The following is a 68,011-nucleotide window of genomic DNA, read 5'->3' on the forward strand; positions in this document are numbered from 1 at the left end:
ATCACCTCCTGACTTAGGTGGTAGTCAGTCATTTTTATGTGGACTGGCTTGGTACCTCAGTGGTCCATGTTGCATGTGTACACCATTGCTTCTCAACTCCTTGAAACAGGGTGAGATAGTGCAGAAATTCTCTGACTGAAATTAGAGGCCTGAGTAGGCCTCCCTCTGGAAATGGTCTTGGTGGTCTCTGTGGGATCCCTGAGGGAGAATGGGTGAAGTCGTGAATGCTTTCAATGCTTCCCATGGGTTGTTGGCCCACCTATGTTTCAAAAACAAAAAACTGGATGGCCACAGCTAGCACGGTGTTCTAGCTCCTCTTAAAGATTGACTCGGTGGTGGTATTTCTGCCACCATAGCTGGCACTCAAAAGTGAGAACTGTTACATGTGCAGTAACTCTTTCGGACCCTAGGCTGCATCTTCCAGAGAGAAATATGCAAATCTGAGCCTCCTTCACTTCTGCTTTTCTTTCAGTGACTTTAGAATAATCCTTGTTTTAGCTGTTTTAAGAGGAAAATAGATTTTTATTTCTGTCTTGTTTTTTAAACAAATATATTTTTTAAATATAACAAATTCATGTTCCAGAACGAGCAAGTGCTCCAGATTGACAAGCCCATAGGTCCCTACATGTTTATTAATATGGATTATCCAATAAAGCCCGAGAATTGTTGTGTTGGGCTTTGAATTAGTTCTCACACGTTTGTCTAAATCTTGCTTGCTTTTAGGAACATGCCTGTGAACCCTTCTATAGGGGAGGTCTGTCAGGCTTTTTATTATATCCAAGTTTTAATTCTATCTTAAGACATTTGCATTCTTCCCTTCCCATTCTTCCTTGCCCACTTTTGCCCTTTCAGGAAGTATCTATTTCCTCAACTGTGAAGTATGTACAGTTTAGAGTTTGTTTCATTTCTTATATTTTCTTCCCCTTCGTTTGTAGCATTATTCCTGCAAGTTGGGAGAAGTGATCATTTTTTAGAGAATTTAAATGCTTTTTACATGCCCTCCATTTTTCCTGTCAGTGGGACACATATCTTTGAGTTGCTGTGGAATCAAGAACCTCTCTCCTTTTCCTTTCTCTTCCTTTGTCTACCCATTCTGCGTCTTCTTTTCAGCCTCTCCTTACCCCCTGTACCCCCCCCCCCCCCCCCATATGGCTACTTTGTAAGCCCTGAGACTATCTGGGACGTTTCCTTGATGGAACATAAAACTGTAGCTTTGTAACGGCCACAGTCCGCATTGCCACGAAATAGACCTCCAGGTTATCTTCATGCCTCTGGGTGTTCATTCACCTCTCAGGATCACAGTTTTCTGTGCATTTAGTACACTTATTTGCAGTTCCATTTCTGACTAGAGATTCATGCTGCCTTTTATTACAGTGGCATTAGTTCCAGATTCTTTTGCCATTGGAAAGTACCCTTATAAACCAGCAGTGTCATTTATGAGGGAGCAAATTCCCAAGTCTCCGTCATTTGCTTGGTTCTGTCTTGGTGATCTTCACCCCCGTACCTTGGAAGAGGCTATAATGACTCTAGCCAGGGATATAGGCCCTGACGGCCGGAGCACAGCATCAGGCTCACTGGTGTACTGTGATCATGGAGACGGCAGATGATTTTTTATAAAACTAATGACTCCTTCAGACCAGCCACTTAGCAGATAATCTTGAAAGGCCCTGGGCTCATTGCCAACTTCCAAAATGTCAGCTCTGAGACTCCCCTCCAGGTGGCCAGTTGATTATTACCACCAGTGTTTTCCACAGCTTTAAACTGTCCAAAAGTGGCTCCTGCCTCAGTTGGCAGCAAATACACATACAGTAGAAAGTGGAAACACAGTATTTGGTCAGATGCTGTGGGTTAAAGTTGCAGGGCAAAGGAGCTTTATATTGGGAAACCTTTATGCCTTTGTAAATTATGTACGTGGTCAAATTTTATCCCTCTGCAGAGAACTGTAAAATAATTCATCTGTACAGGTGGTCTTAGGATTACCCGGAGACTTTGGTGCCTTCCCCCAGAAAGCTCGTTTGGGAGGTGGTGGCTTGCCTCCAGGTGACTTTCCCTGCCCTGCCTCTTATCTTTATCTCAGTGAGAAAGCACTGTGAAGCAGGGAGAGAGTCTCCTCTTTTTTTGTTTCGTTAAACTCCTTGTGAAATCTCGTTTCCACCTCCAGACCACTTTTTTTTTTTTTTTTTTACCGTGTTTGAACTTGGGGCAAGTAAGATCAAACTCCGTTTATTACTCCGTGTCTGTAGTGGGAGACCTGAGCTGTAGGCAGTGGAGGTGACCGTGGGTCCTGCAGCGTGACAGCTTCTCTGAGACCGGGAAGGACGAGGGTGCCTTTGGTGTGCTGTGTGGCCTTGCTCTGCTCCAGATGCTTCAGAGCCTCCAAGTGCCCGCAGATCGCTTGACGCCATAAGCCTTCTTCGGGGGCTGCTCTTGTCTCCTTCTTGGCCACTTCGTCTGCTGGCTCAGTCACTACTTGAAGCCCCCACTTAATTTTCTCTGGCAGTTACAGCTCTTGCGATTCAGCATAGTCTCATCTCTCCAACTGATCTCATCAAAAAGGATTGAGGGGATAACCATGGAGTGAGCTGGACATCGGAGCCATGTCTGCTGCCATGTCAGCATCTTGCTTGCAAATATCAAGCTGTAAATTGGCCCTAGGGCACAGGGTCTCTTCAGCATTGGAAATCTATCACCTCTAATTGGTCTGACCAAGTTATGTAGAGCATGACTGCCATTAATGGGAATATGAGAGCCAGCTGGCCTAAAACATTTCCCCTCCACTTTCCCACTCAGATTGCTTTCACGAGACCAATGGAACCAATCACCAAAAATAAGGACAGTTTAGCAACTTGGATGTCTTCTAATAAGAAAGTCCTATCAGCCACTTCATCCCACCAAAACTAGTTTATTTTCTCCTCCCAGGTCCAGGCCTTTTATGTCTGTTACAAAGGGGAGGGGTTGCTAATCATAGTCTTTGGGTCCCAGTGTTCTATTTTGTGCTGATACATCCCATTCAAGGCCTAGCCCTCTCTTCACTGACTGTGTTACTGTGTTCCCTTCAACCCAATTCCCACCTGGCATATACGTTAGAGATCTGATGAATGAAAGGACCCAAATAGGCCAGATAGTCCTCCCTGTCCCTGATATCCATAAAAAGCTTGGAAATGGATTATGCAATTGCCCTCAATCTTTTTGTTCCAGAAAAAAAGATGGGCTCAGATGGATGCCTGCATAAAAATGGTTCTTAGCTGTTTACTCATAAGTTTTCTCTGAATTGAATAGTGAAAGTTGAAGTAGGAGGAAAGGAAATTAAATGTCCTTCTAGTATTCCTTTGGACTCAGGTCTGACATATGAGATAATAACCTATATTGAAATGCCAAGAACTTTATCTCAACCAAGGAGAGGACCGTTTGACAGATTTATTATGCCTTCATGTTACATAGGCACTGAAGCCAAGTAATAAACATATAAAATAGCCATTTGCACAAGGCAAATGCACGTAAAACCTCTTGTTTATGTTTTGATGTAGCAGAAATTGATTATTATGTTTAGGGAAACCTATGCAGTTATGGTGATCCAGTGGTATCTCTTGGTAACTTAGCTTATGGACCTAGTTGCTGTTGAGTTGGATTCTAGATGGTTACTACCTTGAAAAGGTGTTTGGTGCCTTATGTGATGGGAGCCAGTGCCTGCTAGGAATAAACAAAGCAGATTCATGTCCACATCAATACACATAAGCTTTAGTGGGGAGTGGGAGTGGCACACACACAGCCTCCCCCAGATTTGGGACTTTTGTCTCCCCATCCCCTGCCAGTGTGTGTCATCTTCCTCTTCACACCCTTGACAGTAACTTGAAAATGGTGGATCATCTTCTCTGAACTTTGCTGCGGTATGGGCGGCCTTCGCATCACGTTAGTATACTAGAGAGCTCATAATGTGAGTATTAGAACTGTTACAGCCTGCCATTGCCTCAGTTTCCCATGTTTGTGGAATTGATGGTGAAATAGCTGGGCTAAGGAATTCCTGGGTAAGTTTTAGCCTGTGGGTAATGCCTTAGTGTTGTTTTAAAAGATTTGTCATTTATATTTAAAATAAATGTTCACAAATGTTTGAAAGGAACAAAACGATCAGGGATGGCTCTTTGCCATGGGTCTCATTTTCGCTCTTTTCTGTAAGAAAAAATAACAATGTCTTACTATATATTTTTTCATTTTTATTGTACAAGTTTGTAAGTAATCCCAATTTTAATAAAGTTTTATAGACTATATAGTGGTCTCTCTTAATGAACGTGTACTTTTCTTATTTGGATCTCTTGAGGCAATTAGCTTCTAAGTTTCATCTTTTTGATGAGATGGTGTTGCATGCCGTCTATTTTCCTTTTTTTCTTAACCACCACTCCCCACCCTGGGTCTGCCTTGGTCTACTTCCATCCTTGGCCTGGATGATTTCCCAGCATGCCAGATCTCGAAGGGGTATTCTTGCAGGAGTCACAGGTTGTACGACCATGCTGTCTCACAGGGAAAAAACGTATAGGCTGTTCCTAGTCCAGGGAGCTACTCCGATTGTGCTTTAGTTCTTCTTCTTTTTTTTTTTTTAATTTATTTTTATTAGACAGAAAGCATGAGCAGTGGGGAGGAGCAGAGGGAGAGGGAGAATCTCCAGCAGATTCTCCACTGAGTGCACAGCCCCACTCGGGGCTCAATCTCACAATCCTGAGATCATGACCTGCGCCGAAACCAAGAGTCGGACACTCAACTGACTGAACAACCCAGGCGCCCCTACTTCTTCCTTTTCTTAAAAAATATCTTTTGTTTCTCCACTGGGGTGAGGGGAAGACCTGTGGATCCAACTGTGGGGTTTCTGCCAAGAGCTTTGTGTAGGGAGAGAGGGGGCGGGGCTGTAGTGAGTATTAGGGGCCATGGAATAAAAACTTCAATTATGTGTAGGCCTGGCTTCTGTAGGAGGAGTCTGGTACCTTCCATTTTCTTTTATGTTTTAGCTATTTCCTTTGCTCTGGGGATCCGTTACAGCATTTGCATTAATTCTCTGCCTGTGTCCTCTCTTCTCAGTTATTTAGACTACATGGAAATCTATTGTCCATTTTTCAGACAGTCTGTGAAACAGGAAGAATCAGGAGGAGATCATATGTAAATTTATGTAGATGAATGCACACTAATGGCATCTTTTCTCCTCTCCCCTCTTTTTTTTTTTTTTTTAAGATTTTATTTATTTATTTGACAGAGAGAGACACAGTGAGAGAGGGAACACAGGCAGGGAGAGTGGAGGAGGGAGAAGCAGGCTTCCCACGGAGCAGGGAGCCCGATGCGGGGCTCGATCCAAGGACCCTGGGATCAGGACCTGAGCCGAAGGCAGACGCTTAACGACTGAGCCACCCAGGCGCCCCTCTCCTCTCCCTTCTATAACTATACTAGGTAAATAAGAGATGGAGGTGATTATAAATCATTGAATTAATAAAAAAGCATTATTGCTAGGTATGCAACATCATAGGGTTTTAGTAAGGATAAAAAAAGAATAAGTGTGAAGAAGTTCTTCTCAAACTTGAACATGCGTAGGAATCATCTGGGAAGCTTGTTAAAATGCAGACTTCTGGGGCCACCTGGGTGGCTCAGATGGTTAAGCGTCTGCCTTCGGCTCAGGTCACAATCTCCAGGTCCTGGGATCCAGCCCCATATCGGGCTCCCTGCTCAGCGGGGAATCTGCTCCCTCTCCCTCTGCCTTTCTTCCTGCTTGTGCTCTCTCTGTCTCTCTCTCAAATAAATAAAATCTTTAAAAAAAAAAATAATTCAGACTTCTGATACAATAAGTCTGGGTTGAGGCCCAAGATTCTGCATTTTTTTTTTTAAGATTTATTTATTTGCAGAGAGAGACACAGCGAGAGAGGGAACACAAGCAGTGGGAGGGGGAGAGGGAGAAGCAGGCTTCCCGCTGAGCAGGGAGCCCGATGTGGGGCTTGATCCCAGGACCCTGGGATCACGACCTGAGCTGAAGGCAGACGCTTAACGACTGAGCCACCCAGGCGCCCCAAGATTCTGGATTTCTAATGAACTCCCAGGTGATTCAGATATGGGGTGTGGACCTCACTTTGAATATCAAGGATGTAAAACACTTAAGCTTGTTGCCTGGCACATAGTAAGTATTTGATCAATGTTACTAGTTGACACCAAATAATTTGTGAGAGTCAAGAAGACCCTCTACCACCAAACATCTTCACCATATCTGAAAACTTCTGTGTTTTTATTGTGTAGCATCTTTTTAAAATGAATATACTTGGGGCACTTGGGGTACAATATTTGTTTTAAGTTTTGCTGAGTTTTGACAAAAAGAGTTAATTGACAGTTGTGTAACCACTCCTGCAGTCATGATCTAGAGCTTTTCCATCACCCCCAAAGTTCCCTCATGCCCCTTATACAGACTAGAAATGTTAATGGGGAGAAGAGGAAGGGGATTTCAGAGTCATGATGGAGAAAGACCAGTCAGCTCCAGTTACTTGAGTTTTACCTGGGATCAGATCCCAGTCCTGCATCCCCCAGGCCTCCTCTCATCCCTGGAATGCTTTGACAGATCTTGAAATCGCCACGAACTTGGATGTGTATTTGTACCTCATTAATTTAGAGTGACCCATTCATCCCAGTGTGGCCAGAACCTTCCTAGTTTTAGTAGTCAAGTTCCCACGTTCAGAGGACTCATCCTAGGTCCCAGACAAACTAGGATGGTGGGTCACCCCAGCTGTGATGTTGATTCCATTGTGCCTCGCCTGAGGATGCCATCTCATTTTAGAATCCCTTCTCTTGTGTGAGCACATAGGAGACACTCAGACAGCAAGTGAGTGGGTCGACACACAGATAAACCCCACACTGTGGGTGGCTGCAGATTCCTGGCCTGGAGAACAGGAGACCTGGGTTCCAGACCTGGGTTCCCAGGATCACACCATGGGAAGGTGGCTTCTCACCCTGGGTCTGTTTCCTCCACACAAAAGACAGGATCTGTGGTCCTTTCTGCCTCTGATCCGGATGCTGCTTCTGTGTATATCTGGGATTGTGTGCTGATGGCACTTCCGCTTGGCTTGCTTGCTCTCTCTTTCCCTTGCCTTTTTCTCTCCCTTCGGATATATATATAGTAGATCAATAAATCATGTAAAGGCAGGTTGATAATGGAATTGCTGATGGGCCAGGCGTATGCAGAGTGCTTCTGTGAGAGCAGTAGAGTTTGGACCTTGAACCGAGCAGCTGTGGCTGGGAGTTAGAGGATGGAGTCTGTCTTCAGTTAAGTGTGCTCTTTGTGCATGCCTGGGAGAGAGGATGGTGGGCAGAGGGAGCCTGTTGTTCAGGAATTTTCCTGGGTGGATGAGGGGGTATCCTGGAAAACAGGATTGCATAAGCCTCTTTTCTATTGGGGGTGGTTATTTTCAGCTGGGCTGGTGCCCAGGAAGCAGCATCTCAGGGTCTCATTCAGGTTCCTCACCCAGAAGGATGAAAACCAGAAATACCAAGACTTGGGCTGAAACCTATGGGAGACTTAGGGTCAGGAAGCTACATTCTGTTCCTGGTTCTAACATGTATTGTCTGTGGAACCTCAGTATTTGCCTCTAATTGTCCTTTTCAATGCAGTGAGTAGCTGCACTGCTTAGCTCACAGGATGGTGTGATTCAGTGAGATGAGACAGGTGGGGAGTCCATGAAACTGGCATCCATACAAATGCCAGGTGGTATTACTAACTAGAGCCTTCGGGTCTGTTTGTGGGGGCTGACCCATGGGGGGGGAGGGAATTGGGGGATTTTGTCTGCCTAGCTCCCCAAGTAATATCATTGATACCCTCTGACTCCCAATGAGATAGGTAGGTTTGAGGGAAGTACTGTTTCTTTGCTAGGGAAGACACCCCAGCCTGCCTTCCTCTTTGGCAAAAATTCCTGACTTTTTAGAAAAGCTTTTCCTTGGCTATTAATTCCACTCCTGCTCTTATTTCCAAATTTGGGGGGCAGTGGAGCAAGAACTCTACCTGAGCCCCTCAGCTAAGCCCAGCCAGATACTCTTTCCTACCTAGAGGGGGCTTTCTCATATGACTGAGCATCTCCCTCTGGGGCATCCAGCCTGGGAAGGGTTAATCGAGCCACACCCTCAGCAGGAACAGCCTCGGACTTTGTGCTGAGCTGCCGTCTCTGGCCTCTCCTGACTTGACTGGCACAGGGAGACTTGGCTAGAGGAGGCAGCACAGTGGAAGGTCAGAAGAGTGGACACTGGCAAGAGGAAGGCAACCTCTTTCCTGGCCCCTCAGACACCATGGACAGCTCCCGTTAACGAAGACACCTCTCCACCCTTCGGGCCTTGGGACTCCTATGCCCCCTTCCTGTCAAATTGGGATTTCATTCACTTTCTCCAAGGGACACTGAAGTACACCCTAGTTCCAGTGTTGGGTGAGTCTTGCCTTGACCTATCACTGCTCTGCACATCCAGGGGTGCCCTATCTGGGGAGTGCTTCCTTTTTCCCTCTCCCACCCCCCGACCTGTCACATTCCCACTCCCCTCAAATCCAAATCCAAAGAATATGCCTTTCTCCAGCCCTGCTTCTGCTGCTCACCCCTGCCTGCCAAGTCACTTAAAAACTTTAGTTTTTTTAATCTGGAAAATGGAGATAATAATAGTACGTACTTCATGAGGATATTGTTTGTAAGCACCAAATGATTTCGTGTATATAGTGTTTGGAGCCCTGCGTGGCCCGTGGTACCTGACTGTTAGAGATTGCTAGTGTCACTATTCTTACTGCTCTCTCAGTTGTGTCCTTCCAGGAAGTGACGAGCGCTCTCATTTTCTGAAACGTGGGGAAAGCAGAGTGAAGGCTGAAGTCAGCCTATGTTCCCCTCTGGCCCAAACTTCCATCTCTGCTTCCCTCCCCTCCCCCGCCCAGGTTGAGCATTGCTGGAGACTAGGAGATGTGGCTTTTTTATTCCTTTTAGGGAGTAGCCCTGACCATTGTACTAATGATTCTGTTCCGCACCAGGCCACCCCACCTACTCGGTCCCACAGGAAAGACTGAGGAGGGCTGGGCTTCCTCCTGAGGTTGCACCTGCCATGTGCCCTCTGCATGGGGCTGAGCCCCACAATAATTCTGCTCCTCCTTGCCCACTCCCACCAGCTACTAAAAAGCTGGGTGTGTCCCTCTGAGGCAAAGTCCATGCCGGAAGGTTACAGCAATGGGTGTAAAAGCTGGAGATGGAAAAATAGGGACAGATGTGTAGGCACCTCCGGAGATCGTGACAGCTACTTGATGTGGCAGAAACCAACCTCACTTTTATTTGGGGTATTCTAATCTTTTATGGAGGAGCTCCTGCCTCTGTCCTCTTACTCACCAATCACCTCATCCAGCCCCCCTTTAGACGATGAATCTCACTGTGGCAATGAGAGGGACCTTCGGAAGAATGTTCATGCTGGGTGTGGGTGGGCCCGGTGACTTAACTAGAGGTTGCGAGAGGTAGGAGAGAAGGAGAACTGGGGGAGAAGGTCAAGGAGTCTGGACCCTGGCCAGGACCTCGGTGCAGGAGGGAGCGAGCCTCCAGAGCTTACCCTTTCTTCCCCAGGCTGCTCTCCTGCAAACACAACTGTGCTCCCCAACCCCCCCACTCCCCACCCCCCAGTCACTGCCTGCTGGGTGCCTTCCTTACCCTGGTCAAAGGCAGGTGGTCCTGCCCCACCTCCACCAGCCCTAACCCCAGAAGCAGGGGATCCTCCCCACTCAGGGAGAGTTCCCACAGCTTCCCGCAGTTAGCTTTGGCTAGTCCAGAGGACTCCCTGTGTTGAGGACCATCTCTAGGGCCAGGAGTTGGAGGGGAAGGCTTTCTTAGATCCTTCTGCCCTCTTCCCCTCACACAGTTACTGACCCCTGAAGCTGAGCAGACTTCAGCCAGCCAACTGACCCCTTATTCCCAGGACCAGTAGCTCCTCTGGACATGACTCTTCTGGAAGGCGCCGTGGGGTTGGAGGACCTGGTGCTCCTGGAACCCTTGGAGCAGGAGGCTCTTCTCAAGACCCTCGAGCTGCGCTATGAGAAGAAAGAGATTTATGTGAGTGCATACGGGTGCCCCTGGCTGTGGGTGTGTGGCCAGAGAGGTCCTGTGATCCCACTCCTTCCTCCCCCTCTCAGCATCCCCTACCCCCACCCCTGCTCATTCTCTTTACCTTTTTTGCCTCCAGACCTACATTGGGAATGTGTTGATCTCCGTGAATCCCTACCAACAGCTGCCCATCTATGGCCCGGAGTTCATTGCCAAATACCGGGACTATACCTTCTATGAGCTGAAGCCCCATATGTAAGTAAAGGGACTGAGGGAAGGCTGACAGGGCCCCCACTTCCTGACAGCCAGACACCCTAATTTCCTCTATCCTTTCTCCTAAAGGAGGCTCTCCAGGTTCCACCCCCCCACCCCTGGCCCCAGGAAGCCCCTTCCTAGACCTACCACTTGCCTCAGTCTAGTCCAAGGAGGGCGGATGACTCTGGGGGCCGGAGATGGAGTGAAAGATGATGTCTTGGATTAGCCCCACCTTAGTCATCACCTGCTTCCTCCCCTCCAAGCTATGCTTTGGCAAACATGGCGTATCAGTCACTAAGGGACCGAGACCAAGACCAGTGCATCCTCATAACAGGCGAGAGTGGAGCCGGCAAGACTGGTGAGGCACCTGCTGGGGGGGGCCGTGGGGTCACTGCTGGAGCCACCCCCTCCTCTCTTCCCAAGCCAGGCTGGTCCTGCCCCCACCCCAGAAATTTCTCCCCGGTTTTTCTGCTTCTGAGGGATGGGAGGTGCTGGACTTAAGGGGAGTTAAGGGCGGAGGGATCCACGTGATGGTTTCTCTTACACAGAGGCTAGTAAGCTGGTGATGTCTTATGTGGCCGCTGTCTGTGGGGAAGGAGAGCAGGTGAACTCTGTAAAGGAGCAGCTGCTTCAGTCAAACCCAGTGCTGGAGGGTGAGGATTCCAGTCTCTACCTCCTCTGCACCCCCACCCCACCCGACTGGCCCCAGAGACACTCAGCCCTACACCCTCTTACCCTGTTTTCGTTCAGCCTGAAAAATCTGAGATTGGCATGATGGCTGGAAGACCTTCCTCCTTCCCCTTCTCCAGAGCCCCTCTTCTCCCCTCAGTCTCCTCACCTCCCTCTCCCCATCTCTGCAGCTTTTGGCAATGCCAAGACCATCCGCAACAACAACTCCTCTCGATTTGTGAGTGACCATCTCCCTGGCCTGGGAGGAGAGGGTGTGGGGGCTTGAGAAGGAGGAATGGGGCACAGACCCCTGCTGGGCAGGGCGGTGAGAAGAGGAGGAAGCAAAGTCTCTCTCTCTCTCTCTCCCTCTGGTCTCTGAAGGGAAAATACATGGACATTGAGTTCGACTTCAAGGGGTCCCCCCTCGGTGGCGTCATCACAAACTGTATGTGTCTCCCCATTCTTTGTTTTTTCTTTTTTTAAGATTTTATTTACTTATTTGAGAGAGAGAGAGCGCATGTGCACAAGCAGGGGGGAGGGGCAGAGGGAGAGGGAGAAGTAGATTCTCTGCTGAGCAGGGAGCCCAACGCAGGGTCTTGATCCCAGGACCCTGGGATCATGACCTGAGTCAAAGGCAGCCGCTTAACCTGACTGAGACACCCAGGCACCCCGAAAGTGTCTCCCCATTCTGCTCACCACCTCTCCCTCCTTCCTGTCCCACGGTGTCCCTTTCTGCTGATTTACTACCATAGGAAGGAATAGTAGGCTACCAGGAGACTGCCCAAGCCCTGGGAGCAGACTTAGAGGGAAGCTTTGGTGTCTCCCTGCCCCTCAGGATGTTATTTTCTAATTCCCTGCCAGATCTGCTGGAGAAATCCCGAGTGGTGAAGCAGCTTGAAGGAGAAAGGAACTTCCACATCTTCTATCAGTTGCTGGCCGGTGCAGAAGCCCACCTGCTGAGTATGTGCCTGTCCCAGACACATGGCAGAAGATCCCCAACCTCCATTCAGTCTCCTCTGGGCCCCTGTAGCCCTCAGGCTTCTTCTTTCTGCATTTCTCACTCTGAATCTCATCCACTCATTGTTGGGAACAATTCCCCAACCTCTGTGTTCTCTTCTTTTTCTGGGATTGTATTGCTAGGAATAAATCTTCTGGCCTCTTGACCTGCTCTTATTCCTCTGTCCTGCTTGGGTTCCTCCTTCCCCAGGCTAGCTTCAAAAATGGAACACTTATTTCCATCTATCATTCTTTCCTATCTTCAATTTAAGGGACTTTATCGATAGCTCAGCAGAAAATCCAACAGGATATTCTAAGTGTTCAAGAATGTTTGATGAGCAGTAGTTGAAGTTGTTCTGGGTCTACATCTGCCTCACCCAGGCCCTGTCCTTGATTCACTTTTCTTAGATGGTTTTATGGAGGTTCCACTTATTCATTCATCAAACATCTCTTGAACACCTACTATGATCGAACATTGTGCTGGCCTCTAGCGATGCAGAGTTGAGTAAGATGACATGGACCCTGTCCTGGAGAACTTATGGTCTTCTAGGGATGGCAGATACGTGAATGGAAACACTGCAAAATACAGTGTGATTGGTGCCAACAGGCCTGTGCCAGTGGCTGTAGGAGCAAAGTCATGGAGCACTCTGCCTTGTCCCAGAGAGCCCTGGAGTGGGCCCGAGGTGGCTCTGGGTGGGCATCACTGTGGAGTCTGGTGTGACTTCAGGCCTTGCCAGAGTTTGCCTCCCAATCCTGCCTCTAGCTGTGAGCACTGTGGGTATCTGGCCCCCAAGGACCTGTCCTTTTGGTTTCTGGTTGTTTTCCACTGGACTTGTGCCCCTTTCCTTTCCCCTCCTGGGGGATCTCCATGGTTCAAGAGCCCCTGCAACTCTCATTATTCCTTCCTGGCTCAGTAGTCTTGGTTGTTCTCAGTTTGTCTGAATCATAGGTACTAGTATGTTGTTCTGGTTGATTCTGTCACCCATTGATTTAAGCTAAGTCTGAGCAAGGCCTCCCTGGTGTCATCACCCCAGGGCCTTTCTGACTCATTCTTTGTCCAGACACCCCTCTTTAGCAGGTTCCTGCTTCAAAATTTGTGTCTCAGGGGAAGCTGCCATTACACTCTAGTTTGAGGGCCATTCCCTGATTATCAGATCATGTGAATAACAGATCATTGATATCCCTCAAGCTCTATGCTTAACCTACTCCTTCCCATCTCAGGTGAACAGCTTCAGCCATTCTCTTGATTCATTTATTAAAAAGAAAAAAAGTTTTTATATGCCAGCCAGGCACACAGGATATGAAGATGAAAAACAGTCCCAACACACGAGTTGTTCATTTGTGGGAGAGATAGAAAAAAACAAAACCTAGCCCGTGTGTTATGGGCTGGGATAGAGATTCACCATGGGGGGAACACAAGAGAGCCTTTTGGCTCAGCCCCACAACGTCAGAGAAAAGCTTTCAGAAGAGGGGTCAGGGTTGGGGAACATAGCACCTGCCACTTTGTTGGTACTTAGTGAACGAACAATGAATGGGCCAACCCTGGCCAAGGGTGAGGTGTTGAGGCTCAGGGTGGGTGGGAGATATGTGCTCGCCCTTCTTTCCTCACCTTTGTCCTCTCAGAGCCACTGAGAACTGAGCAGGACAGATAGTTTGCTTGTTTGTTTTCATTGTTTAGAACCCTGAGGGTGGGACGAGGAGTGGAATGAGATTTTTCTTTCATAAGAGTTGGAAAGAAACCCAACAATTAAGAACACCCAAACCCGGGGTGCCTGGGTGGCTCAGTTGGTTAAGCGACTGCCTTCGGCTCACGTCATGATCCCAGGGTCCTGGGATCGAGCCCCACATCGGGCTCCCTGCTCAGTGGGAAACCTGCTTCTCCCTCTCCCACTCCCCCTGCTTGTGTTCCCTCTCTCACTGTCTCTTTCTCTCTCTGTGTCAATTAAATAAATAAATAAAATCTTAAAAAAAAAAAAAGAACACCCAAACCCTAAATACTGCTTAAAAATTTAGTCTATCATCATGGGAATTCATGATCCCCAAACAAAGGAGGCAGGGGAAGAGCCTAAAACAAAAATGGCTCCTTTGAATTAATGAGTAAACCAAGCTGGGGCAGGGGCTGTGAGAGTCAAGGCCAGAGGACTCGTGAGAGCCTGCGTACTAAACCTCTTCCCTCACACTGGCCCTCCCAGAGGCCCTGAAGCTTGAGCGGGACGCAAGTGGCTATGCCTTCCTAAACCAGAAAGTGTCCAGAGTTGACGGCATGGATGACGCCTCCAACTTCAAGGCTGTACAGGTGGGTGCCCAGGGTGGGCCATTAGGTCATCCTTTGAGCCCAGGCTTTGGCTTTGAGAAGGGAGGCTTTGAACTAGCACCACTGTTCAGCTTCTGATTTCTGCTCTCTCCTCAAGAGTGCAATGACTGTGATTGGTTTCTCGGAGGAGGAGATTCAACAGGTGCTCGAGGTGACGGCCCTCGTGCTGAAGCTGGGGAACGTGGAGCTGGCAGACGAGTTCCAGGCCAATGGGATATCAGCAAGTGGCATCCGGGATGGGAGAGGTCTGCACCGCCCTGTTGGTGCCCCCAAGCTGCTCCTCAGTCTCCTACTACAATTCCTGTTCTTCCACCATCTCCTGTGTAACTGACTCCACTCTGATTCAGTCCTACTCAGCCCATTCCCGAGTTCTTCCCCAAACACACCCATGGAGAATTCCCAGTGAGACATTTTGGAATGAGGTTATGAAGTTTGATAGACCTAGATTCTGGGACCTCTCTGAATCTCAGTGGAGCCTTTACAAAGAATTTCAGGAGATTCTTCTATTAAAGTAGATAATGCATTCAAAGTGTCCAGAGCTCCCTCTCTCCTCCTCCTCCCCCCCAAGAGATTCCTCCTGGGCCATGTCCTGGATGGGCTGTAAGGACATCCCCAGCAAGACCCAGGGACACCCATCTCCTAGCAGTGTCAATTCTCAGCCCTCCCTCCCCAGGAGGAAAGCCCTCTTTCAGGCCATGTTGTGTTTCCTCCTCACTCCAGGTATTCAGGAGATTGGGGAAATGATAGGTTTGAATTCAGAGGAACTAGAGAAAGCTTTGTGCTCAAGGACCATGAAAACAGCCAAAGAAAAGGTGGTCACTGCACTGAATGTCATTCAGGTAAAGGCTCTATGGGAGGAGGCTGACTTGGGGACTCTTCTGTGGCTGCCATCCTAACCAGCTGGCCCTGCCCTACAGGCTCAGTATGCTCGCGATGCTCTGGCCAAGAACATCTACAGCCGCCTTTTCAACTGGATAGTGAATCGAATCAATGAGAGTATCAAGGTGAGAGATGGCTCTCCTCCCCCAACTCTCTCCTGTCTGCATCACCTTTCTTGCCCTGGTCACCATCCCCGTACTTTGGGTTCTGAGATGAGCAGAGGAAGAAGCATGAAGGGTAGGGTTCAGTTCCTTCCAATAGTGTGTCGTTGTGGAAACATCTCTGGTTTTTGAGTTTGACTCTGGATCCCCTACTTACCAGCTGTGTGGCCTTTTCATTTCACAGAGATTCTGAGCCTCAGTTTCCTGATTTGGAAAATTGGACATTCATGCCTACCTGCTTCACAGGGCTTAGTGAGGATTGGATAAAATTACGTACATGGTTACCATATAACCAGAAATTCCACTCCCAGATATATATCCAAGAGATTTGAAAACAAATGTCCACATAAAAACCTGTACCCAAAAGTTCAGAGAGACATTATTCATACTAGCCAAAAAGTGGAAACGACTCAAATGTCCATCAGTTGGTGAAAGGATAAACAAAATGTGGTATATTCATACAATGGGGTACTATTTGGCCATAAGAGGGAACGAAGTACTGATTCATGCTCAGCTTGGACAAATCTTGAAAACATTCAAGTGGAAGAAGCCAGACACAAAAGGCCACATTTTGTATGATTCCATTTATATGAAATGTCCGGAATAGGCAAATCCATGGAGATGGGAAGTAGATTAATGGTTAACAGGGGCTTGGGGTCGGGGGAGGGGCAGGGGGAGTGTCTGCTAATGGGTATGGGTACAAGATTTCTTTGGGGGATGATGAAAATGCTCTGGAATTAGGTAGTGGTGATAGTCATACACCTTTTGAATATACTGGAAAAAACCCACTGAATCGTACACCTTTGAAGGGTAAATTTTATGGAATGTGAGTTAGATCAAAATGGAGCTATTGTTCAAAATTTTTGTACATGAAAATGCCATCAATTCAGAAGCTATTACTGAAAGACAGCAGGGGAAAATAGGATTTGAATCTAGGTTTGGATAAGTGCTTAGCCCTTTTGAAATTTGATTTGTTCATCTGTAAAATGGGAATAATCACACCTTCTAGGGTTATTGTGAGGCTTAATGAAGTAAGAGCGTAGAATTTTTTGTAAAATGCTCTACAAATCTAAGAGATGATTATTTTCCTGAGAGGATCTTAATGTCTTCCTACCTCGTTCCATCGGAGCACCAGCCTGGAATCTGTTCACATCTCCCTTCTCCCTCCCTCCCTCTGCTTGTCCTCTAGCATGTAGAGGAGGAAGGAGTTCACGACAGTTCTTTCCCAGCATGGTCAAGCTCACCAGAGTTCTGTTTGCCCTCTGCTCCGGTCACCTCCACCCGAGAAGGGCCTGGCCTGGTATGCAGAGGAGGCCCGTCCTCAGATTTATCTTTTCCTCCTCTTCAGGTGGGCACTGGGGAGAAGAAGAAGGTAATGGGGGTCCTGGATATCTATGGCTTTGAAATTCTAGAGGTGAGAGCTTCATCCACCTGCAGCACCCTGCTTCCCTAGGGTTGGGGCATGTAGGCTCAAAGGCGGTAGGGGGGCGGGTTGGGAGAGGGAAGGTGTAGGGCTGAGAGGCAGGAAGAGATTTGGGCTGAGCTGCCCCTTCTCTGCCCCGGGTCCCCTCCCTCAGGATAATAGCTTTGAGCAGTTTGTGATCAACTATTGCAACGAGAAGCTGCAGCAGGTGTTCATCGAGGTGACGCTGAAAGAGGAGCAAGAAGAATATGAGAGAGAGGTGTGCTCAGCCTTCCCCCACCTACCCTCTTGGAAATTGCTTCTGGGCACATGCCCGATCTGTCCTTTCTCTCCATCACAATTTCCTCTTACTTGTCCCCAGATGGGAACACAAAGCACAAAAAGTTTCCCTTGCCCAGGTGAACAGTCCAGCCTTCCCAAGAAGCCCTGGTCTTTGCTCTCCAGCCCCCAGGCCCCCTGCTCCCACCCCAGGCCACGCAAGGAAGGGGTAGACCGATGGAAGGGTGTGTGTGTGGCGGGGAGACCTCACAAGGGTGGGGGGACAGCTGTGTGTGGCCTGCAGCGCACTGTGAACCAGATTTAGAAGGGACATTTCTCCTGGCCTCGTCACCCTACCACATCCCTTTTGATGCTCTTCTCTAACGTCTCAGAATTCTTTGTCTCCTCAGGCCCTGGCCGATGTCACGGTCCCCTTTTGTGGCACCCTCATCCCAGATTTCCTCCCCAGAAGTGCCCCATGGCTCAACATTTCCACACTCCTTCCCCTGTTTGGCGAGAACCCTTGTTTCTATGGCTAGGTGTTAGAAAAGCTATCTGATTGAGCTAATCCACCCCAAAGTGTGAATGGCTCACAGTCTCACTCATCAAAACCCTCCCAGGGATGCTGCCTGTGAGCCCTCAGGAATCTGCTGTGGCAGAATTTCAGGCAATGCAGTCATAATGTGTGGGAAAGGTTTTTGTTTTTTAGTTGTTTTGTATATTTTTATTTTTAAAATTTAATGATCAAATAGAGAACACATTCCCATGCTTCAAAATTCAAAAAACTTTAAAAAGCGTATAAAGAAGGGTTCCCTCCCAGCCTGTCCCCAGCCTCCTAGTACTCCTCCCATCTAGAGGCAAATGAAGGGGCCCTTTTCAGAGGTCTTTTATGTGTAATCAAGCAAATCTATAATTACGTTTTCCCACAGAATTTATTCAAGTGGCAGTGCATACACTCTGCTCTACATCTTGCTTTCATCAGTTAATAAGAGATCTTTCCATATCGGTATATAAAGAAGCATCTTTATAGCTACATAGGATTGTAAGGATATCATACTTCATTTAACTAGTTGGGGAAGGTATATCGGGGATGAAGTAGGAGGACAACTCTACTTAATTCCACTCTGCGTTCCCTAAAGATCTGCAATTTCCTAAAGATCCCTAAAGAGAGAGAGAGGCTTGTGCTCCCCAGCCACATCCCCACACCTGGGAATGGCCTGAGCCTGGGAGGGCTGGCCCTTGGGTGGGACCAGGAGCTATCCGCCTGCAGCTAGCCCTAAAGTGGGGAACAATTATCTTTGGGTCTTCTTCTGTATCATTCTTGCCTTTTTTAAAAAAGATTTATTTATTGGAGTGACTGGGGGGCTCAGTCAGTTGAGTGTCTGCCTTTGGCTCAGGTCATGATCCCAGGGTCCTAGGATCGAGCCCCACATTGGGCTGCCTGCTTGGCAGGGAGTCTGCTTCTCCTTCTCCCTCTGCCCTACTCATGCTCTCACTTTCTCTCTCTCTCAAATAAATAAATAAAATCTTTTTAAAAAAAGATTTATTTATTTGAGAGAGAGAGAGAGTGCGCACACACATGTGTGCAGGGGAGGGAGGGCAGAGGGAGAGAGAATCTTGAGCAGACTCCATGCTGAGCACAGAACCAATTACCCGGTGATCAGGACCTGAGCTGAAACCAAGAGTCAGAAGCTTAGCTGAGGGTGCCTGGGTGGCTCAGTTGGTTAAGCGACTGCCTTCGGCTCAGGTCATGATCCTGGAGTCCCTGGATTGAGTCCCGCATCAGGCTCCCTGCTCAGCAGGGAGTCTGCTTCTCCCTCTGACCCTCCCCCCTCTCATGTGCTCTCTCTCATTCTCTCTCAAATAAATAAATAAAATCTTTAAAAAAAAAAAAAAAAAAAGCTTAGCTGACTGAGCCACCCAGGTGCCCCCATTCTTGCTTTAAAAAAAACAAAAACTATACAATCCCAAAGTATCAGGTAGATTAGTGGTTCTCAAACTAGTAGCATCAGCATCCCCCAGGAAGGTGTTAGAAAGGCAGATTCCTGGGGGCTCTGTCCAGTCCATGCTACATCAGAAAGCCTGTGGGTGGGGCCCAGCAGTCTGTTTTCCCAAGCCCTCCAGATGACTGTGATGCAAATTTGAGAAGCACTGATGTAGGTCTTTGAAGATGTATCAAGGTAGGTCTATTGTTTGATGAGGTGGGCTCATGTGCTTTGGTTTTATAGGTCATGAGAGCAGTGTGGCCATTTGCTCTTCCACATCCTCAGGGATGCTTCCCTACTCCCACAGTGGGGTAATCCCTATTGCAGCCTTTACTCAACATATCACACTTCTGTCTCCACCCCACAGCTACCTACAGGGCTCTCTGCAGCATCTCCCCCTTCCTCACAGCTGCTTTGGGTCCTCCCATGTGTCTAGCCACCCACGCCACAAATTCTCCATCAACCTTGGAGGGAATGGGACCTAAACAAAAACCACAGCAAGCACCCCTCTTAACTACAGGGCTTTCTGAGTCCTTTGTGGGGTGGGTGAAAGGGAAGCTGAGCCCCATGAGGTCTTGGACCTGCTCCTGTGACCTGTCACATCTCTTCTTGCCAGGGCATACCATGGACAAAGGTGGACTACTTTGATAATGGCATTATCTGCAACCTCATTGAGCATGTGAGTTATCCTTCTCTCATTTGAGACCTCCTTCCTCTTCCAGACTGCCTAGATATCCTTGCCCTGTCTCTCCCACCCTCCTCCCTCTGCCCCACTTGGTAAGGATGGTAAAGAGGACAAAGAGTGAGCGGCAGAGGGACAGCAGTGAGAATGTGGACATGTTGGAGGACCTGGCTAGGTTGGGCTGATCTTGTTTCCCTGACCAGAATCAGCGAGGCATCCTGGCCATGCTGGACGAGGAGTGCCTACGGCCTGGGGTGGTCAGTGACACCACCTTCCTAGCGAAGCTGAACCAGCTCTTCTCCAAGCACAATCACTATGAGAGCAAAGTCACCCAGAATGCCCAGCACCAGTATGACTACACCATGGGCCTCAGCAGCTTCCGTATCTGCCACTATGCGGGCAAGGTGACATGGCAGGGCTGAAGGGTAGAGACTAGGGCTGGGCGTGGGTGGAAGGCAATGGGGGAGAAACTGTGGGGTGATGAGATCTGGGAACACTTCACGCTGAGACTGGGAGCACCAAGTGCTGGGACAGGGTCACGGGCCCTCCAGACCAACAGCTGTTTCTCTACAGGTGACTTACAACGTGAACAGCTTCATTGATAAGAACAATGACCTACTCTTCCGGGACTTGTCCCAGGCCATGTGGAAGGCCCGGCACCCCCTCCTTCGGTCCTTGTTCCCTGAGGGAGATCCCAAGCAGGCATCTCTCAAACGCCCCCCGACTGCTGGGGCTCAGTTCAAGAGTTCTGTGGCCATACTCATGAAGAACCTGTATTCCAAAAACCCCAACTACATCAGGTGACACGCCGGGCATATAGGGAAATGCAGCGTATATGATGAACATGCAGTGTTCGTGCACTATAGACCTTGTCTTTTGTGGGGGGGGGGTGGTGTCTCTGGAATAGGAGTATCCGAGGCCCTTTCCTCATAAAAAACAAAGCCAGATGAGTTGCTGAGAGTCCTGTAGCAGGGAGAGCATCAGACTTTGATAGGGACCATGCTACAGTGAGTGAAGCTGGGAAGGCCAGCGTGTTCACTTCCTCTGAAATGTTTCTACCCAGGGGACCGTGCGCGGAATAGGGTTATGGAGACCAGGATGGGTCATACTTGCAAAGGTGAAGCTCCTGAGGCCTGTGCCTTGCACCCCTCCACCCCAAGGTGTATAAAGCCCAATGAGCATCAGCAGCGAGGTCAGTTCTCGTCGGAGCTGGTGGCCATCCAGACTCGGTACCTGGGACTGCTAGAGAACGTGCGGGTGCGACGGGCGGGCTATGCCTACCGCCAGAGGTATGGGCCCTTCCTGAAAAGGTACCAATTGCTAAGCTGGAGCACGTGGCCTCGCTGGAATGGGGGAGACCGGTAAGACTCCTGGGGGAGACAGGGGAGCAGGGACCATCTGGGCCGGGGAGAGAGCAGTGTCATGTAAATCCCCAAAGCTCTGTGAATGGATACTTGGTGAAATGAAAGCTCACTTTTCAGAGGCTCTGAAGTCTGTGCAAGCCCTGAACCCTTCTCTGCGTAGAAGAAGTTGGGGAAAGTTGAAAGAAGACCCTTCCCTGGGATGCCCCTGGGCAGCTTTCTCCATCTGTTCCTGTAGGGAGGGGGTCAAGAAGGTTGTGGAGGAGCTAAGCTTGTCCTCAGAGGAGCTGGTCTTTGGGAAGACGAAGATCTTCATCAGAAGCCCCAGGACTGTGAGTTGGAGGGAGCACTTGTGTTTGGCGCAGGTGGGAGGTAGACGGGTTGGAGAGCCCACGAGTGAGAGGCTGGGGCAGAGAGGAGCATCTGTAACTGGGGGTGGATGGTGGGTGAGGCAGTCTGCTCTCGCCAGGGACTTTATCCCCGGGACCTGAATCCTTGGGCTCCCTGCACGGCCCATGCTGAGTGCCTCTAGCTGGAGCGGGACGCCTGAGGGTCCCAGGCATGCGCCACTCGTGTCTGAGTGTCCAAACCTAGCACAGGCCCGTGACAGAGTTAGAGTTCAGTAGGTGCCCATGGAGTGAGTGCAGGTGCTAAGACAAAGGAATGAGTACGACACTGGCTGGGAAGGCCCGTTGCCCGGGTTCCCCCAGGCCAGCCGTTCCGCCCCTCCTTCCACTCTCCACAGCTGTTCCACCTGGAAGAGCAGCGGCGCCTGAGACTGCAGCAGCTGGCCACGCTCATACAGAAGACCTACCGGGGCTGGCGCTGCCGCACCCACTACCAGCTGATACGCAAGAGCCAGATCATCATCTCCGCCTGGTTTCGGGGCAACGTGGTACCAGTTACCCCCCAAGTCCCACCTCCTCGCTCTAATAGGAGACTGGGAAGCGGGAGAGGTGGTTCAGGAGATGGGGTTTTTTCCTAACAGGCCTATTGTTTTCTGCAGCAAAAGAAACATTACGGGAAGATAAAGGCGTCAGCATTGCTGATCCAGGCTTTTGTGCGAGGGTGGAAGGTAACGGGGAAGGGCAGCGGGGCTTCCTCCTGACTCCTGGGTCCTTCCGCCACATGGTTTTTCCCGGAGTGTGTCGGCAGTGGGGAGGAAAGAGTAGCAGAAAGCGGGACCTCCCGTGGCGTGATGGCGTGTCTGCGTGTGTTTCTGGGTCTGCTGGTGTGTGTCCGGGAGTGTGGATGCACGCCGGGGAGATGTGTGCATGTGCCTGGGTGTGTCTCCGACCTGGCAACAGAGCTCTGCTTGCTGCTTGGAGGGCCCTCCTCTCTGCCATCTCATCTGCCTTTACTCGCTCCTAGCACAGTGTCAGCTCTTTAGCTTACTGTGTTCTTTGTGTGGGTGAGAAATAGTAGAACCTCTTCTCGATCTGTTGTCTTTTAGGTCTAACTGTCTATCTTTACTTTGCCTGCTTTCTCGTCTGTCCCTGCCAGGCCCGCAAGGATTATCGAAAGTACTTCCGGTCAGCAGCTTCCCTCACCTTGGCAAATTTCATCTACAAGAGCATAGTAAGTGGTGGGGGTTGAGGGTGGAAGGTGGGGGTTGAGGAGGGAGGGACAGGTTTGGAAAAGGAAGATGAAGTGTTTGAGAAGAGGTGACCCAAGACTTTCCCCCCAAGGGCTTCTTCGATCTGCTTGTACTTGACGATGAAGTCCAGGGATAAAAGGGAGTGGGGCAGCAGCCTGCAGGGAGCAGGCTTCAGTGTCCCAGGGCCCAGGGGCAGAATGGGAGGGCATTCTGGCCTGAGCAGACACTGCAGGCAAAGTGGTGGCCGGAAGGGCTCCCAGCACACTCACTGACTGGTCTGTGGCGAATAGGCTCAGGAAGACATGGGCCGGATGGTTAACAACAGTGCAAAAGCACTGTGAGGACACACATAGCGCTAACTAACTCAGCCTTCCAAGATCCATTTTAGGGTTCGGGTGAAGGTGGAGGAATCCTATCTCTCTTCTGAAACCATAGCAAGCGAGTCCAAAACTGAGTGCACTGCCTTTTTCTATTTTAATTTTTCTAACCTAATGTCTTAGTAAAAAGTTTTCAGAAAAATTCCCAAAACTTAGAAGTGCTCAAAATCAAGCCATTTTTTAAAAAAAGATTCATTTATTTTAGAAAAAGAGAGCATGAGTGAGCGAGGTGGAAGGGGGTGGGGAAGAGACAGAGGGAGAGAGAGAATCCTGAAGCAGACTCCAGGCTGGGTGTGGAGCCCAAGGTGGGGCTCGATCTCAAGACCCTGAGCCGAAATCAAGAGTTGGCTGCTTAACCGACTGAGCCATCCGGGTACCCCAAAATCAAGCCATTTTCTATATCTTCAATAATTCTACCCCACAAACAAACAGGGTGCTGGGTGCTCCCTGGGATATAAAGACTTGAGAATCCTTGTTCTAGATTGGGAGAGACTAAACAGATGCCATGGGTGAAACTTGATTGGATCCTAGAACAGGAAAAATAAAAGCAAAGCTTTTAAAAAGGACATTTTTAGAAGTTTATAAAGGACATTAGGAGAAATTTGAGCATGCATTGCTGGTGGATGAGTGTATCTAATTAATGTTAGTCTTCTTAGGTATGGAGGTGCATCTCAAAGGATGGTAGTAGAATCTGAGTGGGCGGAGCTGAGTTGAGAGCAGGGTGGGCTAAGGCACAGAGTGATGATGCATGGGCTGGCAGAGGGCGTGACGAGGAGTCCTGTCTGAGAGGTGTGCCAGGATAGTGCAGGGGATCCTGTGGCATGAGGCTGGGCTCTGTGTGGCAGACCTTGAATGCCAGGTGGAGGTCTTGGGCTTGACTGATCAGAGAGGAGGGGAGACGGCCCCTGCAGAGGCAGCCGGCGGTAAGCAATTGTGAACCCAGACAATAGGAAGCTACAGGAGCGAACTTTCGAGGCCAGTTTTCACCTTGGTTCCTCTCACCTCACTACCCTGGGCAGCAGGTCTCTGCTTGGAACTAACCCTTCCCTCCCTTCATACTTTTACTGGCCAGCCTCCAGCCTACACTTGACACCAAAAGAGATCCGGGAGAGGACTCCCTTCCATCTCCTTGCTCCACTTGGTGCTTCTCACTCTGGGTGGCCTCCCTCCTTTTTAGTGGCAGGATCTGGAGGAGAGTTTGCCTCTTGGGAGGACTTTCTTCTCATTGGTCCACTCCCAATCCCGCCCCTTCCCCATCTAGACACAGAAGTTCCTGCTGGGGCTGAAGGACAGTTTGCCGTCTACCAACATCCTGGACAAAACGTGGCCGGCCGCACCTTACAGATGCTTCCACACAGCTAACCAGGAGCTGCGGCAGCTCTTCTACCGCTGGAAGGTGAGGCAGGCCCGGGGGCCGCGCCTCTCATTTCTCTTTCTCTCCTCCTCCCTCTGATGTTCCTCTCCTGCCTCCCTCTTCCACTTTTTTTTTTTTTCATTTTTTTTTATTGTGGAAAAGCATACATAACAAAATTGGTCATTTTAACCATTTTAAAGTAGACAGTGCGGCGGCATTAAGCACACTCACATTGTTGCGAGAGCATCACCACCATCCATCTCCGTACTTCGTTTCATCACCCCAAACTGACACTCCGTACACATGAAGCAGTGACTCCCCGTTCTCCACTCCTCCAGGCCCTGGAACGCATCCCCTACTTTCTCGGTGAATTTGTGCTAGGGGCCTCATATAAGTAGAATCATACATTTGTCCTTCTATGTCTGGCTTATTTCACTCAGCAGTGTTCTTCCGTTCGGGAAATACTTATTGAACACCTGTCTAGACTAGGCCTTGCGCTGTGTGCTGGGCATACAGCCCTCCCTCCTAGGGCTGGCATTTGATTGTTTCCATCCCTCTCCCCCGGGAGTCCCTCAGGCCCCAGGGCTCCTGCAGCCCCTGGCCTCTCTGAAGTGCCTAGAGCCTGTTCTATCTGCTGTCTCTCCTCTTCTCCACCTCTCAGTGTTCCCCCCACCCCCCTCCCCAGTCCTGCCCCCTGCCTCCGGGAGCTTAGCCCCTGCCCCTCCCCCTCACAGTGCAAGAAATTCCGGGATCAGCTGTCCCCGAAGCAGGTAGAGATCCTGAAGGAGAAGCTCTGTGCCAGCGAACTATTCAAGGGCAAGAAGGCTTCCTACCCCCAGAGGTGAGGGCCCCTCAGACCTCACGCAGTCAGTTTCATCAGGAGCAAAGAGAGGATTCCCCCAGGTGGGATAGGGCAGTGGTTCCCAAACTTGAGTGTGCATCAGCACCACCTGGCAGGCTTGGTAACACCCGGATTGCTGCACCCCTTTCTCAGAGTTTCTGATTCGGCAGGTCTGGGGCTGTGGGCCCAAGAATTTGCCTTTCTAACAAGTCCCCAGGGGACGCTGCTGTTGGTCGTGGACCACATTCTGAGAACCACTGAGATAGAGGATATGGTGGAGGGTGAGGAAAGGGGCATGGGAGGACTAAGAGGGGAACTCACTGTGGGGAGGCCCAGGGCCTTGGGGGTCAGCGGTAAGAACCTGGTCTCCACCATGTACCTCCTGTGTGTCCTCAGTGTCCCCATCCCATTCCACGGTGACTACATTGGGCTGCAAGGGAACCCCAAGCTGCAGAAGCTGACGGGTGGTCTGGAAGGGCCTGTTCTGGTGGCAGAGACCGTGAAGAAGGTCAATCGTGGCAACGGCAAGGTGAAGGCCTGCATCCAGAACTCCTCCCCAGAGCCTGCGCCAGAGCCTTGGGGCTGGTAGCTGGAAGGGTGGGGGTTTATCCTCGCCTTTCCTCACACTTTCCTCTTCTGTCCCTAGACTTCCTCTCGAATTCTTCTCTTGACCAAAGGGCATGTGATTCTTGTAGACACCAAGAAGTCCCAGGCCAAAACTGTCATTGGGCTGGACAGTGTGGCCGGGGTGTCAGTCACTGGCTTCAAGGATGGGCTTTTCAGCTTACATCTGAGTGAGGTATAAGAGCCCCCTGGGTGCAGGCCCTCGGACTGGAGAAGGTGGTGGGCATCACGGGGTTGGGGTGGGCTGGAGGTGATGGGGCCCAGACCTCTCGCTCTGGGCCTTCAAAGCCTCTCAGGCTGCTCCTGTAGAGGAAAACTGAATTCTGTCCTCACCCTTTCCCCCCTTCCTAAGATATCATCAGCAGGCTCCAAGGGGGACTTCCTGCTGGTCAGTGAACATGTGATTGAACTGCTAACCAAAATGTACCGGGCTGTGCTGGAGGCCACACAGAAGCAGCTTCCAGTCGCCGTGACTGAGAAGTAAGGCCATGAGCTGGGGGTGAGGGCCAGCTTGGGGGCAGGTGACCAAGCTGTTGGTCATTGTGACCGGGAAAATGCGTGTAGTCGGAAAGTGAAGCACACTCTGTCAGGGCAAGGCTCGGAGGTGCTTCTTAGTCTCCCCACCCAAGTTCTCTGGGGCCCTGAGTCTTCTGACGCAAGGGGAGGAGAGATGCGCTTCCTTCAAGAAGGGGAGGGGAAGCCATCATGAAAATATAGGAGTAGGGGTAAGGGGATGGGGGTACTAGCTTTGCCCCTCTTTCTGTTCCCCCTCCAGTTTCTCAGTGAGGTTCAAGGAGAGCAGTGTGGCTGTCAAGGTCATCCAGGGCCCTGAGGGTGGTAGAAATGGCAAGCTAAGCTGCAAGAAGAAAGGAGGCCGTGGCCTGGAAGTGACTGTATAGTGAGGAGGTGGGGGCCGAACGCAGGGACAACAGCTTCTTCTCCGGGACCAGTGTCCACCGGCGTTTGTGGAAGGATCTCCTGTCCAACCCCTCTGATCCTGGGGATGGGGCTCAGAGACTGAAGAACCCTTGAAGAGGACCTTTCTTCTCTCAAACTCTTCCAGTCCCCTCTCCCTTAGAACTTAGCTTCCTCCCAACCCTCAGCCTCTTTGCCCACTAATAAAACAAGTGACTTCCCAAACATTCGCTCAGTGTGGGTGAGTCCCTATTCCCCCACCCTCACAGGACTTGTACTTTGACTGCCCTCGCCCCCTTTCCCCTCCTCAGGCTCCTTGGAGCTAGCAAATGCAGATAATAAGAATGGAAAAGAAGGGAAATTGTCTGCAGGCTCCTTGACCGGCTGAGCTCTGGCGGGGTTTGGAGAGACTGGGGTGGGGGTGGGGCAGCCAGCGATGGGACTCAGGTCCCAGGTGGCCAACGGGCTGATTCATTAAGTGTGTCCCTGGAGGGAAGAAGTGAGGATCCCTGTCTTGTCGGAAACTAGGATCCTTTGGAGATTTAGCCTGAAAAGAGGCCCAAGGCTGGCGGGCTCATGTGAGCTGAGGTGAGCTGGGGAATGCAGGGTCCCCTGCACCCAAGAGTTCCAGTGCCCCCTCCATCCCCAAGCTCATCACTGGGCTCTGCCACATCTGCCCCCCAGCATCCCCTTCCTTTCTGTACACCAGAGATGCAAGGCTTCTGCCAACAGTTATCTTGCTAATCACTGCACCGCAGCTGGGGCCGGCAGCTGGTGGCACTTGCAGAGGGTGTGGGGGGTGGGGGAGGCTCCCAGACCCAGACTCTCCCACCCCTATGTCATCCCACCCTTGTGTCATCGCCATTATTTTTTTCTTGATTTTCAACTGTTTCACACCATCTCGTTGTCCCCTTTTCTGTGGGCTCTAATATCAATATGTAATATTTTGTATAACGCTCTGAATAGCTCCCCTCTCCCTTAATATCTGTTTCCTTATAGACTCTGCTTGTCTCAGCCTCTCCCACCCCTTTCTGTACTTTAGGGAACAAGCAGCTCCCGTGTTTGCAGTGAAAGGTAGATTTGTGCTCTGTGAGAACGTACAAATGGCTGCCTTTGTTCCTGTCTCTGCAGGTTTGTCCCTCCTTTCACCACCCCTACCTTCCTTGCCTCTTCCCTATCTCTACCACTGAGCTCTCTGGGCCTGGAGGCTGGGGTTTCCCTCCACCTCGAGCTTCCAGAGTTTCTATCATCTGCAGGCAGCTCACGGCCCCAGGTAATCATGCTGGCGGGAGACCTGATTCTCGCTTCTCTTGTTGCCTGCAGCTTGATGTCGCTCTCTGAGCACCAGCCCGCGTTCCTGCACACCCTGCTGGGGGGGGGGGGAAGGGGGGAAGGGGGGGAAGGGCCCAGGGAGTCAGTTCTTCCCAGGAGGGGGGTGGGGGGGTGGGGGGGCTGTGTCCTGAGTGAGGGGAGCTCAGGCTCCCAGTCAGCCTTCTGCCACCCCCCACAGCTCCCCCCATCCTTGACTTCTCAGAATCAGGCCGAGGAGATCCTGTCTGGCCAGGGGGGTTGGTTACCAGAGCCTGACCGCCCCCGCTCTCCGCCTCATCTCCTGCTCCCAGGGCCCAAATTGTCGTCACTTTCCCAGTGAAGTGTCTGGTCATTTTCAGAAGCAATTTCAGGAGAATATGCAGCTGCTGTTCCCCATCCTGCTTTCCTTCCCCAGGGCTGAAGGCACTGTCAGCTCTCTGGACTGGGGAGGGGAGCGGGGGGGAGGGCTGGAGTCCCTGTCCCCCTCCTGTCCTCCCTCCAGCAGTCATGTGGACTGCTGCTGGTCTGAGGAAGGGTGAGGTTCCTCTCCCTTACTCTCCCATCCCTCCCTCCTGTGTTTCCAACTCTGCCTCTCTTCTCTTCTGGGGCCCAGGAGTGTGCGTTTTCAGGCCCCCGAAGCCTCTGGGGGCTCTGTTGCCCCACCTGTGCTATAGGGCTTGAATTGGCTCCATCGGGGCGGGAGAAGCTGCGGTTCTGCTGCCTCCCTGCGCGGCCAGCCCAGCATTCTTGAAGTCTGGGTGGTTTCTTTGAGGGGCACAAGCCGGCCTGGAGGCCCCTAGTCCCCATGAGGAGCCATTCTATGCCTCAGCTCACAGCAGCTCAAGCCGGCCTTCCTGGCCCAGCCCATTTGCTCTGCAGTTTACTGGGGGCTCCTCCAGCTCCTTGCTGGGGACCGGCTCCCAGCTGTCGCCTGGCTGCAGGACTGTGCAGGATGCAGAAGCGGCCACCCTCCCATCCTTTCCTGGTGTCTCCGCCCCGGGTCCTTTACAGCCTGGCCTCTCCCCCCCAGACCCACAGCACCTCTCCAGGAGGTTGGCGAAGTCGCCGTGTTGCACCCTAGTCGTGCATGTGGTAGACATATGTGGGTCATCTCGCACGCACAACACACGCTCGTCAGCCCCAGGAACGGCCGACAAACGCCATCTCCTCTCAACTCAACACACATTTTCCTGGCCTCATCCCCAGCCCACCCCAGCAACAAAGAGAGGGAGCTCCAGAGGGAGGACCTGCTAGGGACCCCGCTCCTCTAGGCCAGTGATGGCTGTCCAGGATGTGGCTCAAACGGAAAGTGTCAAAGGGAAAACCACCTAGGCGCTCCGGAGCTGCAACACGCACTTCACATGCCATTTGCACACGGCGTGTGGGCAAGATGAAGCCCGGCCTGCCCCAACCCTTCAAAGCCTCCCTCCTTCCTCACTTCCCTGGCTTAGTTTAGCATTAGCTCTTTCAAGTCTCTGCTAGTCCCAGAGATCAAGGGGTGATCAGTTCTCCCTGTCATGCCCTTGCTCCCCCCATCCTTGGCTCCTGCCATCCTCTGTGAGATACTGCATCATCAAAGGACATTATTCATGGTGGACCTTTGCTGAAGCCCTGCTTCCCTGGTGCCAGGGCACGGAGGCAGGGATGGAGGGGTGGGGGCTGTGGAGAGAGGCTGCCTCGGAGATGGGACCCAGGAGGCTTTAGTCCTGAGCCCTCGGTCTAACACTCCTTTTCCTGCTCCCCCCCCCCCCGCCCCCCACCAAGCCACCACCCTGGTTCCCTCCAGCCTGCCTAGCCTGGATTTCCTTCTCCAGACTGGTAGGGGGAAGTGAAGAGGTAAGAGATGGCTGCATCCAATTAGGATCAGCGCCTGAGCTTCTCAAAGGCATGAACCTGCCATGCCATTTACATGTAAATAGGCTCCAGCTTCTACCCCTCATCCCACCAAAGGCTCCTAACCCTGGGTCCTGGCCCATAGTTGGCCCATACAGCGCTGTAATTACCTGGATAATGGGAGGCTTTAAATGAGGCCCCACTAGCCTCTCATGTAATAAAGGGGCCTTGAGACCCAGCTGCTGCCCTCACTCAAGGGTGAACGTGGGGCCATGTGCAGGCAGAGTGACTCCTCTCAGTACAGCGCAAGTCCCAGGGTGGGTGGGGTGTTGGCAGTGTGGAGTGGGAGACAAGCATTTCAGGACCCTAGCAGCACTTGAGAGGCTCTATGGAGGAGCCACACTGTGGGCTGCAATGCAAGAAGGAAGCCTCAGGCTTCCTTTTTTGTTGTATAAATAAATTTTTATTGAGCACCTGTTATATGCCAAACACTATAGAGCTAGGGATCCAATAGTAAACAAAACAGACAAAAGTCCTTGCCACTGTAATGCGGACATTCTGGTGGGGGGGTGGGGTAGACAGGCTATAAGTGAAACATTTAGTGTATGGGATGTAATAAACGATGAAGAGAAGAAACAGAAGGGGGATATGGAGTGTGAAAGTGTGGTCATTTTAAGTAGGGTGACTGGGGAAGGCGTTGGTGAGCGGGAGTCTTTGTAGTAAATACACAACGGCTGTGGTTCTCCTCACAACCCCAGATGGAGAAGAGTGCAAGGTCCCAAACCTCCGGGTGTCTCAGAGAGGGGACCACCACTCGCTCTGGGAGAGTTAACTGCTCCCTCACCCGTCAAAGTTCGTACCAGTGCAGTAAAACGAAGGGGGGGTTTGGAGTGAAAAAAAAACAACCAACCCTGAATTTGTGGCTCTTCTTCAGTAGCTGTATGTCGTGGAGCACAGGATTGAACTTTTTTTTTTTTTAATTTTTTTTTTTAAGATTTTATTTATTTATTTGACAGAGAGAGACACAGCGAGAGAGGGAACACAAGCAGGGGGAGTGGGAGAGGGAGAAGCAGGCCTCCCGCTGAGCAGGGAGCCCGATGCAGGGCTCGATCCCAGGACTCTGGGATCGTGACCTAAGCCGAAGGCAGACGCTTAACGACTGAGCCACCCAGGCGCCCCGAACTTTTTTTTTTTAGATTTTTTTATTTTTAAGTAATCTCTACGCCCAATGTGGAGCTCAAACTCACGGCCCCGAGATCAAGAGTCACATGTTCTCCCGACTGAGCCAGTCAGGTGCCCCAGGACTGAACTTTTTGAGCCTCAGTTTCCTCCCCTGAAAAATAGGAAATGCTAAGAGTGACAAATGGCTCTGAAGCTGCTTTCACTCCACCGGCCACCCCACACCCCCCCGCCCCATTCCCTGAGCAGCATCTTCTGTCTCCCGTTCTCCTTCCATCCCAACTCTGACTCTGCCCCTCCCCTGGGGCTCCACCTTGGATATGACGTGAGCAGCATGAGCTCCTTCAATAGAGTGGGGAATGAAGGAGAGGCTTGGGAGAAGATGCCTGGCTGCAGGGAAGCCGATTAGAGAGGGGAAAACATGTAACTGTGAGAAAAAAGAAGCAATTAAGAGATCAATGCTGGGCTGGACCGGGCCAGGGAGAGGATTGGGGGGTGACAGCTCGGCCACCGTGTTCTGTTGCTCCTTCCCGAGATTCTAGCAGGAGGGATAGAAGTTAGAACTCTGGAAGAATGCAACTATATCAGGCTGATTCAGGGGTTAAGAGGGAGTGGCGGGGGGCGGGGGAGAGGCAATAGCACTGGCGAAGGGGTGGAGGGAGGCAGACCCTGGAAGTTTCTGCATTAATAGCAGGGGAGAAGTGCTGACCTTCACTGGGTCTGAGGACCAAGGTGATGGGTCAGCTGCAGCTAGAAGGAGGACAGAGGGAGAAATGAGGACGGCAAGGGATGCCAGACTCACCTCCCACTGCTCAGGGGCCTGAGTCTAGTTGTCTCCGGGGGTGTGGGAGGGCCAGAGAAGCACCTGCCTGAAATGCTTCTGTCCTGGCAGTTGAGTCTGAAGGTTTAAAGGGCAAGGAGCTGGTGTGTGAACAATGAGAAGGAGACTCAGAGACCACACCTACTGAGCTAGATCCAGCATGGACATTTTGGTACAAAACATACACAACATCATTCCTTAGTGTGCCCAGCTCAGGGGCTGTTGAGAAGTGGGCTGCTGGATAACATACTGCAGGTTTGTGGTGTGTGTGTGTGTGTGTGTGTGTGCGTGCGCACGCGCGCACGCAAGCACGCCTGCAGCCTATATCCTCCTTTTTCTTCACCAGCCTCCCCCCTCCCCTCCAGCCACCCTGGGATTGGTGATTCGCAGCCCCTCCCCCAGCCCCCCAGACCCTCCCAGAGCCTTTATCTGGGAGCTGCCCAGGAGTTCCTGCCACATCCTCAGATCCCCTCCACTCCCTGTCTCTCTCTCCACGGAGGCAGCAGCACCACCAGCGCACGTGTGTGTGTGTGTGTGTGTGTGTGTGTGTGTGTGTGGTGGGGGAGTGGGCAGTGCTCCCAGCCAGCTCCCTGATCCTGTTAGACCATCTGCCCTAGGCTCAAGGCTGCTCCACAGGTAGGCACGAGTGGGAGAATGTTGGATGGACTGGAGCTGGCACCAAAGGACCGAGGCCAGAGTTAGGAGGGAATAAGGGACAGGAGGGAATAGAGGTGGCAGCTTTTGATCTCGGAGCAGGGTACGGGGAAGGGAAGCAGAAAGTGCTCTTAGGGGTTGAGAACCAGTAATGTTTGGAGCCCGTGGGTTCAGACTGATTCTTCCAATACTAGAAAGTTTTGCCTAAGTCTTGGGTTATCTAGTGCTGGAAACTAGAATCCAGGATCCCTCCTTAAGCTGACTAAGAAGGCAGACCTGTGCGTGTCCTACGAATCTATCATCCTCTTGTGGGGACTAGTCTGGTGCTATTGCCACATGGCTCATTGCCAGGTGCTCAGTGTGGGGAGATGTGTGATGGGGGAGCAGGGACGCTGAGCCCAAGGACTGGCCGTCCTGCCCAGAGATACTCTCCCCGGACCAGCGCTTAGATGGGAGAGTTGGGGGCTGGGGAAGCAGGGTCAAGACAGGATGCGGGTCACAGAATGTCTCCTGCATCTGCACGTGTGTTGTATCCTTCTCCCCTGGTTTCTGTCTGTCGCTCTGCCCTCCTAGGCACCATGCGGAAGGCCCTGCTATTTGCAGCCATTCTGGCCATCAGCCTGGCTTACAGTTTTGGGGCTGTCTGGGAGGACTCACAGGAGCAGGTGGTGCCTGGTGGGGGCCACAACAAGGTAAGGCACCCCGTCTAGCTGAGCCCACCCTGGCGGGGCACTGGGCGACATCACGAGAGCTGACACTCTGCCTGTTCCACAGCAGTTGAGAGGAAGGTGGGACAGGCACACTGGGAGTTAGCTGGGTGATCCGTCAGAGCGTGGGTTTCCCTGCCTCTCTGGTGGTCTCATGTTCTCACTGTCTCTAGGCATGTCTGTAAGTGTCTCAGTGCCTCCGTGTGTCTTTGATAACCCTGTACCTAAAAAGTGCCCTACTAGTATGTTGTGCAGTTGGTTGATTGACCGGTGACTTGGGGGGTTGGATCCTGGAGGGGTAAGCTAGGGTGGTCCTGCTCAGTTTCTAGGGGGCAGATCCTCTCCACTCCCTGGATGGGATGATATGCAGTCGGAAATTCTCTCCCAAATGGTCATTTGTATGCTATTTTACCTATCAGTTATGTATATTATTTTGTTTTCAAAATTCAAATAAATTCCCTTATCCCCTGCTCATCCACCCCCAGTAACATCAGGTTCTCCTAAGACCCCAATCCTTTCTTTCCTTTCTCTTGCCCCCACTTTAGCCTCTGCTTACTCAGGATAGGGGGCAAAATCCCCACAACACAGACTGAGCTCAGATTTCCAAACTTTCTCTAAGAAAAGGAACAGGAGTTGTCAGTGATGGGGTACAGGGGGAGAGCAGGGAGGAAGTCTTTTCAGGGTTTTGAAATGACAGCAATTACATTGGTACACATGCTTTTAAGATGATTATAGATGGAACTTATTACAAATTCAGTGTGTGAAGTCTAACTCCTCTCCAGCTCAGATCAGTTTAGCATCTCATTACAGGAGGTGGGTAGAATATTTGAACAATTTGGGAAAAGTGGCTGCCTAGGAAGCCGTGTGCAGGACAAAGAGAGAAATCAATCTTCATCCATATGTGTCCCAAGGCACGATAGGCTACCAGTCTTGCAGGTGGTGGCCGTTGCACCAGATCCAAAAGACCAGAATCTCTTCAAAAATAGGAAAAATAGGTACGCCTGGGGGGCTGAGTTGATTAAGCGTCTGCCTTCAGCTCAGGTCATGATCTGAATCGAGGCCCACATGGGCTCCTTGTGCAGCGGGGAGCCTGCTTCTCCCTCTGCGTGTGCTCTCTCTCTCTCTGACAAATAAATAAATAAAATCTTTAAAAAAAATACAAAAAGGGGTGCCTGGGTGGCTCAGTCGGTTAAGCGTCTGCCTTCGGCTCAGGTCATGATCCCAGCGTCCTGGGATCGAGCCCCCGCATCAGGCTCCCTGCTCAGCGGGAAGCCTGCTTCTCCCTCTCCCACTCCCCCTGCTTGTGTTCCCTCTCTCTCTGTGTCTCTCACTGTCAAATAAATTAAAAAAATCTTAAAAAAAAATAGAAAAAATCGGGGTGCCCAGCTGACTCAGACGGTAGTGCATGAGACTCGTTGATCTCGGGGTTGTGAGTTCGAGCCCCACATTGGGTATAGATATTACTTAAAAATAAAATCCTTTAAAAAATACAAAAAAATACACAAGGAGTGCCGCATATGGGCTGGACACTATGTTTGGAGCCAAAAGTTCCAGCTGGAGATAGTCAGAATATCTGGAAAAATTTTTCTAAGATAAGCTTGCTTCAAGACCTTTACCTCTTGGTCAATGAAAGGGAGAGATTGCCATCCCATCCCTTCTCCCCGATGGTCTGTGAGGAAGAGGGAAATTAGGGTGAGGCGAGGGTAGGATATATGTGTGCCTAGGCAACCGGGTTGGTATGTGCAGGGGTGCATCCCATGTGAATGTGCTCTGTGTGTGCTCAGCAGCCCAAGGACATCTGGGCTTGTCGAGAGAGAGAGGCGCCGCTGAGACTCAAGGTGAGACTCTCCAAACATGATCATTGTCATTGTCTCTCTGCTCCTGCAATTAACTGGCTGTGTGGTGTGTGCCCACCAACACTCAGCTGTGCCCAAGTTGCTAAAAAAAAAATCACCAAGGCAATGAAGGGCCCCTGCCTGGCAGCGGGTCCAGAATGGGGTTCATTTGTGGGGGAGAAGAGGAGTCATTCTGAACACACAGTCTTCCAGAAATTCCAAATTCAGTACAGAAAGGAGAGAGGGAGAGACAACCAGAGGCAGAAACCTATGGAGAAGAAAAGAAAGGTGGTGGGAACCATAGGGAGAGAAACATCCACCACAAACATGGAGCAGAGTAGGGGGATTTCAGGATTGCCACTGAGCACTGGCTGCCTACCTACAGCCATTCCGAGGACTGAGGCCTGTGTGTGACTCCATCACACAGAGGACACCTGCTCTGAGTGATGGGCCTTTCTTGGAATTCATGGCTCACTCACCTAGTGGGGCAACCATATCTTGGGGCAAGCTGCTTCCTGATGTGCCAAGGAGAACAGAACCAATGGCCCTTCTCACTGAGAGGTGGCAGTAGTTAGGAGAGAGCCCCGAGAGACAGTCCCCTTTGAGCTTGGGAGATATAGTGACCAACTGTCCCAGTGTTCCCAGGACCACCAGCTTAAGCACTGAAAACCCCACATCCCAGGAAAGCACTCAGTCCCAGGCCAACCAGGACAGTTGGTCTGCCTCCAGGGATGCCCAAGGTGCTCCCTTTTCCAGGACTTCTCAAATCTTGCCATGTATACCAATCACCTGGGGGCCTGGTTACAATGCAGGTTGTCTCAGTAGGTCTGGGGTAGGACTGAGAGTGAGATACTGTATTTCTTTTTTTTTTTTTTAATTTTTTTATTCTTATGTTAATCCCCTTACATTACAACATTAGTTTTAGATGAAGTGTTCCATGATTCATTGTTTGTGCACAACACCCAGTGCTCCATGCAGAATGTGCCCTCCTAAATACCGAGATACTGTATTTCTAACAAGTCTCCAGCAGTGATGCTCCTGATCTGTGGACCACACTTTGAGAGCCCATTTCTCTTCCAGTATAAACCAGAAGAAATTCCAAAAGATACAGGATGTCAGGTTCAGCTATGATGGGCTCAAGAAGAGGCTGTCCTTTGTGGGGAGGGGTGAGTGGATTAGGTTTGAACCTCCTGCCTCAGCCCTCTTTGTTTCTGTCCCTTAGAAGGACTTGGACCTCTACCAGTTGCCCTCGTCCTTGCTCCGGAAACTCTATGATGGCCGCTCCGTCTCTCTGGATGGATTGCTCAAAATGTTGAGCAAGGCTAGCATGGGTAGGAAGCAGCCCTGGGGAGAGGGGGTGGGGGCCAGGATTCTGATGATTAAATAGGCTTGGGAGGAGCCTTCGGGTGGGATGGAGACTGGAGATGGCTTGGTGAATAATTGAGGGTTGTGCTCTGAACCCCCTCTGACTGTCACTTTCCAGATTCCATTCCCCACTGACACACTGTTCTTGTTTTCACAGATCCTAAGGAATCGCCACTTCCCCAGAAACGTGAGTAGCGTCTTCTCCCTCCCTGTCTCTGCTGACCGCATGCTACAGCTCCATGGGCATGGGTCTCAGTGACTATTCTGGCTGGCCTCATCTCAGCTGGCCCAAACAATATGCCAGCTGTAACTCCTCAACCAGACTTTCCTGGGCGTGAGGGGTCACTGGGAACCAGGAGGAAACAGGTGTGAGGAGCGCGATGGACTCTCCCTCCATCAGCTGGTCATTGGGAACAAGAGAATCTCTTGGTGGCTGTGAAGATTCTAAGCCAGGCACCTGTGGGGGCAGAGAATTCTTGAAATGTGGAGGAGGGAGAGGTGGGCAGAGAGTGTGGGCTTAGGGGACAACCTGTTAACTGGGGAGTCAAGCTGTGGCTTTGATAAAGAACCAAAGACCAGAAACCCAAATTCAGAAGTCTTGACACATGTCTGGGGGAATGCATCCCCATCCCCCCACCTACCCCCATGATCACTGTTGGCAATGTTGGTCTTTTTTCTACAGGTGACATGCATGACTTCTTTGTGGGGCTTATGGGCAAGAGGTATATCCAGCCAGGTAGGAGTGTGTGGAGGTACAGTGGGAGGGTTTAGGCTGCTAGCAAAGATATGGCAGAAGTCAAGGGCCTCCTATTTGTCACCAGAGGGAAAGGCAGGACTTCTCTTAGCTATAGTGAGGGTTCCTCGGCCCTTCTACCCAGTCAGGTTGGATCCACAGTCCAGCTCTCCCTGGGAACATAATGGGGAAACCTTTATAAGATAGTCCTGCTGTAGCTGGGAAGGAGTTGGGGGGGCTGTCCTTCCTCCCCATCTCCCAAACACACTGTGCCTCTTCTTCCCAACTCTGTCTTCCAACGCTGCCCTTAATGGCTAGCGCTTTGCTGTTGGGTCAGGGTGAAGGTCACATTCAGAAAAATCCCTCCTAACTACCCTGTTTACTTTACCCCAGACACTTCTATTGATGTAAACCAAGAGAATGTCCCCAGCTTTGGCACCCTCAAGTATCCCCCCAGTGTGGAATGAGGTAAGGATTGTTGGTTAGCAAGAGGAGAGGGGACTCTGTGTGTGTGTGTTGGGGGGGGTTGCCAGAGAGGCATTTCCTCTGATGCTACAGGCATTAATACTCATAAATTTGCCCTAAAATGCACTGTCAGTGCCCAGCACACTGTTGGTCAAACACACCATCACTCAGAGGTGCACACTTGTCTGCAAGAACATGTGCACACATGCGTGCACATGCACGCACACGTGCCCCACTTTCCATTCTCTTTCCCCAGTATCATGGACCCTGGCTGACTCTTGAGCAGGCGTGGGTGGTGGGACATGGGGAATGAGGGGTTTCCCCTATGGCTTCTCTGATGGTCAACTTCTGTCATTCGGGTTCCATTCTCTCATTATCTGTATACAAGATGGAGGCACCATCATCTGATAGTTGCAGGCACCACATCCAACTCAGGTGAAGTGTTCTGCCTCCTAGGTAGGCAAAAACCACTCAGATCATTCAGAATCTCAGGTGACTGGGTCTAGTGTGTAATTCTTCACAAGGGTGATTTAGGAAGAAACGCAAGGGACTCTGAAATTTAATGGGGAGTAAGTAGAAACCATTATCTTAGTTGCTCTGGGTAGCGTAATGGCTAAGAGCATAGCCCGAGTTTGAATCCTGGATCTGCAGCTCACTGGCTGTGTCCCCTTGGCCAAGTTACATAACCCTTCCGTGCCTCAGTTTCCTCATCTGAAAAATGGGGGTGATAATATTATTTTGCAGGGTTGTGGTTTTGAGGATGGAGCATAGGTAGTGTTTGGAACAGTGCCTGGCACATAGTATAGAGCTGTGTGTTGGCTGTGTTATGATTATTGTGGTCTGGGAGGTGTGGGTCATGTCCCAGTGTTCCCCCTGGCTGGCTCTGGTCTGTCTGCTTTAGAGCTGTCTGGGCTGGACCCCGGGCTTGAGTGGGCTGACAGATCTATCACTTGGTATGTGGGTATGAGAGTCCCCAGGGAAGCGTCTAGTCAAAACATGGAAACTTCCATCTCAACCGCATCTTCCCCCACACGGCAATAGCAGCCCAATGGATGGCTTTCTTTGCATTAGCTTCTGAAGAAAGACGGTGTGGGGGGAGAAAAAGAGAGGGGTTGGGAAGCCTATGTTATCAGGGAGAGACTCCCGCCCCTCTCCCTGTGTCCCTGTTACCCACAGTCATTGGTCTCAGGGGAGACCAAAGGAGCAAGAGTTCTCCATGGCTCTCGATGAAGCCGCCTGTGCATGGCTCCCTGGGCCTGGAGACTAGGTCTAGCCCCCTATTCAGTGTTGGGTGAGAGGGCACAAAGAGCCGTAATAACCGTAACTCGCTGATTACAGGGTACTTTCCGTATCATTTTGCTCTCATTAGATGGTTATTTCAGTCCTGCTGACCGCCAGATAATTATACGGGCAGCTCTATCTGGATGACATACTCTCCCCCAGCGTTATGCATCGGCCATAAAGATAATTACAGTGCAATTTTGCCATAGTATTTTATACAAATGGTGGAAACAAGTGCATTGTGGAAATCTACTTTTAATGCTCGCTGGTGAAGCCAGGCTCTTTCAGAGGGGCCAGTCGCATAATTGCAGCCTTCGTAATCTCACCACTGATGGAGCATTCTCAACCTGTTAGGTGCCAGGGAGAACAGCACATAAAGTCCCTGGGGGCTGGCATTTAAAGGAGATTAGATGAGATGGATCAACACAGATCATTGGGTCATCTTATTTCATTCATGTGAATCTGCTAACAAAGGAAGTGATCCCTGGGCCTGCGCTTCCTCTGGGAGGTTTCCGGAAAGAGGAGGAGGGCATGGGTGAGCCTGGGGGAGCATCAGCATCAGGACTCATTGAATGGGGCTATGTGTGTGCCTGACTCATGGGGATGCAAGGATGATAGGAACCCTGCCACTACATCCTCCTACATGGACTACAGACCTTGCCTATGAGTGTCTCTAAGTAGCATGGTAAACATGCAACCAGGAAGGGGCACTCTCCTGCAGCTAGAAGGGTTCAGTCCTCTAGTTCAAAGGCTACACAGAAAGCTGAGGGCTAAGACTTCTATTCTCTTTCTTCCTCCCTTACATACCCACCCCCGACACACACACACACACACACACACACACAGCCCTGCTTCCGCAGCCGGTGGTTGGTGGGAGTTTTACGAGACAGAAGATGTGATTTCTTTTTTTTTTTTTTTTTTGGTCCTCAGCACTCTACTTCTGGATCCCTGGGCTGCATCGTGAAGACACCTGTCACCCCCTCTCAACCCCCAGCTGCATGTGCTCCCATTCCCCTTTCTTTCCCCCATCCTTGTAACACTCTTGTACTTTGACTCCTTCCCCATCCCTCTACTCCACCGTGATGTAGAAACCGCAGAGTGAGCATCCTCAGTCCCCTTGGGCATTGACTATAGATTCCCCTGGGGTTTCTGGAGTGTCCTCCGTTAAAAATAAGACGCCTCTTTCTACTCCTCAACAATAAAGGATTTTCACACATGACCTAGAATGTTGTATTGGTTTGGTTGCCGGCGGGCGGGGTGGGGGTGTTCTCTTCCTTAACTCTTCCAGCTACATCATACACACATACATGATATGCACACATACATGTATCATATTATCAATGGAAGCATCTTTATTTTGTACACATATTGATTTTCCCAACAGTGCCTTAGTCATATAATTAGTATTGGAAGATTTATTTAGTAATTTAAAAATAAATGAATGAATTTGGAAGATGGTTTCTAATACTCAAAGACTTCCACAGACTAGCTTCAGATAAAAGAAAAACCTATTCTGAATGGCTTGTCTGTATTTCGTGGATGAGCCTAGGAGACATCAATCCCTGAATCTGACTCTACTTAGAGAAGGGCGGGGGGTGGGAGGCAGGGCTGTGCAAGGACCCAGCCACAGACGAGGATGAATCTATAGAACTGCACCATTTCTCTGTCTGCAAATGTCAAGTAGGGGTCCTCTAACAGGACATGGAACGAGATGGTGACCCATATACACTGTTTACGGTGTAGCAGGGCTCTGGACAAGCCAACAAGACCTGGTCTTGCTAGGATGGGGCATGGATGGGGAAGTTACTGCAGAGACCAAGAAGGGAGCAGATATCTTCAGTGTTAACTGGCCATCTTAGTTATTTTAAAGGGAAAGCATTTGTTTCAGATTCCTCTACAATGTAACTCATACTAGGTCTAGCAGTCCACAGAATATGTAAGACGCTGAAATGAGATGTGTGAGCGTCTTTTATTTATCTGACGTGCCAACTATCATAGCCCAGGGATCCCAAGGGGTGTTCTGTATCCTAAGGGAACAGCCTGGGAAATCTTTGGATTCCTTTGTTTCGCCTGGTGCAGAGCCTGGCCATGCCCCTGAACTGCCCTGATTCAATCAATGTCAACACTCCGCTCTCCCAATGCAGTGTAGAGACCGCACCATGGAGCCAGAGGTGGCTTCCTACAGGTCCTTCACCCCAGTGAAAGTTCTCTCTTCCCAGAGCGTGCATGGGGCAACTTTGGACCCACAGCTGTACAGTGGGGATGGGGGAGGAGAGAAAGCTCAGCTCAGTGTCCCTTGGGTCAGGTTTATTGCTAGAGGTCAAAGAACGTTCTTACCCGAGCCTCAAGCCTTTCTTCAGTGAGTCATCACGTTGGCTTTTCAAAATTATCTATCTAGAGGGTTTTAAAGTGGGGTAACTTTTGCAGAGTCTGGGGAATTTATTTGGGTCATGAAAGCTTCAAGAGTTGGTTCTGCTCAGACTTGGGAGATGGGCGTGTGTGCTGAGATGACGCAAGTGTTTTGCCAAGTAGGAGCATAAATGCAGAAAGGTTGCTCTCTGGTGGGACCGACAAAAATTGCAGTCCTGGGGCTTCCAGGAAAAATGAAGTCAAATTTTAAGCCTCATTCCTGTTTTTGTACTTGAAGAATGTGTCAAGGAATCCTGGCTCTCCTCTTCCTGTTGTAAAGAGGTTGGTGCCTAAGGAGACCTGGCCAAAAAGACCTTGACCGAATTTCTGGCCCTTCTCCATTTAGCTTTGTGTGTGTGTGTTACTGGGATTGCATGGCGTTTTACTTTATTTATTTATTTAAAATATTTTATTTATTTATTTGAGAGAGAGAGAGAGCGCACACACGTGCACGTGCACACAAGAGGAAGAGGGAGAGGGAGAAGCAGACCTCCCGCTGAGCGAGGAGCAGGATGTGAAGGCAGGGCCTTGATCCCAGGGCCCTGAGACCAGGACCTGAGCCAAAGTCAGGCAACTGAGCCACCCAGGAGCCCTGCATGGTGATTAACTTTAAAAAGATTTCAGTCTTGGGGCGCCTGGGTGGCTCAGCCATTGAGCGTCTGCCTTCGGCTCAGGTCATGATCCCGGAGTCCTGGGATCGAGCCCCGCATCGGGCTCCCTGCTCCGCGGGAAGCCTGCTTCTCCCTCTCCCACTCCCCCTGCTGTGTTCCCTCTCTTGCTGTGTCTCTCTCTGTCAAATAAATAAAATCTTTAAATAAATAAATAAATAAATAAATAAATAAATAAATAAATAAATAAAATAAAAAGATTTCAGTCTTCACAGACCTGTACCCTGAAACAAATACATTATATGTTAATAATAATAAAAAAAAGACTTCAGTCTTAGAGGTTCTGAACGAATTGTAATGTGTGTGGAAGGGTGGTTTGGCCACGCCAACAAGCAATGCCGTTACCCTATCTCCCCAGAGATTAGATCAGACTCCACAGGGTAAAGGCTCAGTCCTGCAAGACTGCCCCTCACACTTCAGATGCCACTGCAAGTCCGGGTTGTTCCCTGTGCTTCTGACCGGCTACAGACTGGAGGTTCCCATGACTCCCCCCTTAGGTTTGATGAATTCGCTAGAGCGGGTCACAGAACTCAGGAAACCTGTCCACTTACTAAATTGCCAGTTTATTATACAAGGACACAACTCCAGAACAGCCAGATGGAAGTGATGCATAGGGCAAGGCACAGGCAAAGGGACGTGGAGCTTCCACGTTCTCTCTGAGTGCACCACTCTCCTCTCCCCGACCCCGCATGTGTTCATCAACCCAGAAAACTCTCGGAACCCCGTCCTCTTGGGTTTTTATGGCGGCTTCATGACACAGTTGTGATTGATTACATCACTGGCCATTGGCAATTGATTCAACCTCCAGCCCTCATCCTTAGGTGTTGCCCCAAAGCCCCCAATAACATAACAAAGGACACCTTTATGATATTCATCACTTAGGACGTTCCAGTAGTTTTAGCAGTTCTTTGCCGGAAATGGGGATGAAGACCAAATATATATTTCTTATTGTAAATCACAACATCACAATATCACACGTATAAACAGTTTAAACTTTAATCTACACCTTTAGGGGGTTTTCTTAGCGCATGAAGTACATGTAGTGGGGTCAACACTCCAGAGATGGTTAAGACAGTTGGTTAGGAAGCTTGAAGAGGCCCACAACTCTTGCAGCCTAAAATCTCAGAGTCATGCTGGAGGTTTGGAGTCTATCAGTTGCATGAGGTTCCACTTCGGGACACCCTCGTCACCTTATCCAACTGTAGGATTTGGGCCTGCCATTGGAACATGTATCATGACCCTTTCGTGAGAGAGCTAAATGAGATCACCTGCCCCCCAAACCACAAAAAGTTCATATGGCTGTTTTTATATTTCCTTGCTAATAAATATTACATGATTGGAATGCTTGCTTTCGCTATAATCTCCTACCAGTTAGTGAGGTTGTGGAACTGGGGACTCACAATCTCCCAAATGCATCAAGATAACTGATGGTTGCCGAACAGGCAAACTGTCTTAGATCAGTTGGCAACATCCTGCGTGTCCTCTTCTCATTCATCCATCCATCGAGGAATTACTGAACTATACCGTGTGTCTGCCTTGAGGGTTCGTGCTTGGCCGCCTTCTATCATCTGGTAGCGGACAGAATGTGATGGGAGAGAGGCTGAAATAGAAGGGTCCCAGAGCCTGAGGGGTTCCTATGATTGAGGAGGGAGAGTGGAGTGACCATGACTTCTAATGTGTTTGGTGGCCGTGGTGCTGGTGGGGCGGCAGGCAGGGCACGTAGTTGTGGTTTGATGACAATCCTTGGGCAGGAGCATCTGAGGAGAGGATTTGGAGGATCACTGCAGTGCTAAGGGAGAAGGGTGGGGAGAAGCAGCACAACTGAGCTCTAGAAACAGTTGGCAATGCGAGGGGGAAAATAATTTTCCCTCTACCCTTCTGTTTTTAAATTGATTAATTAATTTGACAGAGAGAGAGAGAGAGAGGGAAGGAGCACAAGCAGGGGGAGCGGCAGGCAGAGGAAGAGGGAGAAGCAGGCTCCCTACTGAGCGTGAACCAACTGAGCCACCCAGGCACCCCTACCCTTCTTCTTTTTTTTTTTTTTTAGATTTATTTATTTGTTTGAGAAAGAGAGAGAGAGCATGAGTGGGGGGAGGAGTAGAGGGAGAGGGAGAGAGAGAATCTCAAGCGGACTCCCCGATCATGAGCGTGGAGCCCTGTGTGGGGCTGGATCCCAGAGCCCTGAGATCATGACCAGAGCCAAAATCGAAACCAAGAGTCACACACTTAACTGACTGAGCCACCCAGGTGACCCCTCTCTACCCTTCTAAGTTCTTGGCTGTGACCACGCTATAGTAAAAGACAGATTAACAGGAGAAAAACAAATAGACGTTTATTTTTTTTAATTTTTTTAAAAGATTTTATTTATTTATTTGACAGAGAGATAGAGAGACAGCACAAGTAGGCAGAGTGGCAGGCAGAGGGAGAGGGAGAAGCAGGCTTCCCGCTGAGCGGGGAGCCCGATGCGGGGTTCGATCCCAGGATCCTGGGATCATGACCTGAGCCGAAGGCAGCCGCTTAGCCGACTGAGCCACCCAGGCGCCCCCAAACAGAAGTTTAGTAACAAGTATACTTCCTATATACATGGGAGAAGCTCAGGACAACTGAGTAACTCTCTAGAATGGCCTCAGCCACCGCCTTAAATACCATCTCCAGCTAAAGACAAAAGAAGATATTGGGGGTGGGAGCCAGTTATGGGGGGGGTTTCAGGCCAAGCACAGTAAATAAGGGGATGGTTGTTATGCATATTGAAGTCCCTGCCTTCTCCATTGATGAGAGTTTCTGGAGATTTAAGTCATCCTTCTCTTCCTAGTACAGAGAGGGAGACACCCTTACAAATAGAGGTTTCCCTTATAAATGTAACTTCTATTCTGTTTTCAGAGCTTCTCCTGTGTCTGCTGTTTCTTATTTTTTTTTTTTGAAGATTTTATTTATTTATTTGACAGAGAGAGTGAGAGAGGGAACACAAGCAGGGGGAGTGGGAGAGGGAGAAGCAGGCTTCCAGCAGAGCAGGGAGCCTGATGCGGGGCTCCCCATTCCAGGACCCTGGGATCATGACCTGAGCCGAAGGCAGATGCTTAACCACTGAGCCACCCAGGCGCCCCATGTCTGCTGTTTTTCTAAAAATAAGCAGCCTAGGGGTGCCTGAGTGGCTCAGTCGGTTAAGCATCTGCCTTTGGCTCAGGTCATGATCCCAGAGTCCCAGGATCGAGCCTGGAATGGAGCCCCCAGTCGGGCTCCCTGCTCAGCAGGGAGTCTGCTTCTCCCTCTGCCCCTCATCCCGCTCTTGTGCTCTCTCTTGCAAATAAATAAATAAAATCTTAAAAAAAAACCAAAAAAACAAAAAAAACAAGCAGCCTAAAATAATCCTTATGCCAAAGAGGCATATTTGGGGTGGCAAATCCTGCTCCCCTTCAGGGAGGACAGGCTGCAGGGAACAGGTTTGGGCTCTCACGGTGCAGTGGGATCCTGTGAATTCCTTCCTTTAGCCACCAAGGTGGGAGGAAGGGCATCAGTGATTTTTCAGAGGGGATGTACCAGGGGCCCAGACCTCAAGTACTTGTTTATTCATTTGTTCATTCACTCAAGCAGGCTTTATTTATTTATTTTTTCAAGCAGGCTTTATTAAGCACCTGTCACAAGGACCAGGAAGTGTGCGGTGAGCACTGCCCTGAGTACTATCAAGAACCACAGAGCCCTGTCTTCAGGAAGCTCTCAGCCCAGTGCGCTCACAAGTTAACAATCTTACTTCATTTTTACTTTTTTCTGCAAAACTACAGTAGTGGCCGTTTTGCGAAGCTTCTGGGACGATGAGCCGTAGGACAGGGTAGAGGATGCGAGCTTAGAGTAGAGACAGGGCTTTTCACTTATCCAGGTCCCAGGGTGAGGACGGAATGGCCCCCGGCCTCGTAGATCGGGGCACTTCAGAAAAACCGGGACTGCGGGGGTTGGGAACGTCCCCGCAGCTGCTCGCGCCGCGGCCAGGCCGGCGGTCCCCGGGCCGCGTGGGAGTGGGAGGTGGGGCCTTGGCGGGGGTCCCGAGTGGCGCGGTGGCCGGACCCCCGCGGCTGGGGGCGGGCGGAGTCTTGGGGGGAGGAGTGAGGGCGCTCCCTCCCGCCCCACCCGGCCCCCGGCCCCCGGCCCCGCCGTTGGGGGGCGCTGCCTCCTCCCGGGCGGCTGGGGGCGCTGCGGCCAAGCGGCGGGGGGCGCTGCCTCCTCCGGGACGGCGGGGGGCGCTGCGGGCCGGGCGGCGGGGGCGGCCCGGGCCGGCGCGGCGAGCGGCGCGGCGGATGGAGAGTCTGGCCGCGGCCGGCGGCGCCGCCTCCTCGTCGGGCCGGGCACGGCGGGCCGGGGCCTTTGTGTGAGGCGGCGGCGGCGATGGTGCTCGGGCCCCGCGGAGCCGGGTAAGCGCGGCCCGGCCGAGGGCCGCCCCTGGCCGAGGCCCGCCCCCCGTCCCGGCCTTTCTCTCGCTCTTGCTTGGCTCCCTCCTGCCCGCTCCCTTCGGCCCGACCCATCATCCCCGGCCGCGCGCCGACCCGGGCCGGTCCCGCAGCCCATCCCTTCGCTCCCGTCCGGCCCGGCGCCCCCGAGACGCCCCGGGGGAATCCCCCGCCGTTTGGGGAGGGACCGAGGCGCTCGGTGGCCCCCAGATGGAGCACCCCGGCCCGATCCAACGCCCTTCTTCCTGGGTTCGACCCTCCAGAGGGGAGACTGCGGCACCACGGGATTGTTGGGGTGCCTTCTCGGAAGTTCCCAGTCAGCCCCCCTCCCACCCCCCACTCAGGCTTCCCAGTGTCCCAGCCTGATGTGTGGCCACCAGGGCCCGGGATCTGCTTCACTGGTATCCCAACAATGCGCAGAAGCTTCTGGGACCCCAGAAAAAGTTGGGAGTTTGTAGAAGGTGGTGAGGTGGAGAAAGGGGCTGCGTTGCGCCGGGCGAGTGGCGAGACTGAAGCCGCATGCAGCTAGCTTGTCTTCCTTAGGCATACAGGACTCGAAAAGGGGGGCAAGTGGGATCCTGCAAGCCTTTAGCAGTCTTGCCTATATAATTAGACGCCTTCTTAGGGCATCAAGTAAGTCTTTTAGTTCTGGTCAGCATATGCATAGATCCCAAAAAGGGTGGTTTAAAAAAAAAAAAAAAAGCATATTTAAGTAATAGTAAATGCTACAGTGTATTCTAGTTTGCTTTATTTCTCTGGGTCCTGAGTGTTTTAGCTTCATCCACAGCATACAGAGAAGGTGACAGAGAAGTATCTGGATGGCTCTGGGTTATGGTAGGGAGACATCAGAACTCATGAATGAGCAAGAGGTTTATTTAGGGACTGGAAGGACGGAGCCCTGATAAGAAAATAAAAGAACAAACTTATCTTGCCCTCAGCAGCTAATGGAACTTTGCTAATGGTGTTCAAGTGCCGATATGGCATTTGGCATTGTAAGAGAAGTGAATGTACACAGTGAGATAGGAAAGCTTGTTTGGGGGAAGAAATTAGGAGATTAATGTGAGCCCGCCGTGTGGTGATGAAGTGAAGGATTGTGTCCGAGAGGTTGCCTCTGGCTTGGTGCTAGAGCACTAGCTTCTGTCCAGCCAGGCCTGCCACCTCTCTTACTGAGTCTTACAGACGGCCCTATCAGGTTTTTCTCAATACTTCCGGGTTTCGTTGCGAGGACTCTGTCTTTGGGAATATGCAGGGAGAGAGGTCACCGTCCCACCATTTGTCCTTGCCCCCAGCAGCTTGGAGCAGCTCGCCCTGTCCATGGGCTCCTGCTCCCCACCCAAGGCTTCGAAACACTCAGACTGGCGGTGTTTTCTTCTGCACAGCTCCTTGCTTGCAGGAATGTGTTTGGCCATCCATCTCTTCCTTTTACCGTCCACAGATGAACCGTGCTGATACAGAGGCAACTTCGTAGGAGCTGCTAAGATGGGCATGAGGATCAAACTGCAAAGCACCAACCACCCCAACAACCTGCTGAAGGAACTCAACAAGTGCCGGCTCTCAGAGACCATGTGCGATGTCACCATCGTGGTGGGGAGCCGCTCGTTCCCGGCCCACAAAGCCGTGCTGGCCTGCGCGGCTGGCTACTTCCAGAACCTCTTCCTGAATACCGGGCTGGATGCTGCCAGGACCTACGTGGTGGACTTCATCACCCCCGCCAACTTTGAGAAGATTCTGAGCTTTGTCTATACTTCAGAGCTCTTCACAGACCTGATCAATGTTGGGGTCATCTATGAGGTAGCCGAACGCCTGGGCATGGAGGATCTCCTTCGGGCCTGTCACTCCACCTTTCCTGACTTGGAGACCAGTGCTGTGGCCAAGCCCCTGGCCAGCGGCGGGGAGAGCCACTCGGGTACCCAGAGCTGTAGCTCAGCAGAGCCTGCCTATCCCCTCGGAGACCTCCGGGGGGGCGGGGAGCACTTTGGTCCCGAGAGGAACTATGTATTACCTAGTGATGCTGGAGGAAGCTGTAAAGAGGAAGAGAGAAATGTCACCGGTGACACTAATCATAGCCTGTCTTCCCTGCCACCAAAGGCGGAAGACCATGATGCCCCTGCTCCTTTCACCTCCGTTCCTAGTATGGTGACTCAGCCGGTCCTCGGCACCGTCAGCATGGGCATCCAAACCAGCACGAGCTCCTGCCAGCCGTACAAAGTTCAGAGCAACGGAGACTTCAGTAAAAGCAGCTTCTTCCCCCCTGACCATGCAATTGACATTACCACTGGGACCAACTCCTGTCTGAGCAATAGCGACCACTCCAAAGATCCGGGTTTTGGGCAGATGGATGAGCTCCAGCTGGACGACCTGGGGGATGATGACTTGCAGTTTGAAGACCCCACCGAGGAGATCGGCACAGCTGAGGAGGTGATTGAGCTGAGTGATGACAGCGAGGATGAGCTGACTTTTGGAGAGAATGACAACCGAGAGAATAAGGCCATGCCCTGCCAGGTGTGCAAGAAAGTTCTAGAGCCCAACATTCAGCTCATCCGACAGCATGCTCGGGACCACGTGGACCTGCTGACGGGCAACTGCAAGGTCTGCGAGACCCACTTCCAGGACCGAAACTCCCGGGTGACCCACGTTCTGTCCCACATTGGCATTTTCCTCTTCTCCTGCGACATGTGTGAAACTAAGTTCTTTACCCAGTGGCAACTGACCCTCCACCGACGGGATGGGATATTTGAGAACAACATCATTGTCCACCCCAACGATCCCCTTTCGGGGAAGCTGGGTCTGTTTTCCGGGGCAGCCTCCCCAGAGTTGAAATGCGCTGCCTGTGGGAAGGCCCTGGCCAAAGATTTCCATGTGGTCCGGGGGCACATCCTTGACCATCTGAACCTGAAGGGCCAGGCGTGCAGCGTCTGCGACCAGCGCCACCTCAACCTGTGCAGCCTCATGTGGCACACGCTGTCCCACCTGGGCATTTCGGTCTTCTCGTGCTCCGTCTGCGCCAGCAGCTTTGTGGACTGGCACCTCCTGGAGAAGCACATGGCCGTGCACCAGAGCCTGGAGGACGCGCTCTTCCGCTGCCACGTGTGCAGCCAGGGCTTCAGGTCGGAGGCCGCCTACCGCTACCACGTCAGCCAGCCCCGGTGCGCCCGTGGCCCTGACGGCCGGGCCGCTTCGGGGCCGCGACACCCCGCCCTCCAGAAGCGGAAGCTGCCCGCGGAGGAGTTCCTGAGCGACGAGCTGGCTCTGCAGGGCCAGCCCGGGAACAGCAAGTACAGCTGCAAGGTCTGCGGCAAAAGGTTTGCCCACACGAGCGAGTTCAACTACCACCGGCGGATCCACACGGGCGAGAAGCCGTATCAGTGTAAGGTGTGCCATAAGTTCTTCCGAGGCCGCTCGACCATCAAGTGCCACCTGAAGACACACTCGGGAGCCCTCATGTACCGCTGCACGGTCTGTGGCCACTACAGCTCCACGCTCAACCTCATGAGCAAGCACGTGGGCGTGCACAAAGGCAGCCTCCCGCCCGACTTCACCATCGAGCAGACCTTCATGTACATTATCCATTCCAAAGAGGCGGAAAAGACCCCGGACAGCTGACTGGGTCCCGGCAGAGCTACGGGGAGCTCCCAGGCGGCAGCCAGGACGTTGCTTTTCTAATGGCTCTTGGTCCCTCTCCAGCTGAAGTTTCAATTTGGCCTTGCTAGGAATTCCGTTCTGTCTTGCGGTTAAAGAAGAGAAAAGAAGAACGAGCACACAAGCTGTTACTGTTTTGGAGAAGCAACGGCCCTATCACGTTTACCTCCTTCCCTGTTCTTGCCCACGAAGGGCTGCGGTTTTGATCCTTCGGAGGCTGGTCTTGGAATCTGGTCAGGCAGGCGGTGTCGACTAGATCCCCTTTCCGAGCCTCTCAAGTTTTAGTTTACGGATAGGTTTTTATGCTGCTAAGAATCCAACCAACAGCCTCACTGAATAGAGGACGTGGAGAGAGGTTTTCACCGTGGGTATTGTTGCCAGCTTGCCAACTGGGACACCCGGCTGTGAGAGAGATTTGGGGAATGTGGCCGCTCAGAAAAGACTGGTCCGCAGGGCAGCTCACCGCAGGTGCCAGGCCTGGCCCTCGGCAGGGCAAAGGCAGATGGGATGGGGGCGCCTGCCCGTTTCCACGCTCTGATCTGCCGATGGGACAGTAGACTCTTTTGGCAGCTAGATCCAGACTGGGGGCAGAGCTTTCTGTGTAGGTCAGAAAGCTTTGGGATGGATCCTTGCCGATCGGAAGAGGTGTCCGACCGGCAGTGCCACCAGGAGGGGCGGCCCGGATGGACAGCAAGGGAGGCCCCTCTTTTCTCCTCGATTCCAAAGAAATACGATTTTATGGAGTTGTAGCCCAGGTGGCCAGGTAGGCCTTCCCTGTGGGGCAGAGAGGACAGGGAGCCGCTGTGATATAGTCATCTGTCACCTGGCTACCTCCGTCGACCTTGAGTGTCCTGGTGGAGAGGTGGGGATGTCTCTGACAGCAGCAGCCTTGCCTTAATTTACATCCAGTCTCCCACCTAGAAGCGTGTTTGACCTGTGGTGTAGATGAGAAGACCCCGTGGGGTGGCGGAGTGATGGACTGTGAGCCCTTCAGGATCGAAGGGACCCGAGTAACTGGTGGTGTGTAGCGGGATGTGCGGTCTGTCTGTCCCAGTCGGGTAACCTGTTGTTTACTTTGGGGTAACTGGCCAGGAGCTTTGGCAGCTCGCTTTTGACCTGCTGGAATTTATCCTGATCTGTCATTGCAGTGCCACCAGGGGGCGCAATTGGAGGGCAGCTGATGCAGACCCACCCTAGGTGGCTGGGATGGAGTCTGCCCAGTCCTTGGGGCCGGTTGGCTCCGTTCTTAGTGGCTTCTGAGGGGCTTCTTGCCCAAAGAAGGCTTGAGGGAGAGGGCCCTCGGATCTCGCATACTCACAAGGTAGCCCCTCAGTAAGCTCCTACTACCTCACCCTGCTCAGGCGAGCTCTGGGAGTCCCTGGCCTCGGCCCTGACACTGCGCCTGGTGGGACTCAGCAGCACCCCGGGCTGTTTCACAAGCGAGTGGTTTTAATGAACTCACAGAGCCTTTTCGGACATTGATATTTATTTATTTTTGCTTTTATATACATACTACCCAGCATCTCTTTTGGATAAGTGACTTCAGGAAAATGAGTTTCTCCCCAGCAAGTAGCCATGTTCCAGGGGACAGTCCTGGCCAGAGATTTGAGAAACGGGGGCTAGGACGAGGGAAGGTGTCAGGTCTTTAAACAGACAAGTCCTTTTCTTTCTCTCCGGAGAGTCTCTTGCAGAATAAGCCCAGGGAACCCTTTAGGTAATGGATGTGAGTTCTAGAAAGTTGGGGCTTATTAAATTCCTAGGCCTTTCCTGCCTGCGCTTGAGTAGACTGGGGACTGGGTTGAGGGGAACAAGTTAAATGAAGGACCTTTTTGCACATTTTCTCATCCTTCCTAAACTTGGAAAGCTATATTAAGATATACAGGCAAGCCAAAGCTCCATCCCTGTTGGACTTGCTGCCTCTCTCCCTAGCCCTAAATTGATAAAGCCTCCCAGTTGGGGTGCCTGGCTCTCCGGTAGGGTGGCTGTTACATGAAGGGATTTGTACAAGTGGCCATTTTTCACCATCTAAACTCAAACTTGTTACATGTTCCCTCAGGTCATTCTTGTCAGGAAAGCCGTGCTGAGACTTCATCCCTGATTGGCTTCCCCCTTTCTTTCCCACAACTGACCATTGGAAATTTAAGAAGGAAAATGTGTGAAAAACCGCAGTCAAGTATCTGCTAAGCTTTTCAAGGCTGAGTGATCCCTCCCAGTCTGTTGATGAGGACTGATTTTGGAATGGGCAGATTTGAGAGAGGCGGTACTTACTAGAAGCCAGCCAAGGTGGCCGAGCATGGATCAGTGTGCTGGAGAAACCCTTTTCCTTAACGGAGGCCATCACGGATGCTGGGTAGTCTGTATACTTAACCTGAAACTGTGAAGTTTTCCCTTTTTTGCCAGTAAACCAAAAAGCAAATCCTTGAACCTTTGCCCCTGAAACACTAAACAAAAAACTGCACCCCCTGATCCTCCTGAGGCCAAGTGGTTGATCGGGGTGGCCTGGTTGTTGCAGTCAGACATGTAGCAGGGTCAATAGCTCATGAGGCTTATTGACCAAACCCTGTTCCTCTGCTTGTCCCCATATTTGCCCCCCCCCCCCCGTTTAGAGTCATGTTTGCTGTCTCTGCCTCCAGCCCCCCCTTTTCCGAACTGTTTTACTTGAAACTCTTGTGTTGTGGCAAAGGGCACTCTGGGGTACCTGGTTGAAGGTATTCATTTTATTTTGAGTTTTTAAAAATTTTTTTTCAGCCTTCTGTTCTGTTGCCCGCTCTGCCTTGGAGCCCAGGTTAGCAGTCTGCTGTATTGTTCTGAGGTTCTGTCTGACCCCTGAATGTCTTTTCTCCTCCCTTCCTCCTCTTTCTTGTTCTGTACTCAGGACCAGCTACATAATCTGCAGAGCCCTTTGTTTAACAATGAAGAATTTCAAGATGGCGACTGTAGAGCATTAAACCAAGCACGAGGCTATTCCCAACCTGTTTCTTAAGGGAAAAAAGTAATACTTGTATGGCACATTGGAATAAACAGCCCAGGCTGCTTATGGCCACAGGAGGGGCTCCGTCTCCCGCTTCTCCTGTGACCCGCTGCTGGCCCACTGATGCCACAGTGCCCGCTGGGAAGCTCTGCTGGGTTGTGGTGTTTGGTCCTACGTTTTAAGACCCCAGCGAGTCTCTATAGTTCATGGCTAGGTGGAAAGAACGGAGGTGGGGGTTGGGCCCGGGTGACCCCTAAGAACCAGGAAGTGGGTAAAAGTTCTTTTTGACTGTCTTCCCTTCTGATCCATCAGCACCCCTTTGTCTCCAGGACAAATCTTTGGGCCTAAATACCTTCTCCCCAGTCAAGTTTAGCTACTGATGAATTTTCTTCGTCTTCTGGCCTCTTGCTGTGCCCTATTCCAGAGACTACTCAACTTTGGAAGTGAATTTAAATCCCTTTCTAGGTGGACACTGATTCTGTGGGCGTGGGAGTGGGCTGTGTGGAGAAGTCTGCCCATCTGGAGGTCCCCACACATCCTTTGGCCTCCGTCCTGCCCTGAGTGAGTCGGGAAGCACAGTGCACACAGCATTCATTTCACTGTGATCACTCGTTGTCAAACTTAACATCAGAATGAAAATGAAACTTTTGATTTCGATGTTTCTTTAACACCCTTCCCCTGTCCAGTCCAATCTCCCCTCCCACCTCCGCTAGCGAAAGTCTCTTATGAAACCGAGAAGAGTTGTTGACGTCTAACTTCCTTGCATTAAATTAATAAGTACTGACCTCCTAATATTTAAGTGTTTACTATCTATTGCTGTAAAGTTTTGTATATTTTGTAAACTTCTTTTCCCAAATAGTAGATGTCTAAAATCGTTGTACATCTGATTCTTTTATATTCCATTGTTCGGCACAAAGTGTGGTTTTTATTTAGAATAAAAAAAGGAAATTTGAAACAGGAATTCTTTTCCTATTGACTGGGGTTGCGCTGTCCCTTGAGTTCAGAAGATCGGGGCCCAACACTCGGTAGTAGAAGCATTCTGCTCAGCAGATGCCAGGATTCCTTTTTTTTTTTTTTTTAAGGTTTTAGTTATTTTAGAAGAGAGAGAGTAAGCGAGAGAGAGAGCACAAGCCGGGGGAGAGGCAGAGGGAGATTTTATTTTTAAGATTTTTTAAAGATTTTATTCATTTATTTGAGAGAGGGAGAGCAAGCATGAGCGGGGGAAGGGAGAGGCAGAGGGAGAAGCAGGCTCCCCTCCAAGCCCGACCCGGGGCTCGATCCCAGGACCCTGGGATCATGACCTGAGCCAAAGGCAGACGCTTAACCAACTGAGCCACCCAGACGCCCCCATAGTTTCCTTTCCTGTAGCTGGAATTCCCCGGAGTTAACCTGCTGACCTGTTTTTAGTGGCAAATTAAGTCAATAACCCACCCTTTCCAGGGGAAACCTCCCTGAGGGGATCTGTCCTGCCAGCGCCATCTGATTCACTGATGTGGTATGTCGGAGAGGAGAGAGGCGGTTCAGGGAGGAGGTGGAGGTTTGGCACGGTCTCATGGGGTTGCTGACAAATGTACCTGCACAGAGAAGGAGGTAGACCTCAGAGGTTGGGGCGCAATGTGGTCCATCTGGTCTTAGCACACAGGCCAGGCGTGGCGCCCGTCGTGCTCAGTGAATGCTGAGCGGAGCAGCCTTGCTGCGGTCAGCATAGCCGGGGCTCTGTCCTCCCCGGGCCCCAAGGAGGTGTTCATGCTGCCCAGGGTGATAACTGGTTGCCAGAGAAATCCGTGAGAAGAGTGAGCTCCTGGGGGGCTGGTCTCTGAGGTAACCCACGATGTGACTGCTGTGACACTGGGTTCCCTTCAGGAAACTTCTGGAGCCTAAGTCAGCAGAGGCAGTGATAAGGGCATCAGATTTTGGCTTGGTTTTTATGTGGGCACAAAAGAGGGAAGTCTTTTTAATGCACTTTCTGTATTGTTAGGTTAAGCCCTTACTGCAGCCCAAGTCACAACCTGGACTCTCCTGGTTGAAAAAGCCTTCAGCTCTGTGCCACGGAGCATTTGTCTGTCGCTTCAGACCCTTTCAGATTTGGGTCCGGCGAGCAGGATTGTCAGGGCATTTCCCTCTGGGCTCCGAACAAACAGGGGTACATACACTGTTGGAGCACGTGTTTAATGCATCTGATGAATAAAAGTTCAGATTTCTAAGAACAGAGGGGATGGTGCTCCAGGTCAGTAAATGGTGATTCCAAGTTAAACATTCCAGAAATACTGAGCACTCGAGCAGGACAGAGGCTCTCAGTGATTTAAGTTCACAAGCCCTTCATTCTGCCCAGGCAGGATTAGGATGCCAAGGACTTGGAACTAGTGGGCCGGGACCGGTTCTTAGGCTTTTTCTTCATGGACATGGTCCTAGATTCCCAAACTGATAAATGAGTCTTTTCCAGAAGACCTACTTGTTAACAAGAAGGCTTCTTTTCCTATTTATAGGGCAAGCGTGAATAGAAGTAAGTTGCTGGACAGGAAAATTAAGGAAAAGACCTGGCCAGGGAGATTGAAGTTTAAGGGCGAGGACCGACTTAGAACACCAGAGTTCTGCCCTGTGACGGAATCGGAAATTGGGGGACAAGGGCTGAGGGACAGCCTCTGGGAGCGTCTGCCGCTGCCTGTCCCAAGGTCTGCTCTCAGAATGGATGTCCCTTGATATTTTCCCATGATCTAGAGAGAAAGGGAGGGATGGGGGTGGGTTTCTGATAGCATCTCTTCCTAGAAGTCTGGAAATGTCCTAGACCCGAAGGTGGGAGCGGGTGGGCTCTGAGGAGCATTGACTCTGGGATGGCTGCTCTGCCTCGTGGGGAGGGAAGTGGGATGGATGAGGGGAGCGTATCAGCAAGGAAATGGAGCCACTTCCTGGATGGTGGGGGGGCGGCAGCAGACCTCTGCTTCACCCCCTCCATCTATCATATCACCGAGGATGCTAGGAAACGTCCTGCTGAGGCCTCCTGGTTCCTTGGCCTCTGACCTCTTGTCCTCACAGCCTGCACAGCGTGCGGGGGGGATCAGCAAGCACACAAGCACAAAAGGAAAGTTGTGTGAGGTCCCTGCGGAGCACACTCTTTCCGGCCAGGGTGATTGTTGAAATGAGTGTGTCAAGTTTCTGCTGAGCATCTCTTTAGCCTATCCCAGCTGGAAGTACGGATTTTGGAAAGAGCCAGAGTCATGGCTGCCTCTGTTATTTATTTCACCATTTTTCCTGAGTGTCTTCTTTAGTCCTGAGGACCGAGACAAACAGGACAACACCAAAGACCTGTTCTCTGCTCCTCCCTGCCCCCTCTCCTCCTCCCCATCTCAATTTTTTAAGACATACTCAAAATTGACCGTGCGTGTTTTGACCCTTTCCCCCTACTCCCCCCAGAATCTCTCACCTACACCTGCAGCTTTCTACTTCACCGATGGAGAGTGGGATCTACCTCAGCCTCCTAGGAGACACTGAGGGGCGGAGATGGGTGAGGTAGTGGCGCCTGAAAGTTCAGGCTTGGTGGTTCTGGGGGCCTGCTGCAGCGGGCTGGGTGCCCTCCTTGGTGATGATGATGGAATGCTGAGTGGAGGAGGATGAAGACGAGGAAGCACGTCTGTCCGCCCTGGCCCGGGCCTTGGGAAGATAATGGACCACAGCACTCAGCAGCTGGTCCCGGAATCTTGGGCTGAGAAAGTTGTAAAGGAGAGGGTTGACAACACAGTGGAGCATGGCAAAGCAGTCGATGATGTCGTAGAAGAAGTAGAGCAGGTGGACCAGGTAGCAGTGGAGGGAGATGTGGGTCCCGTGCAGTGTGAGCAGGAGCAGGGTCACGTGGTAGGGCAGCCAGCAGACGGCGAAGATGACGACATAGGCACACACCAGAAGGCAGTGGCGCCGGCCCTCGGGCCAGCCTGCCTGCCGCAGGCGGCAGGCCGTCAGCACGTTGAAGACCACCATGAGCGGGAAGGGCAGCAGGAAGCCCAGCACGGTGGTGGACAGGGCCACCGCCAGGGCCCACGTGCTGTAGGTTTCGAAGGGCGCCATGAAGAGGCACATGGGCTCGGAGCTCTCCACCAGCTGGATGTGCGCCACCTCGGGCAGCGGGATGATGGCCGAGAGGACCCAGACGCCCGCACACACGGCCCGCCGCATTCGGTGCTGCTGGCGCTGCCAGGAGGGCGACGTGTTGGTGAGGCTGATGTAGCGGTCGACGCTGAGGCACACCAGGAAGAAGATGCTGCTGTACATGTTGGCAAAGTAGAAGTAGTGAGTGAAGCGGCAGGAGAAGCTGCCCCAGAGCCAGGTGTAGTCCAGCATGACCTCCAGCATCCACACGGGCAGAGACAGGACGATGCCCAGGTCTGCGATGGCCATGTTGAGGATGTAGAGGTTTAGCAGCCCCGCCCGGCCCAAGCAGCGCCAGTTGACGCAGATCACCAGGAGGTTCTCCACCAGCCCCAGCACAAAGATGGCCAGGTAGAGGACAAAGAGGACCACCTGCTTGGTGTCCTCTCTGAGCTCCATGTGGCACTCGGGCAAAGTGTGGTTGAAGAAGTAGAGCAGTTCGTTCCAGTTGTGGATCTCTCCGAAGTCACTGGCAGGTGCCGTGGTGAAGCCTTGTGTGGGGGCAGGCCCCATGTTGTCCTCGACTGACATTAGGACCAGCGAACGCCTAGTGGGGAGAAGAGAGGGTTGGAAGAGAACGGAGACCTTGAGAGCGCCTTAGGTCTCAAGTTAGCGGGCCCCAGGGACCAGGAGGCTTTGGGAAAGGACTCTGGGTCTGAAGAGGCAAGAGAGAGAGTTTAAACACTCAAACTGTGGAGAACTAGTACACAGCTCACTTGCCGGCCTTGACCTGCGAGCAGAGACATTTTGTTAGGGCTCAGTGGCGGGAGAGAACCTGACTGTGCCCAACCAGACTCCTTCCCAGCCTGGGGGCTGGGGTCCCACCGTAGCTCCGGCCACAGGCTGCCTCCGACCTCCATTTCTCTTCTGGCACCTCACCCCTTGGCCCTTTCACGTGGGAAGTCTTACTCTGTCTCGCCTTTGGGCTATGGATGTGGGACACACGCACACACACACACGCACACACACGCGCACACACACACACACACCCTCATTTATCCCCAGGGACATCTGTGGATCATGCATGAAAGCCAGTTTGTCTTCTCGCCCTGATTCCTTTCTTTCCTGAAACGGAGACACCCACCTGCGTTTGTGTCAGGAGCGCTTCTAGCCCTGGAGGACCGGTGGCTCTGGGCTGTTGCGGAGCCACAAGGAGACTGGAGGGACGGTGGCCGTGGGGCTGGCTTCGCTGTGGGCTTCAGGGCCGTCCTTCTCATCCGGGAAGCAGTATCACTGGCTGAGGCTCTGTGGGAGAGGGTCAGGGTTTTTCCTGCCTTCCCCCAATCCAGATAGAGGGGAAGTCACAACAGATGACCCAGTGTGCCAGTGGCAGGGAGGAGTCAGGCTGGAAGAGTGAAGATCCCGACTCGACTCACTAGCTGTGTGAAGTTACCTCTTTACGCCTCAGTTCTCTCCTCTGCAAAATGGGATAATACTATTTACTGTTAGGGGTGTTGTGAGAATTAAGTGAGCCCACAGGGTGAAGTGCTTAGCACAGGGCCAGGCCTGTGGTAAATGCTTTCCACATGTATGTGTTTTCCGCTCTACGTGGGCTTGGAATCCCACTCTCCCATGTCTGTCGATTCCTACTAGAGCAGAACTGGATGGGGGTGGGCAGGCTAAAATAAATCTGAAAACCAGCCAGACTTTCAGGCATGCTGCCCTTCCCCACTGGCTTGCACCCACCCTGCATTTTGGCTCTGAGGGGAGAATCTGGAGAGAGAGGGAAGACTGGGGGGCGGTATGGAAAGGGGGCTGTATTGAGCTCCAGGGAGTTTCCTGGATGGGGAGGGGGAGAACAGCATCCTTCCCCTCCTGCTTCATACTTCTCATGAAGTGTGGCCAAGGGTGGCCCAGAGAGAGACAGGCAGACATCAAGCTTCTCTCTCCTTTCAAGCCCTAGGCTAAGGCTCAGAGCCCGTGGATTTGTGTCGTCCTGTGACAGCAGAGCTTCCAGCTTCTCAGAGCACTTTTCGCCACAGTTAATCATTTGATCCCTGAGATATCCTGTGGGGACAAAGGATGGGCTTTCTTATCCTCTGTTAAGCCCAGAGAGGTCATCTGTCTCACACAGGCCACCCGGTGCCGATGGTAGAGCCACCTGGAGCCGGGCCCATGTTCTGTGGGCTGTAGGGCCGAGGGGGTGTTGGCCGGAGGGGACTAGGAATGCCTATTTAATCAAAGTGAAGGTCCCATACCAGTATCAACCAGTCTAAAGTGTCCAGGTCAGTGACATTTAGCACATTCAGGTTGTTGGGTAGCCACCACCTCGATGCAGAGCCTCACATGTTCATTACCCCAAAAGAAAACTCCATATCCATCAAGTACTCCCTATTTCCCTCTTCCCCCAGCCCCTGGCAACAACCATTCTGCTTTCTGTTTCTGTGGATTTACCTGTTACGGATTTGAATATAAATGTGTGACCTTTGTGTCTGTTTTCTTTTTCACTTTTTCATCCGCACTGTAGCACATATCTGTACTTCATTACTCTTTAAGGCGAGTAATATTCCACTGCGAGGCTATGCCACATTTTGTTTATCCATTCAAGGAGGGGAATTCTTTTTAAGTTTGCTAATTGATTTTTTTATTGTGGTGAAATAAACATAACATCAAATTTACCATTTTAGCTATTTTTTTAAAGATTTTATTTATTTATTTGAGAGAGAGAACACGAGTGGGAAGCAGACTCTCCGCTGAGCAGGGAGCCCAACGTGGGGCTTGATCCCAGGACCCTGGGATCATGACCTGAGCTGAAGGCAGATGCTTACCCGATTGAGCTCCCCAGGCACCCCCCATTTTAGCTATTTTTAATTATACAGTTCAGTAACATTAAGTAAGGGGTGCCTGGCTGGCTCAGTCGATAGAACATGCAACTTTTGATCTTGGGGTGTGATGAACTCGAGCCCCATGCTGGGCATAGAGATTACTTAAATAAATAGTAAAATAAGCATGTTCACATTGTTGTGCAAACATCACCACCAATCGTCTCCATGAGAGGGGATATTTTTAATTTTGCAGTTTTCTTAAGCCTCCTATAGAAAAACCGGTTCTCTACTCACACTTCTGACACCAAACATGTAGGTGTTTCTTCCCCCATACTAACCAATTTTCCAACCCCCCAGACACCAAGTGGGTGTCCTAAAATCTATCATTTCTTTTTTTTTTTAAGATTTTTTTTTTTTTGACAGAGAGAGAGATAGCAAGAGAGGGAACACAAGCAGGGGGAGTGGGAGAGGGAGAAGCAGGCTTCCCGCGGAGCAGGGAGCCCGATGTGGGGCTTGATCCCAGGACGCTGGGATCATGACCTGAGCCGAAGGCAGACGCTTAACGACTGAGCCACCCAGGCGCCCCTAAAATCTATCATTTCTGACACCAACCTGAAATTAGTGTCAGACTTCCCAGGTTTAAGGGCTCAGTCCCACAGGACTGTTTTCACTTTAGACACTGGTCACAAATAATGGGTCCCCAAGATACCCACACTTCTGTCCAACACGGTTACAAAGCTCCCACAATCCCACCACCTCAGTTTCAATAATTTGCCGGAGTGGTTCACAAAACTCAGGAAAACAGTCACTTTCGTTACTGGTTTATTATAAAGGATACAAACGAACAGCCAGGTAAAGAGGTATATAATGTGAGGTTGGGAAGGGTCCTGAGTTTTGTCCCCATGGAGTTGGGGTACAGTGCCCTCCTGGCATGTAGATATGTTCACCAACCCAGAAGCTCTCTGAACCTCATAGTTTAGGAATTTTTATGGCTGCTGAAACACATAGGCATGATCTATTATTAGTTTTATCTCTAGTCTCTGACCTATCCCCAGAGGATGGGAGGTGAGGTTGGAAGTTCCAAGCTTCTAATCAAGGCTTGGTATTTCTGGGAACCAGTCCCCATCCTGAAGCTATCTAGGAAATTTTCTAAGGGATTTAGGAGCTCAGGAATTGGGGACTGATATCTTTCTTATTATGTCACACTTCTACTCACACATCAGACCTCCCCTAGATCAAGAAATCTGTCATGAAAAAAAAAAAAAAAAGAAATCTGTCATGATGAGCTGTGACAATGTAAAATGTGGTTTACTTTGATTTTTTTCCAGACTCTTCTACTCTCTCTCTCTCTTTAGGATCTCAGTGTCTATCCTATGGATATCGTTTTTCAATAGGGAGCCTTCTGAGAATTCTCACTTCCTCCCTTGTACTTTTGACCCATGCAGACGGAGGCTCTACTAGACCATCCCTCCAGGAAGACCCTAGTTCTGGTCTCTGTTCTCTCTACACATTCTGACTCATTGCCATTTCCATTCCTCTCAAGACTGCATTTTAGTGGCTCACGTCTCCTGGGTCTCCGATTCTTTCATCCCCGGACCTTCCTTCCCCCCGCCATGTGGAGACATCATCCCCTGCAGCCTCGCCTCCACCTGCCCCCAGGCCCCCTGCCCCCACATCACTGAATGTGTATTTGCAGCAGGAGGAAATGCTGGTGGTGCCTTCTGGCTGAGGCACAGAGGGAAAGCTGCTCCCTCGGGAAGAAATAAGCGACAGCTCTGCAGTTTTCATGTGGCTGTTTTTCTTCGGAGGGAGGAGGTGTGCAGCTGGAAAGAGAGAGATTGGAGGGAAGGGAAAGGCAGAGGGGGCAGGACCCAGGCTTCTTGGCAGCCTGAGCGGGGCGGGAAGGGGGGGTGGGAGTGGGGGGGGGGGGGCAAAGAGCTGTGTTCCAAGTAACAGAAACCATCAGCAGCAAAACAATTCCTGGAAATTTGCTCTTTCTCCTTCCTACTCCCCCCAACTTTTTTTCCAAAAAATGTAGACAAGACATTGTAATCAACAATCAGAAAGGAAGGAAGGTACCAGGGAGGAGTTATTGGAGACACAGATAAAAGCAGGCAGCTTCCCAGGGTCAGGTGGGGGCCAAGGGCTCGTGCCTGGACCCTGGAGGAAGGGGCTGCACAGGCCAGCCCAGGAATCCCCCCATTCGGCTGGCCTGTGTGACCGAGGACCCTACATCATGTGTGGAGGGCAGATGGACTGTGGACCCGTCCAGGCTGAGGACTTTGACAACGATCGTATTTCCATCGCCAGCCTAGCTTCCAGGAGGTCACTGAGGGCAGAAGCCAAGCCCAGCCACAGAAGTCATTCTGCCCCGCTGCCACAGCTTCTCCATGCCAGGGAGGCGGACTTGTCTGCCCAACAGCACCAGATAAGGAGCTCCCCAAGGCTCCCCAAAGAAGGAGGTGGTCCAGCGACCCTGTCCTTGATTCTGCTCAGGTCTTTCCTGCTTCCTCACTCTTCACTGAGACACAGTGGAGATAACACTAGTCTGGGGACCAGACCTGGCTTTGACACCTGGTTCTCCCACTTAGTAGCCATGTGACTTTGCACAACCCCTTTATCTTTCTGAGTCTCAGTTTCTTTATATGTGAAGCGAGGATAAGGGTTATTGTATGGGATGCAAGAGATGAGATATGTACAGTGCTTGGCATGAGCATGTCTCTTTCCCACTTTTTGGGAGTGGGGAAGAAGAGATCCCTTCTTGTGGAATTACCTTGAGATACCTCTCCTTAGTCCCACCACTATGAGCCATTCTTCTCTGAATTGGATCAACACCAGCTTCCTCTTTTATTTAGTTGTCTGGTGTTGTGTTTCTTACACAGAAGGTCAAGAACATCCCCAATGCCACTATGAAGTACCACAAAAGAGAAGTAGTAAGAGTAACAGTTAACATTTATTGAATACTTACCATTTACTAGGCATAATTGCGAGGTGCTCGACATTGCCAGGTGCCTCATTTAATCCCCACAATGACTGGATGAGGTGGCCACTACCGTAGACAAGGCTTCTATCATATCGTGAGGCACAGGGATTTTAAACAACTTGCCTGAGTCCCAAAGCTAGTATTTCAGTAAACCCTTATTACAGGGATTCTTGACCTGGATTCCTGGCACCTAGTGGCTTTAGGTGGTCTATGAACCCCCTAAAAAGTATATTCAAAATCCTGTATGGTGTGTTAAGTCATTTTATGGGGCTTAGAGTCTCAAAAGGGTCCATGATGTCCAAAATGTTAAAAATGACTGCCCTCGAAGCACCTCTCATGGATGCAGCTAGGATAAAAAAAAGTGGGGTATGGCCTACGCTTCTGTGGAGGTGACTCAGCCCTTGGAATTCTGGGAAATTTCTTGAGTGAGGGCAAAGTCCCTTTCACGGGATGACCTGGGGAGGGGTTGAGAAAGGGAAGGTGAATGGTCTTTGCTTCCACAAGATGAAGGACAACCGTTTCCTCCCTATGATTTCCCAAGAGAGTGTATGTGGAGGTGTGTAAGTTTAGTGCAAGGAAGAGGAGGCTTGGAAAGACTCAAGACTGGAAGGCCCCAGGGAAACTGGCGCCACCCAGCAGTCTTCCGGCATGCCTCGGCTCTTCGCTACTCTGTAATTTCCTATCCGTCTCCTGGCTTCTGTTCCTCCCTCAGAATCCCCACACTTCCTGATCTCCAGCACATCCCACCCCCGGGGGGCGGTTCTGTAGATGTGCTGACGGTCCCTTGCTGATTCCAGATTTATTCAGTTTCCACTAACTTTGGTTGAGCACCTGATGTGTGCTGGGCAGAAATGCCCCTTGAATTCTTCAGTGTTTCTGGAGGCCTCAACTTCCTAGGGTTCCACCTTGATGACAACATAGGGATTCTTAAACTCCCCAAGAGTTGGAATTGGTAGGACTCATGAGATCCTCCTGATCCTCCTCCCTCATTATAAAGAAGAAGGAATGGAGGCTTTGGGGACTCTCATGTGGTCGGACAACATGAGAAATGCAGGTGAAAATGGAGAGCGAAGTGGGGTGCAGCAGAGTGATCTACCTCTGCATGCATTCATCTTGCAGGATGCGGGGTGCTGCCAGGTGCTGGACCCTTCCCTGCCCCCAAGGGGCTGCAGTGTTCAATGCTCTAGGTGTTCAGCACAATGGGGTGCGCCCCATATTGCTTCATTCACATGAAAGCATTGCTTCAGGCTTCACCTGGAGCTTCTGGATTTCTACCATTTTTCTTCCCCCCAAGCAATGATGATCCAGCCATTTTGTGGCCCCTTGGGAAAAGGTGTGCAAGAGGTTTGGGACCACATCTAGAGGTCCTTTCTGGAGTGTCAGGGAGCTGTGCACCAGTTAGGTGTCTGATTTCAGCTAGTGCTTCCTGCAGGACACAAACGCTGAAGCTTGCTGAAGGGCCCTGCCCAGGGCTACAGCTCAAGGGCCCGCCATGAGGGCAGGAGAGCCGCATGGACGAAGAGGCCCAATATGAGCCGGCCTCAGTATTCCTCTGAGCTTCTGCACGACTCACCTCCGTCCCCAGGCCTCTTTCCTGGAGAAGGTGGCTGGTGTAGTCCAGTGGATATAGGCAGGGACTAGAGCCCAATCCTGTCAGAGGCCACTGGGCTGCCCTGAGGAAGCTGCCCCAGCCCCATCTCTGTCCACTCTCCTTTTGCCAAAGTGGTGTCCTCTGCCTCACCCTGAAGCCCTTCCGTGCACAGCTCTTCTGTCCGGTCCCCAGTCCTTTCTTTTGTGTGCTGAGGGGGCAGCTCCCGCCTCCTCCCCACCATCACCCAGACACACAGCCCTGCCTGCTTCAGTGGGGTTTAGGACACCCCCTCCCTTGGCCCCTGTGCAAACTGGTCTTTTCTGCCTTTGGAGTCTGTGTCTGGTCTGGATTCTGGCTGTGGGAGGGCAGAGGGCAATGCAAGCAGGCCCCCCGGGCTGGGGATGGCGCATCTCCACGGAGCGAGACCCGCTTTGCCAAAGTGCTTGCTTTCAACCCTCCCAGCGACTGGGAGCGACTGGGAGTGAGCGGTCTCTCTCCTGCGTGTGCCCGCCCACATTCCCTTCTCCCATCTCTTCGCCTATGAGGTCAGATTCCCCTTCAGGCTCCTGAACATCTGTCTGCCTCAGAGAACTACTACAGCAGGAGGGGACCTTCGACTCTTTGCCTTCTTCTAACCCCTAGAGAGGCCGACAGTAACTTAGATTTCTGAGGAGTGATGTGTACCCTGAGCCCGAGGAGGAAACCCAGGCTCAGGGAACATGTTGAAGGCAAATATGTCTTGAATCAAAGTGTAGCTTCCTAGTAAGAACCTTCCTGAGCTGGGGAATCTCCAGGTCCAGCATGTCAGCAGACAAGTGAAACAGTTCTAAAGCTGGAAGCCAGAAGAGAGTGGCCTGTGTCACTCAGTGTGGCCACATGGATGCAGAGAGCAGAGTGCAGTCAGAGGGTGAGGGGGCATTGTTGTCACCATGTTTCCTTTCTGGGCAGGATTTGGGCTTTTCAAGGGCATACGTCAGCACTTATAAAAGTAGCCCAAAGAGCAGAGAGGTTGGGGATAGGAAAAAAATGTTCCAGAAAGACCGTGATCAGGAGGGAAATGAAAGACTTCATGCCAGAGAACCTGAAGGCCAGACTGCCTTCATAGCTATCCGGATTGAGGAGGCCAGACTATTTTCTGATCAGAGCCTATCCATCTGTTCCCTGCAAAGCCATGTGGCTGTACCTGGCGGCCCTCGTGGGCCTGTCCTACCTCCTGGGCTTGTACCTCCGAGACAAGTACATTTTCATCACGGGCTGCGACTCAGGCTTCGGGAACCTGCTGGCCAGGCAGCTGGACCTGCGAGGCTTGAGGGTGCTGGCCGCGTGTCTGACGGAGGAGGGGGCCCAGCAGCTGAGAGGCCAGATGTCCAACAGGCTGGAGACGGTGATCCTGGATGTCACCAAGACAGAGAGCATCTCTGCGGCCGCCCAGTGAGTGAAGGAGCGTGTGAGGGACAGAGGTACCACCCAGATTCATTTGTGTCTCTTCATTGCTTCTCTCTGTGCAAGGGAGACCTCTCTTCTGCTAGCTGGGAAGATTTCCAGGATGTTTTCCGGAACTTGAAGTCATACTAGCTTTCTTCACCTCACCCAACTAATCAGCAGAGCCTCTTCTCTCTCAGCTGCCCCCCCACCTCGAGACCTTGGAGCTCTGGAGTTTTGGGGAGAATGTGCCCTGATGAGGATTTGCCCTCCCAGAATTCCTCTTTATGGTGCCCTCTCTCTCTCAGCAGAAGTTCTGGATTTCTTGATGCTGAGTGCCTAGGGAGGCTCCCTCTCTGGAGGAGGAGCTGAGACAGAGGACCTGGCCTGAAGGCTTGCACTGGTGGCTGGGGACATTGCTGGAGCTGGGTTCTGCTCTCAGCACTTCAGCAACACCTCGCAGTATGCTGGGAAATTGTTTCCTACATTTCATTCATCACATTCAATATAAATAATGTCTTGGTAAACTTCTTTGTCGTGTTTGTCCCCAAGGCCTCCCAAGTCCTTGCCCCTCTGCCTGTCTGCCTTGCAGGAAGGAGCTCTCCTACTTTGGAGTGAAGGTAGCTATGATCGAGCCTGGTTACTTCAACACTGATGTCACCAACCCTGAGAAGATTTCTAGGGCCACCCAAGAGGCATGGGACCGGCTCAGCCCGGAGGTGAAGGAGCTCTATGGGGAGAAGTTCCTGGCATCTGGTGAGTGAGCTGTGGGCTGGGGAAAAGGAAGCAAACCTTTGTGTGGTTGCCCTGGGCCCATCTCTAGCGCCTCCTACAGACCCAGGTCCCTCCTGCAGGCTCGAGTCCCCCACACAGTGGGGACATTTTGTTCCATCCCCGTGGTCCCATGTGGTCACCTGGTGACCTCAGGGAAGATCCAGGCTTGTCAGACCTGGGGACCGCTGTTTCCTCCGATGCCCTCGTTGTTTGGGGAGGACCCTGAAGCCAGAGGGGGAAGAAGACAGGCGTGGATTCCTGGCAAGCTGGCATGAGAACGGCTGGTTTTCAGGTGCTTAGAAGTCTAGTGTTTGTAGAGACCTCGGTTCTGCAGAGCACATATTCCCGGGAATAGAGCCAGAGGGGGCTTAGTGTGGAGAGCCTTCCTGTGGTAGGAGGTGGGACACACCCGGCAGAAATCCATGTACCAGATCCTCACACTGAAGGCAGGGTTGTGTCTCCACAGTTTTGGGCTCCCACTCCGGTGGCGGAGGCTGCATATCCGTAGGGCTGGAAACAAGCTTGTACAATCAGTACTCACTCCCTGCCCTCTCCAGCTCCCTTTCCCATCACCTATGGCTCCCCTCTTCAGATGAGCCATGGTGGGTGAAGAGGCAGAGGGTGGGGGTGGGGCCGCCTGGGAGGTGGTCCTGCCGAGCCTCCAGCAGGGCACCACCAGGGGGCGTGCGCCTCCGCCTCGCCGCGCACTTGGCTTACAGGTGCAGTCCCGGAGCCTGGCAGAGCAGCCTCGCCCTCCGCAGGTCGCCTGTCTCACTGTCCAGACGTCCTGTGCAGGATCTCAGTGCAGAGATTAGTGGCAACTAGTCTCCATCCCCCTGGGGCCGCTGCAGGGTTTCTCGTTCTGGCCCCCACAGCTCCCAGGTAAGTGAGGGGCACCCCGCCTCCTTTTCTCTTACTGCCCTCTCTGAACTTCCTGTGACTGTTCCCACCTGAAATGGACTCTGAAGCTCCTGGCACCCCGGCAAGTGGTCACATTGCTTTGAGGATTTACAAGAGTGCAGCAGCACGCGTTGAGGGCTGGGAGATGTCTCTGCTGCGTGGCCCCTTGAAAACTGATGGTGAAGGAATTTGTGGTCACTGAGGAAGAAACCCGCCAGTTCCTTGCAAGTAAAGAAACATGGTCTGATCCCTTCATGGGGTTTGGTGTCCAGTCGGGATGTGCATGTTGCCTTGTACCCCTGAGAGTTTCCAGGGCTCCTTCCTTCCTCCTTGCTTTCTTCCTCCCCAACCCTTCGGGAAGCCCATGTAGGA

General features: G+C 51.5%; 7 protein-coding genes across 7 annotated transcripts in view; 6 read left to right on the top strand and 1 right to left on the bottom strand.

Annotated features, from left to right (window-relative positions):
- NEMP1 (nuclear envelope integral membrane protein 1) overlaps positions 1 to 2,524 on the top strand; it is a 19,268-nt gene extending 16,744 nt beyond the window's left edge. Inside the window, exon 10 of the mRNA XM_035002888.1 lies at positions 1 to 2,524. This exon is cut by the window's left edge and continues 166 nt beyond it. Within this exon, the coding sequence (XP_034858779.1) occupies positions 1 to 12 (12 nt within the window). The 3' untranslated portion in view covers positions 13 to 2,524.
- A 2,889-nt stretch (positions 2,525 to 5,413) lies between these two features.
- MYO1A (myosin IA) lies at positions 5,414 to 27,007 on the top strand. The gene is made up of 28 exons (XM_035002337.1): positions 5,414 to 5,430; positions 9,940 to 10,073; positions 10,204 to 10,319; positions 10,583 to 10,677; positions 10,868 to 10,972; positions 11,180 to 11,226; positions 11,370 to 11,433; positions 11,850 to 11,948; positions 14,177 to 14,280; positions 14,396 to 14,543; positions 15,019 to 15,137; positions 15,216 to 15,302; positions 16,687 to 16,752; positions 16,916 to 17,020; positions 19,621 to 19,683; positions 19,890 to 20,090; positions 20,260 to 20,486; positions 20,847 to 21,047; positions 21,286 to 21,379; positions 21,793 to 21,942; positions 22,054 to 22,122; positions 22,551 to 22,625; positions 24,283 to 24,417; positions 25,110 to 25,216; positions 25,613 to 25,745; positions 25,863 to 26,015; positions 26,193 to 26,320; positions 26,616 to 27,007. The coding sequence occupies exons 2-28, from the start codon at positions 9,960 to 9,962 to the stop codon at positions 26,737 to 26,739; spliced, it is 3,129 nt and encodes a 1,042-aa protein (XP_034858228.1). The 5' UTR covers positions 5,414 to 5,430; positions 9,940 to 9,959; the 3' UTR covers positions 26,740 to 27,007.
- Positions 27,008 to 32,396: 5,389 nt separating this feature from the next.
- TAC3 (tachykinin precursor 3) lies at positions 32,397 to 40,107 on the top strand. Its single transcript, XM_035002336.1, has 7 exons — positions 32,397 to 32,534; positions 33,126 to 33,244; positions 36,317 to 36,425; positions 36,617 to 36,646; positions 37,142 to 37,195; positions 37,586 to 37,660; positions 39,869 to 40,107. The coding sequence occupies exons 2-6, from the start codon at positions 33,131 to 33,133 to the stop codon at positions 37,657 to 37,659; spliced, it is 381 nt and encodes a 126-aa protein (XP_034858227.1). The 5' UTR covers positions 32,397 to 32,534; positions 33,126 to 33,130; the 3' UTR covers position 37,660; positions 39,869 to 40,107.
- A 6,216-nt stretch (positions 40,108 to 46,323) lies between these two features.
- Positions 46,324 to 54,015, top strand: ZBTB39 (zinc finger and BTB domain containing 39). The gene is made up of 2 exons (XM_035002338.1): positions 46,324 to 46,418; positions 47,890 to 54,015. The coding sequence occupies exon 2, from the start codon at positions 47,934 to 47,936 to the stop codon at positions 50,055 to 50,057; it is 2,124 nt and encodes a 707-aa protein (XP_034858229.1). The 5' UTR covers positions 46,324 to 46,418; positions 47,890 to 47,933; the 3' UTR covers positions 50,058 to 54,015.
- Positions 54,016 to 55,123: 1,108 nt separating this feature from the next.
- GPR182 (G protein-coupled receptor 182) lies at positions 55,124 to 58,495 on the bottom strand. Its single transcript, XM_035001978.1, has 2 exons — positions 58,289 to 58,495; positions 55,124 to 57,751 (listed from the first exon to the last, which is right to left on the bottom strand). Exon 2 carries the CDS (start codon positions 57,733 to 57,735, stop codon positions 56,590 to 56,592), a length of 1,146 nt encoding a protein of 381 aa, XP_034857869.1. The 5' UTR covers positions 57,736 to 57,751; positions 58,289 to 58,495; the 3' UTR covers positions 55,124 to 56,589.
- Positions 58,496 to 65,563: 7,068 nt separating this feature from the next.
- LOC118008431 (retinol dehydrogenase 16-like) lies at positions 65,564 to 65,985 on the top strand. The gene has a single exon (XM_035001979.1). The coding sequence runs from the start codon at positions 65,715 to 65,717 to the stop codon at positions 65,976 to 65,978; it is 264 nt and encodes an 87-aa protein (XP_034857870.1). The 5' UTR covers positions 65,564 to 65,714; the 3' UTR covers positions 65,979 to 65,985.
- Positions 65,986 to 67,477: 1,492 nt separating this feature from the next.
- Positions 67,478 to 68,011, top strand: part of LOC118008688 (retinol dehydrogenase 16-like) — a 9,647-nt gene continuing 9,113 nt past the window's right edge. The window contains exon 1 of the mRNA XM_035002339.1: positions 67,478 to 67,621. The gene's annotated coding sequence lies outside the window, so the exon portion shown is untranslated. The remainder of the gene's footprint in view (positions 67,622 to 68,011) is intronic.

The sequence above is a fragment of the Mirounga leonina genome, unplaced genomic scaffold (assembly GCF_011800145.1).
Source record: "Mirounga leonina isolate KUSES-001 unplaced genomic scaffold, KU_Mleo_1.0 Mir_126, whole genome shotgun sequence".
NCBI lineage: Eukaryota > Metazoa > Chordata > Mammalia > Carnivora > Phocidae > Mirounga > Mirounga leonina.

Coding starts and splice junctions, on each gene's coding strand:
- TAC3 (XM_035002336.1), top strand. CDS start 33,131: ATGCGGAAGGCCCTGCTATTTGCAGCCATTCTGGCCATCAGCCTGGCT. Junction 36,426..36,616: donor GTTGAGCAAGGCTAGCATGG/GTAGGAAGCAGC, acceptor TTGTTTTCACAG/ATCCTAAGGAATCGCCACTT. Junction 37,196..37,585: donor CAAGAGGTATATCCAGCCAG/GTAGGAGTGTGT, acceptor ACTTTACCCCAG/ACACTTCTATTGATGTAAAC.
- LOC118008431 (XM_035001979.1), top strand. CDS start 65,715: ATGTGGCTGTACCTGGCGGCCCTCGTGGGCCTGTCCTACCTCCTGGGC.
- GPR182 (XM_035001978.1), bottom strand. CDS start 57,735: ATGTCAGTCGAGGACAACATGGGGCCTGCCCCCACACAAGGCTTCACC.
- ZBTB39 (XM_035002338.1), top strand. CDS start 47,934: ATGGGCATGAGGATCAAACTGCAAAGCACCAACCACCCCAACAACCTG.
- MYO1A (XM_035002337.1), top strand. CDS start 9,960: ATGACTCTTCTGGAAGGCGCCGTGGGGTTGGAGGACCTGGTGCTCCTG. Junction 16,753..16,915: donor ATGGCTTTGAAATTCTAGAG/GTGAGAGCTTCA, acceptor CCCCTCCCTCAG/GATAATAGCTTTGAGCAGTT. Junction 22,123..22,550: donor CTTTTGTGCGAGGGTGGAAG/GTAACGGGGAAG, acceptor TGTCCCTGCCAG/GCCCGCAAGGATTATCGAAA.